Source organism: Ziziphus jujuba, chromosome 10 (assembly GCF_031755915.1).
Source record: "Ziziphus jujuba cultivar Dongzao chromosome 10, ASM3175591v1".
NCBI classification, from domain to species: Eukaryota; Viridiplantae; Streptophyta; class Magnoliopsida; order Rosales; family Rhamnaceae; genus Ziziphus; species Ziziphus jujuba.
The window spans coordinates 19,629,882-19,701,217 of NC_083388.1; the positions used below are offsets into that span (position 1 = coordinate 19,629,882).

Sequence of the window (71,336 nt, forward strand, 5' to 3'; positions counted from 1 at the left end):
GTCTATCACCTAAAAATGTTAACATGAAACATCGTGAACCTAATTAGAGATATGAAAACGTTTCCGGTTGAAAATCATAAGCTAAATATCATCTTAATTTTGCACAAATTTTCTTTCTCTTCGCTCTCTTTCTCTCAATATTTAAAGAAGATGAAGAAGAGCTAGCAAAGTCCGCCAAGAAAATTAACACAATGCTTGGGGATTCATTGCCATTCTTGGAAGGGTGAATTTATATTTATTACCTCGAAGCTTCTCTACTAATATGGCCTTAATTTTAAATTAACTTCCTAGTTCACTTCAGAAGTAATTAAATAGGGTTGTGAAGGATTTTTTTCGATATTGATTTTGAAATTTATGATTTTTCAGGGAGTTCTGTGCAATGAGATTAATGTCCTCTTTATGGTTAACAATTCATCCCTTTGTTGACATTGTTGTGTAATCAACTGGGTCTTGTTTTTTTAGAGAAATTCTATGTTGGAACCTCTAGCATTTAACTGGAATCAAACCCTCTACTTTAAAGGTGTGGACCATGTAAGAAGCATGTTACAATTTCATTTGTTTTGTTATGTTCATTTTATAGTAGCAGTGCATGTTCCATTAGCCATAAGAGTAAAATAAGTTTCCAAAAATAGAAGGTCCCCTTTTTAGGGTCTGGGTTTTCAAGTCTAGCTGGTGATCATTTTAACATTTCACCCACAAAAAAAAAAAAAAAAGAGAGAAAAAAATGGTTGTTTTGTGCTTCACTTGCACTCAAATTAATCATCATTAACATTGAAGCTTTCAAACATACAATTCAATCCCTGACTAGAAGTTTTGCTATAGCATGCCAGTGTTATATATTATGCATTATTTATATATGAAGTATAACATTATGCTTTTGGTGTTCTTCATACAAAACTCATCCAATAATTAAAGAGACAGAAACTACTAGGTGATTCCCATTTAGGATCCTTGATGTAAGGTCTTATTATTATTATTATTATTATTATTGCTAAGAAAATTACCGTTAAACAAACATGAAATTTGGAGAAGGAAAATAAATAAATAAACAAATATATTAGCATACCCTTATTTTAGGGTTTTTTTTGAAAAATAGCCACCCCACTAATCTGTTATTGAAAAATAGCAAATTTTTTTTTTTTAAATTTAGCCAACTGTGGACAAAAATGCCATTGATTAAATTGAAAATTACGAAATAAGTTTTTCTCTTACCATTTTCTTTTCCCTCCTTTCTCAAACAACCCATTAATCTAAAAAAAAAAAAAGCATTCTCGCATCTCATTTGCTCTCACTCTACTCTTCTTGTATTTTCTCATTTTTAAAGCTAAACTCAGGTAAATTTTTTCTTTTTTTATTAGATGAAACACTGATGCTATATGAGTATATTTTCTTAATAGTTTTTCTCTTACCTTTTTTCTTGTATTTTTTAAAAGTTTTTTAATATGGGTATGTAATTAATTAGTTCATAAGCTATTATATTTGAGTTTAAAAATACATATGTGACATATGGTGTGAAAATAGGAGGAAAATTGTGTAGAACTGAAAAAATCGCGAACACCAGTAAAATGGAGGAAAATTGGCAAAAAAGATAAACTTCCACCATTTTCCGCCAGTCAGTTTCTGCCAATTTTCCATCAGTTTTCTGCTAATTTTCCGTCAGTAGGAAAACATTATATTTGGCCCAAAAAAAAAAAAAAAAACAGTAGCAGTTTTTTTGAGACAGTTAATATGTTTATTCAATATTATTCATATTTTTATATATTTATTAATTTAGTTTAACGTTAGTCGTTTAATTTTATAGTAAAATAGAAGATGATGATATTGTAATTGCGGTTTTATACAATGGAACATTGGTACAAAATGATGGTGGTCATTGGGAGTATCAAAATTGTAAAAATATAATGGCTTCCGTCGGTAAAAGATGTACAAAATCAGAGTTAGAGTATGAGTTATTCAATTCTATTGAGATAGACCAAAATGACTATTTGCTAAAGCTAAAATGAATATATGGAGGATGTGCAGCAAAGTTGGATCCTATAAAAATACGCAGTGATAAGGATGTGAAATGCTTTCTTCAAGAAGTTAGGGATGGAGCGATGACAATGATGTGACCTCCATTATATGTTGAAGTGATTTTGAAAATTGGACATGTATCTAGAAATGTTCATCAAATAGGCTTTGCTTCGAATAGTGGGAGTAATCATCATTCTTTTGGTCGTCCTCTAATTAGTATTCGCCTACCACAAGTTTCTGATTTTGAACCTATTAAGGCTACATTTCATGAAATTATAGTTTATGATACTCATTTTAGAAATCAAGTTGATGTTCATGGGACCTAGACATCATTTAACATCCATGAAGGAGTTTATGTTGGAGGTGACTGTGCTGAACGGTTTCCTAACGAAGAAGAGTATCAGTAGCTGCATAATATTGGTTATTAGGAGAATTACAATGCAGCAGAGGATGATGTTAGTATTCAGTCGGATGATATTGATCACAATGATGTAGATTTTGAACATGAGTTACCCAATAATAATAATGATATGCATCCTAAAATGAACAATGAATGAGTTGATGATATTAGAGTTCATCGTGCTACAAGTGACCACTTATCATCAAACAACAGAAGTGGTTCTATGGCCATATTTTCATCAAAGTTCACTAGGTGTAAGAGCATAGTAGTTGGACAGTTATTTCACAACAAAGGTGATTTATATAATAAACTGAGTATTTATTGCATACGTGAAAATAAAGATTTAAGGTGACACGGTCAACTACACAATGGTATGAGCTTGTATATTTGGAAAATACTTATAAATGGCGACTGCGTGTGACCAAAGTCAAAAATGAAGAAATATTTATTGTGAGAATTTTTGAAAATGTACACAGTTGCTCGTTATATATCATGCATCGAGAACATAAGCAAGCTAATAGCCGGGTTATCGGGTAATATATCAAATCTAAATATGAAGGGATTGCACGCGTTACACCCAAAGAAATTCAACATGACTTTCTGCAAAAATATGGATGAATATAAGCTACAACAAATCATAGAAAGGTAAGGAGTATGCACTTAACAGTGTTAGAGGATTTCCAGAGAAGAATTTTGCTAAGTTACCTACCTGCTATTATGAGTTATTATCGAAGAACCCTGAGACTCTTACATGTATCAAAACAGACAATAATAATAATTTTGTATATTTCTTTATGGCAATTGGAGCATGCATTAGGGGATTTATTTTTCACATAAGACCCGTATTGGCTGTTGATCCGATTACTTTGAAAGGGAAATACAAAGGATACATGTATATTGCATCGGGCATGGATGGCAATAAGCAAATATGTCATTTGGCTTTCGGCATTGGAGATGGAGAGAATGAGTAAACATATACATCGTTTTTCCAAAACCTCAAAGATGCCATTAAAGATTTCTCGGATTTGGTATTTATGAGCGATAGATACCTCGCTATTGAAAAGGCAATACGCAAAGTTTTTTTCCATACATACCATGGGATGTGCACATACCACATAAGCAGAAATATTAAAGCAAATGCACATGTGAAAGATGAAACAATAATACAATGTTTCATGCTCGAATCTAATGCATATTTGGTTGAAAATTTGAGTTTTATATGGGACAAATTGAGGTAAAGGATAGTGGGGCTGCCCAGTACATCCGATCATGTGATCCTACAAGGTGGACACTTTTTCTTTCTTCATGTAGAAGGTATATTATCATGACCACCAATATTGCAGAAAGTTTGGATAGTATTTTGCTAGATGGTAGAGAGATACCAATAGTAGCATTAAGTGAGCACATACGGGATTTACTGCAAATGTGGTTTTATGAGCGACGTACCGCAGGTGCAAAATTGACGAAGCCTATGACTGACCACATAGAAGAACAATTTAAACTCCGCAATTTGGAGTCTATTGGACTACTTGTGAAGGCGGTTAATGTGCATGAGTTTCTTGTGGAAGGTGGGAGTTTGAGGGGCACAGTTAACCTCCAATAAAAAACATGCTCATGCAAAATTTTTGATCTTGATCGATATCCTTATGATTATTGTATTGCTGCTTGCAGAAAGGGCAAAATTACTTCTCATGACATGTGTTCTCATTACTACACCACGGATGCATATCGTGCAGCTTATGCTGAGTCCATTTACCCTGTGTTAGGTAAAAAACAGTGGCACACTCTAGATGATGTGTCAAGTCGTATTGTTCTTCCATCAAGGTGGACATGTAGGCGAGTCGGTAGGCGAATGATGCAACACATACCATCTCAAGATGAAGATGTTATTGGACGTGGATATAGCCAATGCGATGGTGTTGGACATTATAGATAGAGATGTACGAATCCATTGTCTTATGCTTCAAATTAGGAAGTTTTAATTTAGTGTTATGGTTTAATATCTTTTGATAATTATTTTGTATCATGGATTTTATATTTTCTATTCGAGGGTAATGCTTTATTTATATTGTGATAATGATGTATTACGTATTTAGCAATTTTGTCATAAGAATTTAATCTCAAATAAAAAGAAGCATTCTGGAATTGATTTTGAATCTTTAATTTACATCTTATTTTATAAAATGTCCAAATAATTTTGAAAAGAAAAACAAATATATATCATTTTTTTCTTTTCTTTTAATTGATTATTAATTTTAAAAGTCAATACATTTTTTGTTAAATCCATCTTCATCTTATATAATATTTTGTCTCCACTCTTAATTTTTTTACTCCAATATTAAGTTATTCATCGATTAGAAATTGATTTTCCAAGTGGAGGAAATTAGTTTCCAATATGAGTAAATATTGATTTTCCGATAGGAGGAAATGTTTTTTGAGAGGAGGAAAATAATTTCCAACAGAAGGAAACTTTTTCCGATGGGAGGAAAAATCTTCCGCTTGTTGGAAAATTTTCCAGAACCTACAAATGAACTGCAAATGAACTACATAATGGGTTTGTGCATAATTATAATAAAATATCAAAAGAAACTTTTAGAACCAATGCATATTGTGGATTTAAAAGCTACAATCTCTTTGATATATTATCGTACATTATTTATTAGACGACAAAACAACCATATGCATGTGACATTGCTTCCTAACGATAACTTATGATTCTAACACATATTAAACATTATGGTTTCACATTCAAACCTCCCATTAAATTCAACAAAAACATATCTTCATAATAGTTTTAATTTTGCATTCTAACCATACAACACAAACATTGGCATCACACCGAATAATAAAATATCATAAGCATGACTCATAATGACAAAGTTCAAAATTGAGCAATTTATAAAGAGATGACTTATCATCTCTAACATTATTCATTATGAAAATTAACAACGATGCTGAAAAACCATACAATGCAGCACAAATAAAGGTTCAATGATAAGTTCATTACATTAAAGCAAAATTAGTTTGCATAATATTTTCTATTTTGTTCAGAGAAGCAACTTACATTAATGGGGGACAAACCGCCACCAATGCTTCTCTATCTATGTATATATATATATATATATATCTCTCTGTATCTCTGTGAGTGTGTGTGTAATTTTCTCAGTATGCACTTGTAACTCTACAATCACAAATTTTGTGCTTCAATTTTCTACTCGGTCCATCACTTGCTCCTCCAATGCTGAAAAAAATAGAAAATCAATATTAGTAACAAAACTTAATTATTTATATAAGGATCGTATTGTTTAATTATATAGATCATATTGTATAATGCCATATGAAAGTGCTCAAATTCTTAAAGACATCACCAAAGAAAAAAAAAAAAACACCATGAAAAACCTCTCTTGGAAATTTTCAAGAAAAAAAAAAGAAAAAAAAATATTAAACAGTCAAATTTTAATTTGTAGCACAGATAACAGTGAGATCATACCCAGTTTCCTCTAATATTTGTCCCAAACTACTATACAATCCTGAAAAATTCTCAATAAAAGAGGGTTATAAATGAAACCAACATTATGAATGAAAATGCAGCTCGTTTTCCTTTTTTTCTTTTTTTCTTTTTTTCTAGCAGAAGTCATCATTTAACTTTAAAAAGGAAACTAAATTCCTCTTTAATAAGGAAACTACATTCCTCTTTAATCTGCACTAAGTAGAATTATTCCTAAAATCCATATAAAATATATAAAATAATAACTAAATTTGGTTCCTAATGCCAATAGCAGAATATTGAATTTCGTATGTACCCATTTTTCTCAGGAAAGATAATGGAATATTATTCATGTCTTTAATATATATAGTGATCTATCTTAATTTGACTATGAAGTTATATAGATATGTTGGAACATATATAGGCCCCAATCGAATTAATTGTTCAGTGAATTAGTGGTTGGGAATTGGGATACATAATTAACTTCCAGAGATTTCAGTGATCACTTGAATATAGACTATTACAACAAACATACTGAGCACATTGTTTCCCACGATTAATTAAGGCAAAAACTTAAAGGCTCTTCACTAATTTTACGGCTTGATATATGGCTCATATGCAGTATTTTATGGCTTATGAGATGTTATTCATTTTTCTGCCAAAGGAAGGACAAAAGAAAGAAAACAAATTAAAAAGCAAACAAAATGATAATAATAAAGATAAATACAAAGGAAATAGAAACCACTATTATTGAAGGAGAATCAAAATGAACTCTATAGCATGTTACAGAGACAAAATGTTAAGAGGAAGAGTGAGGGCAGGATGTGGGAGATAACAAGATATATAAGGGATTTCCAAAGTAAATATATATTCAATATGAAGTTTGATACATTGCAAATAAATTTTATATCTTATTCAAAGATCAAGAGTTGGAATGTGATTAACTTAAATGGGAACACACTAGTGCTTAGTTTGGAACCTTTATTATATGCCGGGAATAATGTTTAAAAGGAGGGAAGCATTCACATGGAATTTAATACTGGAATACAAGGGAGAGACGCAATTTGTTTAAAGCATATAAATGGACACAAATATAAAAACAGAGTAAATCACTTGACTAAAGCATTCATAGGACCTTGTTTTCAATTACATTCAAACAACGGACACCATAAAACATTTAGGCACCATAAAAAATTGCATGGTTGATCTATTCATGTGTTAAACCGTGAAAGAGCTGCTGGAATTTGCTGATATGGCTACTAAATTTGGTTCCTAATGCCAAGAGCCACCTCATTCTCCAAAATAACTTCTTGGGGTGAAGAAAGGGACAGAGAGAAGAGCTCACTAACATTGCAACATCAACAGTATGTTCATGTTCATCACCAACAACATCAGATTGATTATTGTATTTTGGAAGGGAATACAAGTCTATAATAATTAATACACATACAAATACACCAAAGTTTCCACAGTAGAGCAACAGTATACATAAAAATAAAAAAGATTCTCAAACACAAAAAAAAGAAAAAAAGAAAAAAGTACCCTTCATGAAAACCCAAAATTCAACAAGCATGGGAATAGTCAACAAGAAATATCTAGGCAAAAAATTTAAAAAAAAAAAATTACAAGGTGGGTTAAGGAAATGAAAGAGAAGAAAGTACCTGAAAAGTGAGAAAATGAGATCATAGGTGAAACTGACGGATCAAAAAGCGTCCAAATAAAGAGAACCCAGTGGCCTGCGAACAAGATCCACCCCTTCTTTTTCTCTCTCTTTCCCTGTGCTTTTTGTCCTTCAGTTTCAATTTTCTCTGTGAAAATCAAAATGTAACAAAGCCAAAGAAATGGATTAGAGAGACAGAGAGAGAACGCGAGAGAGAGAGAGAGAGAGAGAGAGAGAGAGAGAGAGAGAGAGAGGGGGTGGAAATGGAGAGAAAAGGAGGAAGAGAAGAGAAGGAACCAGGGAGATCTGCTCAAAATCCGTCGAAGAAATTTGTGGAAATAGAGAAGGAGAGGCTAACTTTTGACAAACTCTTCGAGTTCGGAGGAATGAAGCGAGGCGATATCAGTGGTGTTGAGAGCTCAGAGATGGTGTTTGAAAGGGATAGAGTGCTAGGATTCGAAAATGGAGGAAATATGTGGAAACAGAGAAGGAAAGGCTAACCTTTGATGAACTCTTGCAGAGGCGGTGTTAGAAAGGGATAGAGTGCTAGGATTCGAAAATGGAGGAAATATATGGAAATAGAGAAGGAGAGGCTAATCTTTGATGAACTTTTGCAGAGGCAATGTTTGAAAATGGAGGAAACCTATGGAAATAGAGAAGGCGATATTAGTGGTGTTGAGAGCACACAGAAGGTGATCGAAAGGGAAAATAGAAAGAAAACCAAAAACAACAAAAATATATATATAAAAAAAACACATGCGTTTTGACAGAGAAAAGAAAGAAAAAAGTCTTTATTAAAGGTATTTTGGTCCAAATTGGTTAAAAATGGGTTAGTTTTAAAAAAAATTTTTTTTTTTACTATTTTTTAAGTTTTCATTTGTACAGTGATTATTTTTTAAAAAAATCCCTTATTTTATTCACCATTTATGAGTCTTGTTTTTGTGTTTCTCTATAAAAAAACATTTATGAGTGCGTTCAGAGAATTAATGATCATGTATCATATATTTTCAACTTCCAATATAATGTAGATATTGTGAATGTATAGAAATGAGTTATATATATGTGAATTTTTTTATTTTTATTTTTTTGCTATAATTAGTTACTCGCACATGGATTTTATGGTTTCACATGGTATATTTGTCATTTGACATAAAAAAAAACTGTGAATTAAAAAAATAAATATAAATAATATAAATCAACTAAGTATATTGCAGAAAACAGCATTATAGAAAATAATAAATAGAAGATTTTTTTCTTATACAATGTAAAATGTTCAGATCGATTATCATAGTCAATTATTTTTTATATAATATCACGTGTTGCAAAAATATAAAAAGAAACATCCCATTATTTCAAACTATTTATTTATTTTTGTTAAGAGACCCATTAATTATTGTAGTTGACAAGAATGCAAATTTCAAATCTCACATTTTAAATTGAATAATTGTTGTTAAAATATGAAAACTTTATAGGGTTTTTCCCATGAATAGCCACCTTACAACTCCATTTTAGAAAAATAGCAAAATTTTTTTTTTTTTAAAAAACTAGCCACCTTGGGACAAAAATACCCTTGATAAAATTGAAAATTACACAAAAGCTTTCCTTTCTTCTACACAGCCGTTCGTTCGTGGGGGTGGGGTTTATACAAAACTGTTCGTGGGGATTCTCTAAACTCTTTGCATCTCATCGCCTCTCACTCTCATTTTTTTGTATTTTCTCATATCTCAAACTAAAATCAGGTAAAAATTTTATCTTTTTTCTTATTAGATGAAAGTAAGGAAATATGTGTTTTTTTTTGTTTTTTCTCTTTCTATTTTGTCTTGTAAGTTTTATTAGTTTAGGGTTTTTTAAGCTTTTTATTTGATATGGGTATGCAAGAAATTGATTTATGAGATGTTCTATGTGATTTTAAAGATACTTTAGGTGGCATATGGTTTGAAAATGGGAGAAATTTTGTGTAAAACTGAAAAATCGCGAAAAACAGTAAAAACGGAGGAAATTTGGCGAAAAAGATGAATTTCCGCCAATTTCCTCCAGTTTGTCAGTTTTCGCAAATTTCCGCCAATTTTCCGCCAATTTTCTGCCAGTTTTCCGCCAGTTTTCCACCAGTTTTCCGCCAATTTTCCGCCAGTTTTCCGCCAGTAGGAAAAAGCTATATTTGGCCCGAAAAAAAAACAGAATCAACTTTTTTAATACAGTTAATATGTTTGTTTAATATTATTCAAAATTTTATATATTTATTGATTTAGTTTAACGTTATTCATTTAATTTTGTAGTCAAATGGAAGATGATGACATTGTAATTGCGGTTTTATACAATGGAACATTGGTACAAAATGATAGTGGTGATTGGGAATATCGAAATGGTAAAAATGTAATGGTTTCCGTCGGCAAGAGATGCACAAAATCAGAGTTAGAGGATGAGATTTTCAATTGTATTGAGATAGATCGAAATGAATATTTGCTAAAGCTAAAATGGATATATGGACGATGTGCAGAAAAGTTGGATCCTACAGAAATACGATGTGATAGGGATGTGAAATGCTTTCTTCAAGAAGTGAGGAATGGAGGGATGACAATGATGCGGCCTCCATTGTATGTTGAGGTGATTTCAAAAGTTGAACATGTATGTAGAAATGTTCATCAAACAGCATTTGCTTCGGATAGTGGGAGTAATCTTCATTCTTTTTCTTGTCCTCCAATTGGCGGTCGTCTACCACAAGCTTCCGGTACTGAACCAATTCAGGCTACATCTCAGGAAATTATGGTTCAAGAAACTCAGTTTAGAGATCAAGTTGATGTTCGTGGGGGGGCCTGGACATCATTTAACATTCACGAAGGAGTTGATGTTGGAGGTGACTATGTTGAACGGTTTCCTAACGACGAGGAGTATGAGCAGTTGCATCATATTGATCATGATGAGAATTACAATGCAGCAGGGGATGATGTTGGTCATAATGATGTAGATTTTGATCATGAGTTACCGGATAATGATAATGATATGCATCCTGAAATGAACAATGAAGGAGTTGATGATGTTAGGGTTCATCGTGCTACAAGTGACCACATATCATCGAGCAACAGAAGTGGTTCTATGGCCATATTTTCGTCAAAGTTCACTGGCTGTGAGAGCATAGTAGTTGGACAATTATTTCGCAACAAACGTGACCTACAGAATAAACTGAGTATCTATTGCATGCGAGAAAATAAGGAGTTCAAGGTGACACGATCAACTACACAACGGTATGAGGTTGTATGCTTGGAAAATACTTGTAAATGGCGACTACGTGCAACCACATTTAAAAATGGAGAAATATTTGTTGTGAGAATTTTTGATAATGTACACAGTTGCTCGTTAGATATCGTGCATCAAGAACACAAGCAAGCCAGTAGCCGGGTTATCGGGCAATGTATCAAATCTAAATATGAAGGTATTGCACGTGTTTACAAACCCAAAGAAATTCAACATGATTTTTTGCAGAAATATGGGGTGAATATAAGTTACAACAAAGCATGGAGAGGTAAAGAGTATGCACTTAACAGTGTTAGGGGATCTCCAGAGGAGAATTTTGCTAAGTTACCTGCCTACTGTTTTGAGTTAGTGTCGAAGAACCCTGGGACTGTTACACGTATCAAAACAGACGATAATAACAATTTTGTATATTTCTTTATGGCGATTGGAGCAAGCATTAGGGGATTTAAATCCCACATAAGACCCGTATTGGCTGTTGATGCAACTACATTGAAAGGGAAATACAAAGGGTACATGTATATTGCATCGGGCATGGATGGCAATAAGCAAATATATCCTTTGGCTTTCGGCATTGGAGATGGAGAGAACGAGCAAGCATATACATGGTTTTTCCAAAACCTGAAGGATGCCATCGGAGATTTTCCAGATTTGGTGTTTGTGAGTGATAGACACCCCGCTATTGAAAGGGCATTACGCAAAGTTTTTCCCAATGCATACCATGCGTTGTGCACGTACCATATAAGCAGAAATATTAAAGCAAATGGACATGCGAAAGATGAATCAATAATACAATGTTTCATGCTCGCAGCTAGTGCATATTTGGTTGAAGATTTTGAGTTTTATATGGGGCAAATTGAGGCAAAAAACAGTAGGGCTGCCCAGTACATTCGATCATGTGACCCTACAAGGTGGGCACGTTCTCTTTGTCCATGTAGAAGGTACACTATCATGGCCACCAATATTGCAGAAAGCTTGAATGGCATTCTGCTAGATGCTAGAGAGATGCCAATAGTAGCATTAATAGAGCACATATGGGATTTACTGCAAAGGTGGTTTTATGAGCGACGTACTGCAGGTGCAAAATTGACAAAGCCTGTGACTGACCATATGGAAGAGCAACTCACACTACGAAATTTGGAGTCCATCGGACTACGTGTGAAAGCCATTAATATGCATGAATTTCTTGTGGAAGGTGGGAGTTTGAGGGGTACAGTTAATCTCCAATCAAAAACATGCTCATGCAAAGTCTTCGATCTTGATCAATATCCTTGTGATCATTGTATTGCCGCTTGCAGAGACCGAAAAATTGCTCCTTATGGCATGTGTTCTCATTACTACACCGCGGATGCATATCGTGCAGCTTATGCTGAGTCCATTTATCTTTTGTTAGATGAAAAACAGTGGCATGTCCCGAATGACGTGGCAAGTCGCATTGTTCTTCCACCAAGATGGACACGTAGGCGAGCAGGTAGACCGAGGATGCAACGCATACCATCCGAAGGTGAAGATGTTATTGGACGTAGATGTAGCCGATGCGGTGGTGTTGGACATTATAGGCAGAGATGTACGAATCCATTGTCTTATGCTTCGAATTAGAAAGTTTTAATTTAGTGTTATGGTTTAATATGTTTTGATAATTATTTCATATCTTTTTTTTTTTTTTGAATTTAATCCTAAATGAAAAGATGCTTTCTGGAATTGATTTTCAATCTTTAGTTTACATATCATTTTATGAAATGTCCAAATGATTTTGAAAATAAAAACAAACATATATCAATTTTATTTTTATTTAAAATGGTTATTGATTTTAAATGTCACTACATTTTTTGTTAATTCCATCTTCATCTTATATAATATTTGTCTCCACTCCCAATTTTTTTTACCCTACTATTAACTTATATAATCTATTAGAAATTGATTTTCCAAGTGAAGGAAATTAGTTTCCAATAGGAGTAAAAATTATTCAACGATTTCCGCTTGGAGGAAATGTTTTCCAACAGGAGGAAAACTATTTCCGCTTGGAGGAAAATTTTTCCACCTGGCGGAAATTTATCAAGAGGCTTCAATTTTTCTTCATATGGGATTTCCGACTGGAGGAATGTTTTTCCTCCATTTTTCCTCCAGTAGGAAAATTTTTCGGCCTATAGGAAATATTTCCGACAAGCGGAAAATTTTTTAAAATTTGAAATTGAGCTCTTAAGGCGTTTGTGCATAACGGAATTCTAATAAATAAACATGGCACATTTCCTATAAGGTCAATTACTTATCATTACATCAATACCACATTGTTATCTTTGTTAAATGAACACTATAAGCCACCATTATATTTACAATTAAAAGTCAAATATAATAAATAATATGCATCTATAAACATGAAAAAAGGAAAGAAAAAAGCATCACCACGCAGCTCATATGCTAAGTTCTTTGTTGTAAACCTCATATGCATACTTCTTCCTAAAGAACTCCATGTTATCTTGTGTGAATGTCAATGGTAATCTAGCATGTAAGAATTCGATGGTCTTGAGTGTAAATATCCCACAGTCACCACTACAAAAACAAACAATTATTATAACATATATTAGTATTATTAGAACCATATTCAATAGTTAATATTTATTCAACAAACATGTAAGTATTAAGAGGTTTTACCCGTTACTTTGCTGAGGGGTATTTTGTGCCAATTCACATGTAAACTCGTCAACGGAGTCTACAAGATCCGGCCGCTGCTCATAAAAGGATGCAGACCGCAGTAAATATGGTAACATTATGCATAATTTCTGGAAATAAATTTGTCCCTTGTATCGGTTACCAGCCTTATCTGAATCATATACAGTCATGCGACGCTCTTTTAAGTCCACGTGCCCTACCACCCAATGTATGTTGTGCTTGTTTAGTGGAATCAACAACTGTCAATACATTACAGAATTTCAGTTAGCATAATAAATAAAGGAAGGCACATGAATAAATGAATAGTTAACATTACACAATTTGGACATGTATATATTACATGATTTACGTATTTCCATGGCTTGGACTCCTTCATTCGAATCCCCAGCACATATTCTTGCATTGCGTATGAGAATTGGAACTTAGATGGATTGTCGATGAACTTTCCATGACATTGCTCAATGTATACCTACAACAAAATAATTTATTAGTTATCTAAAATCACAATAGCCACATATAGGACACCTGGCCGTTACTTACCCAAAATCCTCTATCTAGCACCTCAAAACTAGGATCAAAAATATCAGGAAATTGATTGGCACGTACACGAAATAGGTAAGGCAGGACTTCCATATGCTGCATTGAAAGACGAGTTAATTTTAAATTACATCCATGCAGTTGAACAACTATCTATGGAATTTATCAAATTATAAAATAAAAATCTTGATACTTACATCGTGATTCAGCCACTTCTCACTGTTTATAAGCAACTGGAAAAAGTCTTTACCCGCAGTCAAAATGTCCATATCAACCTTTGATGCCCAACCAGACTTCATAAATTTGTCAAAATTTTTTACAAGTCGCGTAGGTACTGGTTTGTATGGGTCGAACTTCAAAGTAGAAGATGCACCAGGTAAAGTGCGCTGTAGTTTTTTCCGCAAGCCTCCGACACTATAAGGAGTTGTAATAGCTGCTGCCGCCTTCCTATCCCTCCTCCCAATATCTATGTTTTGCTTAGCAGCTGCTACCTTTCTTGCACGTCTCCCGGCAGGAAACTTTGATGGAGACACTTTCTCAATAATCGTAACACTTGGTCCTGCAAGGTCGTCAACATATGGCTGTGACTGTCTATCAACGGGGGTCGCATCGGGACCATACTCTCCTTTATTTTCATCCCCTTGACCGTCCATCCCATCTCCCAACCCGTCAGCACTAACTCCCACTCCTTGGTGCTTCATTAACGTATCAAGCTTGGTGTCCAAACTTGCAAACTCTCTAAGCATGGCAATTCGTAAATCCTTAACGTCTTGCCGTACACTAGCCACTTCGCCTTCAAGGATTGTTAATCTCTCTCTCAAAGGTACCTAAAAGAAATAATAATTATTAATACTTGCAATAATGAAAAAAAGATAAACATTCATACAATTTATTCAAACCTCATCATGGGATGGAGTCGTTGGAGGTTGGGATGGAGTCGTTGGAGGTTGGGATGGAGTCATTGGTTCAACATGAACATGAGCAGCAACTCCTGCAGTCGATGAAGAAGGCTGGTCTGTCGGCTTATGTCCCATTCGCCGCCTCCCTCCTTTTCCCATAATTTCCACAGACGCCTCTTTCCGTTTCTTACTTATTCCACTTCTTGTAAGTGGAATACCTTCATCTTTTTCATCATGACTTGCCTGTGGTGGCTTGTCTCGAACAGCAGGTGCAACATTGTATGGAGTACTGTCATGATGTACATCCAATGCCAAGTTGCCGATATATGCATGCTCAACTTCAGTCACATTCATTAAGCCATGAACGTGATACTGCAAAAGACAAAAGGGATTATAATCAAGTGATTAGCAAGTAATACTAATATTCATACAAATACTGCAAAAGTGTATAAATAATATTATTATGTTGGAATGTATATTTATATATATATATATATATATTTGTACATATAAGTGGAAGAACTCATAGACTTACATCACGATGATCGAAGAGTTCAGTGGCCTTCTCAAATCTTGGCACTTGTGAAAAATGCCAATTAAGAATTCGAGGGAATGCCATGTCCGGCAACTTCTTTCCGAATGCTTGACCCAACGAAGGAATTGTCTCAAAACCCCAAATCTGTCAAACAATTAATTAGTAATCAATAAGTAACGAAATATACACCATACATACAAGTGTAACAAACTTTAAATAATAGTGTAACAAACTTACCATGAAAGCCAAAGGAAACCCACAAAGACTATAACTCTTTGACTTGTTTAAAGCGATGGACTCTCTATGCTCAAAAGCACTCTTCAACGATCTAATGGTGGTAGTATACGATAAAGTACCCCATGGATAGTTATTGAAGTACTCTAAATCGTCCACCATCTCCAAGTGATTATGAGGTGCGGTGGCCATGCTTTCTTTGCCTAGAAGAACCGTCTCTAGGAAATATAATAAAGCCAACTTCAATCTATCATCGTCGGCTTCATCATTGTCTTGACACTGTGCAGTCAGGAAAGCTTCGGTTATCTCCGAATTAGTGACCTTTCGCTTTCCGCCAAAATACGTGTCACTAATACGAGTAGAGATGTTAACCTGCCTATTGGGTTCGTAACCAAACCGTAGACCTGTAATTATGGTGAAGTCCCTCTGTGTAAATCTAGCACCACGCCCTCCAAAATTGAATACCATAGAGTCCTTGTCGTCGCAAACACATTGCCTATACAGCATGCTGTTGACGATGTGGCCACTAAATTGTATCTCGTTGGCCTTCAAAAAGTGGCCAAAACAGCTATCCTCAAACTTCTATATTTGGGCTGGAGTCAGTTTGAACTTAATATCCGACACGGCTTTCCAGAAGTTCGATCTACAATTAACCTTTGCCCTCGATATCTCCGAGTCCCAAAACCTTCGTTGGTAATCTGAATCCATTTATTTGCAAATCAAATACAACAAAACATAACAGATGGAGGAAACGTTTTTTCCGACACGAGAAAAGCCTGAAGGATAATTTTTCCGCCTGGAGGAAAAAATTTTCCACCTGGAGGAAAAGGTTTTCCGCCTGGAGGAAAAAATTTTCCACCTGGAGGAAAAGGTTTTCCGCCTGGAGGAAAACATTTCCTCCAGGAGGAAAAGGTTTTCCGCCTGGAGGAAAAAATTTCATCCAGGAGGAAAATGTTTTCCTCCTGGAGGAAATTCGCCTGGCGGAAAAAATTTCCTCCAGGAGGAAAACATTTTCCGCCTGGAGGAAATTTTTTCCTCTAGAAGTAAAAAAATTCCCACCAGGAGGGAAAAAAGAGAAAATATTTTCCTCGGGGTGGAAAATTTTCCAGAACCAAAATAACATACACCTAACGGGATTTTCAAACCAGCGCATAATACATTATACATTAGTAGTGTACATTATACATTGCTTCGTAAAGATAACCTATAGATATATTATGGTTTCACATTCAAACCTCCCATTATATTCAAACAAAAACACAACTTCACAATATTAGTAACCATGCAGCAATCAAATTTAGCATATTATATGTGTAAGATGTGCATATGAACAAGAGCATATGAGAAATTTGGAAATTTTCCACCAACAGAAAAAAACCACAAGAAGCATAAACCCTTTTAAACAAATATAATCCATACAATTAGTTATGTCTAACCAGTCATAAGCCAGATCTCAACATGAACACCAAGAAAAACAACTAACACTCCAGTTAAAATCTCTGTTCTGGTTGCCTAAATATGACCTATCAGTATCACAATAATGTAGCCTAGATACAAGTGAATCAATAGCCTTGCAAGAAAGAAAAATAAGAATAACAAACAATTGACAGAAATCTACTAGTAAATAAAAAAATAATAACAATAAATAAAATTAAAAATAACAAAACTAAGGAATCAGCAACGAGAAATTATTTGCCTTTTCATGTTTCTGAACATACAAAATGAACAAGGAGTATACACATGCAAAAGGAATCAGTTCAATAGGCATCCTTACAGCAGGACGAAGAGAACAATACAAAGATTAAATGTCCACAATGGTGAATATTAGGAAGAATAATGCTAATTCACAAAGAACAAATTTCAAACAATGGAAAACTGTAACTTTTGCCCCAATAACTGAAGATAATTGTTACTGCAAGCCTACAACTATTTTGGTTGTACTCATGCTATAGGTGATGCATAAAAAATAAAAATTTCTATCCAATTAGTGATTAGACCAAGGACAGAGTATTATGTTGAAATGCAAGACTATAGAACTTGAGGTATAAAGAGAAGCGCACATCATAACTATTCCCTAGTCATGTTGCAACAAATGCTTTAAGCATGCAATTGAGGTTACCGGTGGGTCATTTTGAGCACAAGGAAAAACTTAAATCCAACCATCCATATAGAGTATCTACAGAGATCACATACGGGTGCAAAAAGTAATTAAAAAATAACACAATTTACATCATCATAGCTGTAATTGAATTTGCCTTGTACTCACCTATATTTCACCATCAACATTTGGAGAATTACTGGCAATATGAGCATCTCCTTGAGACGTGGACTTAGTTTTGGATCTCTCTGTAGCTTTGGCCTTCTCCAATTGTAAAATTTACATCATATATGTACATACTGATCTAATCCAAATAGAGAATATATATATATATATATATCAGAATTTTACCTGGCAAAAAGCTGTAATTAATTCTGGTCTCAAGATACAAAATCGAGACCCAGGTCCAGTGTAGTTTGCATCACGAGGAGTGACTCTCATCAAGTCAAGGAGATAATGCTTGAATCATAAGATATCAAAGAGAAAGAGAAAGATAGAGTTAGATGTTTAAGTTGTTAACACTTTAATACTACACCTAAGATTTTCCCCTGCAGAGACTTCAATATTAGTTAAAACATTTAATTGCAGAAAAAAACAGCAACAAAGACCGCTGAGAAACTGAGTCTAGAAATTTTTCACCATGATGCAAACTTCAAGCATCACATGAAAGGATATATGCAAGCACTAAACTGGGGTGAAAAGCCAAATACACAGAAAGAATAAGGTTTAAGGTGATCCGAAGTATGCAAGGATTGAGATAGAGGAAGACCCAACTTCAAGAGTAAGAAGTTTTTATGATAGAAAGACAATAGATTCACCTGTCATCACTGCCAACAATACCCTTGCATTCCACTGGTGCAGCTAACTTGAAAACATTTCCAGATCCATCATGGACTGTGTGCACCTTCCTGTGTTTCAAAAAAGAATAGGGAAAGGGAAAGCAGAAAAAGTGTTTTGGTCGACGAAAAGAGATAAAAAATAAAATAAAAATAAAAAGAAAAATTAGTAATAGAGGGTATTTTAGTCCGGATATTTTAAAAGTGGGTTACTTTTTAAAAAAAAAAAAATTGCTATTCTTCATGAAATGATTTATAAGGTGGTTATTTTTGAAAAAAATCCAACTTTATATATATATATATATATTTTTTTTTATTTGTAAAAGGAATTGAGGATGACGCAATGATCATCATTTTTGTGGTTTTAGATCGACAGAAATCCATAGGGGGTAGAACACATCTTTTCCCTACACCTTCCCACACTTTCACATTACACCCAAAATCAATCAAACCCTAAACGTTACTTAACGTCTCGACGATCACCTAAACATTTATAAAGAATCCCAACGCCGTCAAAATGATCGTTAATTCCGAGCCACATATAAATTCTCGGTTCACCATTTGAGAGCTATTTCTCACATTCGTGGTGGTTTGTTTGGGCAGCTTCTCAGATCTGCCCCCTCTAAGCTTCTCCTTCAATCCTCTCCTCCATCTTTACCATGTAATTTCTCTCTCTCTCTCTCTCTCTCTCTCTCTCTCTCTCTCTCTCTCTCTCTGATATATGTATCTGCATGCATAGATCAATGGTTGATTGTTGATTCGATTTAGATTGAATCGAATTGGTTTAAATCTTTTGTGTTTTTGATTAATGTGTCGGTCTTAGTTTTGTTGCCGATCTTGTTTATTTATACTTATAATTTTTTTTTTTGGATCTTTTTATTCTGAGAGCTAGATCTGGATTTGGGTTTTAGATCTGAATCTGCTTTTTCTGGAATTTTTATTTTTATTTTTTAAAAAAATTTATGCATTTCTTATATTAATTTGGATGCATGTATTTCTGCATTAGTGGTCGTTTTGTCGTTGTTTTTATAAATAGATCTAATTCTTATTGTGGCTTATACTTGTAATCGAACGAATACAATGTTTATTGCTCATATATATCGTTTATAAGATAAGTTTTGGGTTTTTAGATCTTATACCGCGCGTAAAAATGTTCAGTATGGTCGGTAAAAGTACGTTTAGTGATCAGCATCATAAAAATTTTAAATTTTATTTTAACATGATTGAATAATTTTCTAATTCTGGCTTTGAATTTCTGGATAATAATATTACAAAACTCAAATTTAAAAATGTTAAATTTTTTGGTGACTCGTGTTTGATTCAGCCAAGACAAAAAGATGGGGTTGTCTTTCACCAAGCTTTTTAGTCGGCTTTTTGCCAAGAAAGAGATGCGAATTCTTATGGTTGGTCTCGATGCTGCCGGTAAAACCACCATCTTGTACAAGCTCAAGCTTGGAGAGATTGTAACAACCATTCCCACAATTGGTATGCCGTCTCAATAAAATCTTCATGCTTGCTGTTTTAACTTTTTGAATTCGTTTAAGTGTAATGTTTCAGTTATGTTGTTGTTATCATTTACATGGATTTTATCAAGACTTTGTTGCTTAATTTTATTTTCTTTTTTCTACCCAGGATTCAATGTGGAGACTGTTGAATATAAGAACATTAGCTTTACTGTTTGGGATGTTGGTGGCCAGGACAAGGTCTGTCACACTATTACTAAAATTTATATTCTAGTTTATTTAATTTTGAGAACAACCAACTACTACTACTACTACTACATCATTGTTTATAATTTATTTTTGTTTTCTATTTGGGTTATATTATAAATTTTAGGGTATATGTTTCAAGAGATACATGTGGAGGACATGGTCAAATATGTTTTGCTGTTGATATTGTGTGGGTGCATGTCATTATTTTTGCTATGGATAAAAATTTGTAGACAGATACACGTGGAGGACATGGTCAACATATCTTTTACTGTTGATATTGTGTGGGTGCATGTCAACATATTTACTATGGATAAAAAATATGTAAACAAGGATTAAGTCTCTAAATTATCTAAGACATTAGTATTGTCTTTATGCATTATTGCATTTCTATGTGTGCAGGTTTCTTACAGTTATTGATAATGTTTGTGCTTATTGACGGTCTTGTGCTGATCAGTCATTGTCCGTCAGCACATAACATAATCATAAGCTACATCTGCTAATGCCACCATGTCTTTCAGGTTTTCCTTTTTTTAGTATGAGGTTATACTATCCATGCTGTGGCAGATATTATGTACACTAGGAAACGAATTCAACTTAATAGATGAAGATAAGGAAACAAATAGAATCATGCGCATTAATATATATGTTTATTGACGGTCTTGTGCTGATTGGTCATTCCTTCATCAGCACATAACATAATCATAAGCTAAATGTACTTATTCCACCATGTCTCTTGGTTCATTGCCTTCTTCTGAATGTGGAAATTGGTCATGTTGTTGCATAAATCATTTACAGTTCCACATGTTTTATATGTTTGGTTTTCTTTCTTTATTTACCTATCCTTGCATTATTTTGGAACTTGTTTTCGGCAAGCTTAGGAATGGCCTTGTATTGGTGTTGTATGTGCTTATTGACGGTCTTGTGCTGATTAGTTTTTTCTCCATCAGCACATAACATAATCATAAGCTACATATGCTAATGCCACTATGTCTTTTGGTGTTTCCTTGTACTGTACGAGGAAATACTATCCATGCCGTGGCAGATATTCTATACGCTTACACATGCATATTTGCATATGCTCTTGTTTTCTTCTTCACTTATCAATCTTTACTTGGGTTTTTCATCCTTCTTTTTGATGTCTTTTATCTTTTTCATCCTTCTATGTGATGTTTGAAAAGCAATATGTAAATTAACCTGGCATTTCTCTTTTGTTTTTTTTTTTTTTGTTTTTTGGGGTTACTTTTGACTTTCAGATTCGACCTCTGTGGAGACACTATTTCCAGAATACCCAAGGGCTCATCTTTGTGGTTGACAGCAATGATCGTGACCGTGTAGTTGAGGCCAGGGATGAGCTGCACCGCATGTTGAATGAGGTACTAAAAGGACTGTAGTATCTTAAACTATTTTTATCTGCTTTAGTTTAATTCCCATTATAAATACTCAAATTAAAAACTTATTTATTCTGCTTCTGCATGCTTAAAACAACTAAACAAGAGATCTCGGGAGAGGTTATTATTGTATTGCATGCCACTTTTAGTGGTTTAACTTTGGAAAAGAATTGTGTTTTGGGATGAGATGAAGAGAAAAATTATGTTGTTTATCAATTTGTAGGATGAGTTGCGGGATGCAGTGCTTCTTGTATTTGCCAACAAACAGGACCTTCCAAATGCCATGAATGCAGCTGAGATCACTGACAAGCTTGGTCTCCACTCCCTTCGACAACGTCACTGGTATACGAATGTCCCTTGAACCTTCAAAATCCTCCTTTCATTACAAATTGATCGCTTGTATTTTGAAACTGTTCATCATGCCATTCATTGCAGGTATATCCAGAGCACATGTGCCACCTCTGGGGAAGGGCTCTATGAGGGACTGGATTGGCTCTCCAACAATATTGCTAACAAGGTAAAACGTTGCTGCACTGGGTTTTTATTTTTATTTTTCTTATATTTATATGGGTCCCAGCCTATCATGTTGTTCGAGTTTAACTATTTGTCTGTTTTGTTGCAGGCATAAAAGATCAATGAATATCGTTGAACCTTTTGGACTGCATTCTGTTAATTTGGGATGGCTGCTCTGATATTTGGTGTTGATGGATTTATTGCTATGTTAATGCCCTGAGAATGTATCTGTTCAGTTGTTTTTTGTTACCAAAATGATAGAAATTGGCATTTTGTTATGTAGATTCTATAATAATTCATGGTTCACAGTTTATAGTACATGATTTATCCCTCCCTGTATTCCCTTTATAATGTCTTTAATCATGATATCATCAATTACGATTTATAGATCCTTTCAATACATGTATGATTTAATTTTGTAAATTGTTTCTTTTTGTGGTAAATTTTTGAATTTATACAACAGCTGGTTGCTTTTGATCTTCCACATAAATATAGAAGTTAAAAATAATTGGCTCCGACAAAAGAAAATAAAGTGAGGAGAAAGAATTCTTAAACTTTAGTTTTTCCATGGTTGCAATGTCGTATACATACTGCTCATGTTTTTAAGGTTATTGAATACATGATTATGAAAATGTGATTAGAGAACAACAGAATTATCCAGATACTGTTGGTTTTTTCTGTTGCTGGATTCGGTTCCAAAACTCCCAGATTAGAAGAGTTCAAAATGTATTAATTAATCTGATTCCAGATCAGGATTGTGTTTGCGCACCAAATATAGACAAATCACCAAATCTTACCTATGAAAAGTAATCAATAAAGTAAATTAATTATTTCAGGAACAAAGCTTATATTGTTTTTTATATTTTTAAGTGCTTTAAAATCAAACAGGCGCAAACTAAAGATTTCTATAAGTAAAAAAAAAGAGCATTTTATTGATTGTTTAGAAAAGAACAGAAAGAGAATATCTTTCTGTAAGGAATACATATCGAATTACCAACCGAACTTCTCAGTGAAAAAAAAAAAAAAAAAAAAGGTATGAAATTCGTTGGAGCACATTGTATATATAAGAACTGACCATAACAATATTCTTCAGAGTTATTATTTTAGAAGAAAGCTACCAAGTCTGGAACCTCTCCTTTGAATGGAATTTGTATCTATCTATCCTCTCAATACTCTGTTGGAGCTCAACACAAAGTTCTCTTCTCCAGCAACAGTGGAGTTCAGCCTTCCTGCTGCCCAGCCATTGTTAAGTGCACGTCGAGCCGGGTCCCCAGTTACGCGGCTTCCCTCAATTTGTTCTTCAAATTCAGGAAGACCATTTGCCTTTCTCTCTTTTCTTCTCTTCCTCTCCTCGTCTCGTTCTTTCCTTAGCCAACTCTCAACTGTTCTCTGTAAATTCAATCTCAATTACAAATCCATGAAGGACACATTCATTAATCAATTGGTTCAATTTTGTTAACTTATTCTTTTTCCCTTTTGGATTTAAAAATGTGATGCTCCGAAACAAGAACACCATACTAACCATTAGTGACAGTTTGCTCATCTCCTTAACTCTATCCATAGGCATTGCCAATTGCAACTTCCCATTAGCCACATAAACCTGAAAACAACACAAAATATAATCTCTACTCATTTGAAAATTAAGTAATAAACCATTTTTCGAACCAAGAATCAAGACATACAACATGTGATGGCCATTCCTCCAGACCATCAAATATATGCGTGGCATAAATAATTGTGGCACCTCGCTCCTCACATTCCTTTCTTAGAAACCTTAAAAGATCAGCCCTTGCTAGCACATCAAGGTCAACTGTTATCTCATCAAGAAGAAGAACCTACATTATAAAAAGAGGAAGATTAAGAAAATGAAATTACAAGAAAAGTTAAAACATGTTTGAAGAATTAAATCCAAGTTTAGGTTAGTACTTGAGAAAAAGGAACATAATGCAGTGACCAAGAAAAGTTAAAACATGTTTGAAGAATTAAATCCAAGTTTAGGTTAGTACTTGAGAAAAAGGAACATAATGCAGTGACTGTATCATGCAAAAGGTGGAGATTCCTTGAATGGCTTGAGGAGACCCATACATATTAGGTTAGTACTTGAGAAAAAGGAACATAATGCAGTGACTGTATCATGCAAAAGGTGGAGATACCTTGAATGGCTTGAGGAGACCCATACATATTTGCACCCGCCTTCTCTGGCCATCAGATACTTTGTGCAGCCTCCATGATAGATTTATATCCAATACCTAAGACAGCAAGAAAAGTTACATATTGATGAAGATGACCTCAGCCCAATCACACATGGATTATGAGCTGGATCCCATAAAAATTAGCTCTTGCAGACTCACGAGTACATAGTTTATGAACTGCTCGCGTATCAATTATGCACTTATCTTCTTTAAGCATCAAATACTCAGCGCAAATTCTCAAATGAATTGATATATGCGATAGTTATACTACAGAGAACAAGTTTCCCCTAGGCAGTCTTGACATAGCCTCATTAAACATTTCCATATGCCACACTAGTTACATGTCATCACAGAACTAATTCCCTCATGTTTTCAAATCGGTAGTTGCGAAGTAATAATTAGATGATGCTCACTTGTATGAAGAATAATCCATTTCAATAAAAGACATTGCATCTTACCTTGATTAGCTCAGCTCTTCTTTGAGGATCAACTCCGTCCACTCCAAATATCATCTTTTCTGCAGAAATATCCATTTGGATTGGAACTTCAAACCCTGCAAAGGCAACATCCCGCCTCCACTGCACAAGAGAAATTCTGTATTAAACAAAGCAAATTTAAATCCAAATATCATAGTTAATTCATCAAGTAACTAGGACAGCAAAGCAGGGCACAAAGATTCAGGTTTTGTAAAGATGTTTAAGAGCTGCTTTGCCACCAAAATAAAAGTGATTACCACAAGCTAAACTCTGTATAATATATCGAATAAATTCAAAGGTAAAAGATGAAATGGCAAACCTCTCCTCCAAGATAACAAAGATCACCAGAAGAAGTCAAAGCGGTGTCATGAAAGGCTGATCTCCCAAGCACACGAACCATATGAGGTTCCACCATGTGCTTCCCCCCCAGTATCTTCAAAATTGTAGTTTTCCCTGTTATTATACACCACAAATTTCAGTTCAGTGAACATAACAAAAGGGCTAAACCACATCCACCCTGAACTCTGCTTTGAATCATCCATTTAACCTCACAGAGAAAATTCAAGCTCAGGAAAAATTCATTCAACATTTTCTCTACGCAACCTATCAGACATTATTTCTTTTCCTACCTCGTTTGAAAAACTAAAACCACAGATAACAAAACTACAAAGATCAAATGAATTATCTTCTCTCATTTCTTAGCTATCCATATTTTTCCGCAATCAAACATAGAATAATATAAAAATTCGGAGCTAAATAACAGAAAGGCGTAAAATTCTGTTTTCTTTCCCTTCGCTTTCTGGCAAACAAACAGGGAACTACCAAAACTCGAAGCTATACAAATCAAAATTGTAAATGGGTATTTGCCTACGCCCCATTTCATTATCGAACAAATAAATAACAATGGGCGTCTAACTAAGTTTTCTCCCAGCATTCAACTTTCTAGGCAACCAAACAATATGAGAAAGAAGGAAAAAAAATGAATGAACTAACCAGCGCCATTAGATCCGACAAGAAGGCAGCGTTCTCCAGCATTGAGAGTAAGAGAAAAGTCTTCGATAAGAGGCTTAGAGCCCGGCGGAGGATGGCCGTCGATTCCCGGATACGTGAACCTCAGACCGTTGATCTCAATCGTTGGCCCCGAATTCTCCAACCTACCCATTATATTATTCTTATAATTACTATTCTCTCATACACCAAAACACATAGAACTAGAATCACAAACAGAGAGAGATATAGAGCCCGCCAGAGGAGATCTCAGAGTCGGAGGGATCGTAGTTTAAGTGTTCCGAATCGGTGAGTTGGTGACTCAGTGAGCGCGGACAACCGAGTCAAACAGATGTGGCGCGCTCTCATTCACGTATCGGAATTCTTTCGCATTTGGTGCATACCATTCCACGGCTTCAAAATGTATGCCCAATAACCAAAAGCCACGTACCCGTCATTTCTCAACGGATCAAAGGGTAAATTTGTCTTTCTATTTTTTGATTTTCATCACTCTCTCTCTCTCTCTCTCTCTACTGTTTCGCAGTCTTACATATTCGTCTCAGAAATAGTTTTGGGATTCCGCAGAAGCTCTTTTCGAAATGGCGGCAATTTACAGTCTCTATATCATTAACAAATCAGGTGGTTTGATCTTCTACAAGGTAACGATTCTCTCACCTTTTGTTTTCTACTTGTTACGGGAAATCTCATCACTTTCTCGAGAAAATGGGAATTTCAAAGATATTGTTTTGGTAAATCTTTGGAATCTTAGGATAGTGATGTAAAAGTCCCCAATTGGGTGTGGATCAGATCTTAATTTTTATTTCCTACTTCTTCTGATTTGTAAATGGGTTTTGCTTTCTCGAGAAAAATTTCAGGATTATGGGTCGGCGGGACGGATGGATACCAATGATAGCTTGAGAATGGCTAGCTTATGGCATTCGATGCATGCCATTTCTCAGCAGTTATCGCCGATTTCGGGTTGTTCTGGAATCGAGCTCCTCCAAGCTGACACTTTTGATCTCCATTGCTTCCAATCGCTGACGGGTATATTTTTAATCTTTATTTTTTTTTTCCCCAAAAAAAAAAAAAAAAAAAAATAAATGGCAATTTGTTGAGCTTCAATAATGTTAATTAAATTTGATAACTTTGGTTTATAAAAACGTGTATGTATGATTATGAATTCACATATAAATGGTAATGGAAACCGTGGAAAATATTGGTTTTTATGCTTGGAATTTGGATGTTATGTAGCACTGCAAGTTTTAGGTTGTACACAGGCTTTTTGGAATCAATACTCTATCTGTGCTTGAAACATTTTACTGCATTGTTTTTAGGTTTGTGTATGAATTTTAGCTGAGCCCTTCAAAAGTTTGACCATAAATCCCACTCTATTTTTAATCAAGCTTTTACATGTATGAACAAGATATGATAAATATGTTATAAAAATACCCAAAGATTCAGTCACCAAATAGTATAACACATCTTGATAAGAGCCATCTCTAGGTCCGGTATTTGAAAACCAAACATCATCAAGGTTTTGTCTGTCTATAGGATCGTAATTGTTTTATGGTTGATTTTGTTGTTTAATTTAGTCTGCTGTATTGATCTGGCATTATTACCATTGAGTTGAGACGGTCATATTCTGACTATTGGACAGTTGTTTAGTTTAGGCCAAGACTTCAAGTTATCATTCTCATTTTTCAGTAAAATGCTGAAATTGTGAAAAGTATATTCTCTTAGATGAATGATTTACTTTTGCAGGGACAAAGTTTTTTGTGGTCTGTGAACCTGGGACCCTGCACATGGAAGGTCTGTTAAAACACATCTATGAATTATACACGGATTATGTCTTGAAGAATCCCTTTTATGAGATGGAGATGCCTATTCGGTGTGAGCTTTTTGATATCAATCTGTCACAAGCAATACAAAAGGACCGTGTTGCTTTGCTGGGTAGATGAACTAGCATAGAACTTGTGTTTTGCCAGGTTGATTTGATCATTTTCTTCATGTTGACATCTTATATAGAGGATTTGTTTGGGTTTTGCCTATCTTAATTGGTCTTTCAAATATAGCTAATCAAGTATGGAAGTCATCAGTATCTGGTGCAGTTAGTGAAGGGTCTTTAACGGTGTCAAAATGATTTCATGGGTGCTATGCCATGTCTTGAACTGTTCAATATAAGTTTGAGCTTGTCTTGCTTGACATAATTGGTCTGTATCAGCATGCTGATGTTTTCTGCTCATGTGTATTTTCTCCTGCAGTAGTACTATAAGCTAAGTAGCTGATCCCAGGGGGTGCTTGGAAAGTTTTGTTGTAGAAATTGATTATACCCCCATATGGCAGAAATATATATGAATAGTTAAAAGGAAATAAAAATGGAAAAGTGAATGACAGCATTTGATTATCAAAATTTGGTGTGGTACCGATCATATACAATTGCAGATTTAATTGTTTTGGGCATAGAATATGATATATTTACTTGATTAGCAAACTAACATTATTATTAATTTGCTTTCGCATATGGTCAAGCTTGGCCTAATTGAGTTAGTACCGGTTTTTTGTACATGTGGACATTCTTTCTATTTTCCACGCTGGTCTGACTTCCTCCACTTGATCACCTAGATCTACCTTACACGCCAACGGCCACATGACTTTTACATTCAAATAGAAATAACACATCACCTCCTTTTCCTTATTTTTGTATTGACCGTTTTGCCTTAAGGGGTATTACAAATGGGGCCATCCTTTTCATATATGACTTTGAATATTAAAGAAACCCAAAACGAAAGCCAAACCATTTTTTTTTTTTTTTTGATGGATTTGTTTGTAGTAGTGAGAAAGGATGGTTTGAGAAAATTGGCCGTGCAATATTCAAATTGATTGATTATATGAATGAAAAATAATAAATTAAATCATAACCTTTTGTTTTATAAACAAATTTGATATAAATGAACAAAAATAATTTTTATTGGTGTGATCTTAATTTCAATATTTATCAATTTTGATTTAAAATAACTTATAATTTAGACATATATTGTATCTATAATGGATTAGTTCAATATTAGAAAATCAATTTTATCCAACTCTAAGAAATGTTGAGACACAGGGTACACGTTGATATTATGCGATAATTTAAGGAGAAAAAGAAAAGGCTTAGGGGCAAATGGAAATAGGAATAAAAGTTGAGGGAAGTATTTCATAATCTTTTCCAAGATTTTATTTTAATCACATTAAAAAAAAAAAAAAAACCTAGACTCTTTACCCTTTTACATACTTTTCAATATTAAAAATTTCATTATAATCTTATTATGTATGTATTTATGTATATACATACATACATACATACGGAAATTCTATGGTGAGGATGATCCGCATGAGGACCGCAGTATTAGTGACGGTTTTTCATAGTATTAACGATGATTTTTTAAAAAATTGTCATCAATATTATGAAAAACCGTCACCAATACTGTGGTCCGCATGAGGACCGTCCGCACCATAAACGGACTGTTACATACATATATATATATATATAGTCTAAACTTTTTGGCAATTGCTCTATCAATGTGTTAATTAGCATCAATTAGTTTTTAAAATAAAAGCTTGGTACGTTAATCAGATCATAAATATAGAGCAGTATGAATAGAAATATAGAAAAATGTGCAACATTAAATCTGAACTAGTTATTTACTATTTCTTCTTCTAAACATCCATATGCACCTTTTGCATGACCGAATGTCCAAGTAAGAATCTTTTAGCCAATTCAACAAAAGATGAATTTTTATTTCTCTTAAAATGTAAATGAACATACATATATATAACATATAATTGACCGTCTTTTATTACCAAACAAAAATATAATTGAGCGTCTGTATAAATAAAATAATATACATGTATATATATCAAGGTGAAGGAGAACCAAGCTCAATGCCAGTAGCAACAGCCATCGTAATGAGAATCCTCATCTGTCTGTTCCTTTCAACAAGCAAGTCCACCGGATTAGGTGGTGTACTAAAACTGGTTTCGCAGCTTGCTTGTGCTCTGGGGGTCACACTTTCAGACTTCCTCATATCCTCGTAATCTTTGCTATCAAATTCAACAGAGGCATCCTGGTAAGACTTCAGCACCACCTGGTAGGCATTTTGGCAGGCTACGAGAGCATTCTTCGTTGGCTCGTCGGTCGTGTTCGAAAGAAGTTGGCCGATGAAACCAAGTGTGTTTGACGAATTGCTCAGACACTGGTCGATGGCTATCCTCGTTAGACCTGCTATGTCTGTTGCTGGGTCTTTCAAGTTGTCATTGAATGTTTTGATGCAGAAACCGAAGTCTTCATTGGATCTGCAAATCTTGTCGATCAGTGCTTGGGTTTGTTCCGGTTGACTCATGATGGGTTGGATATTGTCCATGATTAACATGGCCAGTAGAGAAATAACTACCATGGAATACCAGTGTGTAAAAGCCATTTTTGTTCTTTTTACTATATATTATATAGGACTGGTAAGCTCGTTAGGGTTTGATGGAGCTGTGGTAAGAAACTACAGAAATGGAGGGAATATTTATAGGTGGTTGTTTCATAATTGTCTGGTGATTTTTTTTTTCCCATTTTTTTAATTAAAATATTTCATGAATAGATAATATTGGTACTTCAAAATATATGAAAATTTTTATTTGTCACACTATTATTAGTTAATCATATGACATGTGCCAATTTAATTGACTAACCAATAAAAAGGTGAAAATATATAATTAAATGTAATTAATTTCAGTTAGACATTTTTCCATATGATTGGTAATTAATAACAAAACTCAAAATATATTTCTATTTGTAGAGTACAACAATGAGTTTATTTCATATTTCAAAGAATATATTGGACTGATAGTAGTGACGTGGGTATTGTTTCCAAAGAGGAAAAAAAAAAAAGAAAAAAAAAAAGACTTGGATACTGGGTTTATTGATTGGGAAGGTTTTGTAGAATTTTATACATTTAAGCTAGATGGCTATATTACTAATATAGATTGTTTATACTGAAATAAATATAGAAATAAACTGAGAATATAGTAATAATCGAGGATAATTTCAAATGATTTTTGGAAGGCATATAAGTTTTTGAAGACATTTTTGACATTATATTTGAGAGAAGATTATTATTATTATTATTATTATGATTATTTTTGAATAGGAAATTACAATATATTATAAATTAAAGGAAAGAGAGATTTCACCTGGACATGGTTGAAGCAACTATACTGATAGTTGAAAAGTTATACCATATATACAACAACTACATTATTTAAAAATTATATTAATCATGATCTCAGAATACTTTTTTTTCTCTGGAATTCAGTAGGCACATACTTATGAGGAAAACAAGGATGAAACAGGATATAGGAGCTCACTTTCCCTGTTGCAACAGATTTGGCTCTCTTAAAAATTTGCACCAAGTTTCTCATACTCTGGAGCAAGGTTTTTACAGTGCTCAAACCTGCCATGAGAAGTAAAATTGAAAATTAAATTTAGTATGTTAATAAAAAAGAAAAATTACTAATATATGTAGATACATTAACTGTTCAATCTGTTCTGATCCAAAACTAGACCATCTAGTGGCAATTTATGTGATACTATCGGATTAATTATATAGTTAAATCATATCACAAAGAGTGTCAGTATGTGATTGTAAAACTTAGAATCAGATTATTGAGACATGGCTCCGAATTCATCAAAATAAATAATTTTTGCTTCTAATTGCCTCCACAAGCTAGTTCCTCATCCAGATTTCTCGATTGCCTAATTACAATAATCATGAATCTCCAATCAAAAAGGTCAACATCATGGTGACTGATTGGTTAATTATCACTTTAAAGGTCTATATTTTTGTTAATTACCGGACGAAACAATAAAGTAGAAATAACAAATCCAAGTTCCAAGACTCAATTAGGTAAAGGTATTCTGAAAATGATAACCATTTTATAATTGAAGAAAAAACAAAATTCAGTTTCATATATATATATATATATATATTTACCTTTTTATAGGAAAGGATATTGTAAATATAAAATAGTAAGGTACAAGAAGCGTACGTAGTGTTTAGACATTTCCCAGATAGATTTCGTCATTGCAAGAATAAAAAATTTCCAGATAGTTTAAGATCTTTTGTTTTTGTTTTCGTTTTTCCATTTCCATTTGGCCAGTGATAGATTAGTTCACTTTAAAAAATAATTTTTTTTTCCACTCGGATTTTATTTTTTTTTCAATATTTTTAATAAATGATGCAGTACCACATCAACTGTGCATAAGAAGAGAGAATAAAAAAAATGGAAGAGAAAATCTGGATCGGACCGATATAATCATATAATTAAAGAGAGTATTTATAAATGTTGCTAATGGTGGTAATTTAGATCATAACATAGTGATACGATCTGAAAATGATATAAAATGAGTAGATTTAGATTTATTATAAATGAATTCGGATCAATTATGGATCAATTTATTTAACACAGTTATTAAATATGTCAATTTTGGATTGACCCATTTAATCTAAAATTGATTCATTTAATTAAACATCTCAATTTCAAATTTACCTATTTAATTCAAAATTGATCCAAATTGACATATTTAACTAAACGTCTCAATTAATATGTCAATCCAACCTGATACGATTATAAATCTATTTAAATTATAACTTCAATATATTAAATTTACTATTGATAAAACTTTAACTAACATTTTTTTCTTACCAAATTACAAACTTATTTAAAGTTGTATTATTAAATTTTTTTTATTAACTAAAAAATAAAAAATTATGAAAATAATATTTATTTACTTAAATATAATATGTTTAATACAGGTATGGTTTATGGATATTGAAAAAATAAAAATTAATATGCCCAATAGTATTGGAGATGTAAAAAATTAAAAACATGATCATTAATACAAAAAAATTTATATATTAGTTTTAGGTATATTAATTTTTATTTGTTTCATGTCCATAAATCCATATATGTATTAAACATATTATCTTTAAGCAAATAAATATTATTTTAATTATTTTTATTCTTTATTTTTTTCATTAATAAAAGAAAATTAATAATACAATTTTAAATAAGTTTGTAATTTAGTAATAAAAATGTATTAATTAAAATTTTATTAGTGACAAATTTAATATATTAAATTTATGATTTGAACAAGTTATAATTATATCGGGTTGGTTTGATACGTGAATTGACCCATTTAATTAAATGGGTCAATTTTGAATTAAGTAGGTTAACTTGAAATCGATATGTTTAATAATTGCGTTAAACAGATTGACCTGAATATGATCTGAATCCATTTGTAATAATCCCAAACCATCATTAATTCCTTATCATTTTCGAATTATGTTACGATGTCATAGCGTAAATTATCATCCCTGTGCATGCATGTATGTATAACTTAAATTAAAAATATAGAAAAATCCAAATTAACATCTCCTCTTTTGTATATTGCTATTTCTTTTTTGGTAGAAAAACCGATTGTAGTATCTAATAGCGAATGACAAACACTTCTCTTTATTTCCTCTGTTTTTCCAGCTCCGTCTATCCATATATATATATATATGTTTGTTCAGTCATTTGGAAAATCCAAGATAAATTTTGTCCTTGAGGCCTTAATTACTTTGTAATTAGTATGTAAAAAGGCATTTGCTTATATGTAATTTGAAGCCTCCCGGATAAAATTTATATGATTGATTATATAATCTAAAACCTTTTATATAAAATTTATCTGAGATTTTCTTTCTGGATAACAGACAAACTATAAATAAGCATATTTGTGAGTTTCAGGTCACCTTTAGTTGCTGATCAATAGGCAACACATGGATTACAATTAAATTTCAATGAGTCAAGACTTTTCATTGAGTCGGATTTCACAAAAACACGTTAATGCTAATAATAACCCCAAGAATGTGCAAGCTATAAAATGGATAATATATAAATTAAAGTGAGTTTCATGTGAATTACACCAAAGAGGCTACCTACTTATGCTGAAATAGCAAGCTATGTCTTAAATTTATATTTTGGTTCGGCAAGTGGTTGTTGGGATAATAGACTATCTTGGTGAGATTATATGTAGATATGTAGCGACTATGTTGGTGGAGGTGGAAGCTACTATACTTGATATGTGTGGGTCACCGTTTTGTTTTGTTTTATTAACTTTGTTATAATACATCAATATATAAAAATTGTCCCAACAATTCATTTGTTACTTCACACACAATAAAGCAGTAGACTATATATATATATATATATATATACCTTGTGAGAAAAGTAATTTGTAATGCATTAGCTACAATTTTAAGGTTGCGGATCATATGGGGAATGTTAGCTAGCCACAATTATTAAATTATAGTTTAGCTTTCCATTCCTTTAAGAAGGCTCCCAAGGTGCTTTTTGATTGTTCGGGGAGGCTCTTTCCTGATGATCACGTGAAACACATATTGTTATGTAGGTTTTATTTGAGCGTTTAGCCCCCATTATATTAAAAAATATTAAAACTAAAAAAATAAAAATGCATTACACGCTTGAGTGACAAATTCCATATTTTAGCATATATAGCCCTATACTTAATTTTGTCAAACCATAAACCTATATGCTTTAGATCTACAACTGACCCCTTCCCCAATTCTTTCAGATTGTGAGACATATTAAATTCCATATAAACCTAAAAAATAAAATACAAATAAAGAAAAAAAATATTCTAAAAATTAGAGGGAGGATCAAACTTAAACTTATTTTATTTGTGTATTTGTTTTGTAAATTTTGTTTATATAAATATGAAACAAATATATATATTATAAATTATATATAAACTATATAAACAAATATTTCATCTTTTTGTATTTATAAATACTAGAATTGTGTACCATAATTTGTTCTCCTATCTTCCGATTCTAGCTCTCCCCACTTTCAACTGCTTCTATTTTCCAAGTAATCTTCTCTTGCAACTTATTTACTCACTTCCACAGAGCCAAAAACCCCCATTTCTTCTTAGCCATGAAAGCCAAATTGATCTTCTTTTCGCTTTCAGCCTTTGCCATTGCTTTCTCTTTTATTACCATTGCTTTACGCAACGTCTATCCTGCTCCCTCAACCACCACCATCAATTTCAAACAGCTAATTGCTGATATTCTTGATAGGTTGGTTGAGGAAATTGGCACTGGGCATTACTCCTTATCATGGATATTCATGTCGAGGCATTATCATGATCATGAGGGCACGAAGCAGAATTGCGACCCGACAAAATGGAATTCGCGGCTCATCCCAATGTACAAGGTGGCTCTTGTATTAACAGTGGACTTGGAAGGTTGCGGTCAGTTTAATAGCGTGCAGAAAGCTATTGACGCCGTTCCTGCTCGGAGTGCTTCGAATAAGACTACCCTCGTCATCATTGATAGTGGCACTTACAGGTAATTATCTCTAACAAGCTCTATGTTGATGCTCAAAATTGGAGCAACCCCCACTCCTTTCTTAGTTTACCATTCTTTTATAATGTTTACCTTATACTTGTGTTTATTACACGTGGCAATGGGAAATACTTTTACTATTTATGATTTATCTTTAATCTATATTAATCCTGTTATTATCTTTATTTTAATTTTCTTGTTTATTATTAATGCCAAAAGTATGTGAGAAGCTTCTCTTTCATATTATAAGTTAAGAAGCCTGGACTTTTATAATGTTTGTTTTGGGCTTATGGTGGTGGGTTCGGATTACTTTTATAGCGGTGGGTTTCCAATCACCCCTATAGCATTACCTTACAATTACTTCAGTAAATCGGTAAAAGTTATTTACTAAAGCAAAAACAGTCAACCCCTGAGAATTGGCTTGGAGTAACCTCTATAGTTTTGTTCTTCCTTCTGTCTAGTCAATTTCGCTGATGGTGGGAATTGCTGTTTAATATTACCATCTATATATATATATATATATATATATACATATATCACATAAAGCAGGCTGCTTTATGAATTTGGGCTTTTAATCGGTGACATGTGCTTGATTTGGCTAGTTTTTGGTAGGGGCAGAATTTAGGTCATGACACTTGAAAACTTAAAAATGACAGGAAGTTAGTGGATTAGGATTTATTTTAAATGAGTTTGAATCAAATTCGTATCAACCTGTTTAATACGATTAATAAATATGTCAGTTTCGGATTAACCCGTTTGATCCAAAATTGATTTGTTTAACTAAACGTGACAATTTCAGGTTGATCCGTTTAATCCGAAAAGTTGATCCATTTAACTAAATGTGTCAATTAATGTGTCAATTCAACTCGACAAGATTATAACCTATTTAAAGTATAACTTTAATATATTAAATTGACTATTAATAAAACTTAACTAATACTTTCGTATTACAAATATCAAACATATTTAAAGTTGTATTATTAATTTTTTTATTAATTAAAGAAATAAAAAATAAAAAATATTAAAATAATATTTATTTGCTTAAATATAATATGCTTAATACATGTATGGATTTATGGACATTGAAAAAATAAAAATTAATATAGCTAAGAATATTGGAGATGTAGAAAATTAAAAACAAAATTATTTATAAATTTTTTTATATTATTTTCATAGAAATAGTATTAGGTTTATTATGTACATATATATATATATATTTAAATATTATATGAGACTGTTATATTATTATATCATATGTTATATTATTATAAATTTGTAACTATAATTATATAATTTTACACATATATTTTAATTTTATATCAATTAATAACTGAATTATTTTTATTTTATATGAAATATTTAATTTAAATAGGATAATTTATTTAATTAGATAAATTTTGTGTAGACGGGTTAATTTCATATAAACGGATCAATTTCATGTAAACGGATCATATTGACCTAAATTGACCTATTTAATAAACAGATTACACGGATCGTGACATATTATCTGTTTATTAAACGGGTCATATTCGAGTTAAAAATTTATGACATGATTGATAAATAGAGCAAGTTCAGGTTAAGTTATTTTGACACGATTAATAAATGAATTGATACGAACACAATATGATAACACCAATTGCCACTCCTAGTTTTTGGCCATTAAGACAAATGCTTTTGCAAGTGTGCGTAGCCAATATGACATTTGTAGATTTTTAAAGGGTTTAAGCTATGGAATTGAGCATTCAATAACGCTTTCTAAGTATGAAATTTAGGTGCCTGCTTTGGATTGCGCATATGTACTGTTCAATATTTGCAACTATAAATCTATGTATCAGGTGTTTTATTTCACCAATATATATTTATATATCTTGTAAAGCATTTCAAGAGTTTCTGCCCAAAATGTTTCTTATTTTTTGTCATATATATCCGTCTTGGACCCAATCAAGTCAAGATATGCAAGCCTTAAGACTGTATAATGAAGTTTCTAACCAAAGTTATATTCTAAGCCAAAAACAAAAGTAAAAAACAAAAACAAAAAACACAATTTGATAAAGAACGTCAGATTTGTTAGAGAAGATATTTCTAGTGAAGCGAAGTCAAGTTTTAGTGAAAGTTCCCAAACAATTTAATGTTTTTTTTTTTTTCTATATGTATTTTTATTCTTTAGCCATGATGGATGCATAAACAATAATCATATAATTTAATTTTTCCAGTACTTCAGCACATAATAAGATTGGGAATCTCAGATATCTATTATTTATATACAAACCAAAGGTTATTGTTGGTGAGTTACACGTAAGTTAATATGCCTATATATATATATATATAATATTAACCTGTTATAAATCGCACGCTAACACACATATAACTCATCGTATTAGGTTTTTATCAAAAAACATCACAGTTTTAGGGTGCATATGTTATATCAAGATCTATCGTATAAAAGACAATACTCTAAATTTTTAAAAAATAAGCCTTCTTTCTCTATTTCATCTTTCATCTAGGTATCAAAATTTTTATTTCTCAGTCTTTTTTTTTTTTTTTTTTTCCCTTGTACTGACTTTGTGTAACACCCCGTCCCAAATCGCACCGGAATCCGTGCACGTTGACCGAGATGACTAGGGCACCGTGACGAAGTGCACGATGCCACGAGTTCGTAGACTGGTAGCACGTCGAAAACGGAGCTACGGTTTGAAAGTTATGGACGAAACAAGTTGCGGTCCAAACTGTCCAAGGGGTGCCGGAGTTGACTTTTTGTTTATGGGGAATTGAGCTTTGACTCATGCATGGTTGTGAAGTGCTCGTCGATACGAGTTCACAGACTAGCGGCACGCTCAAAACGGACATCCGGTTAAAAAGTTATGGACGTTTGAAGTTTACCGGATACCGTATTATTTTAATATTTTTTTGGGTCGATGAACAGTGAAACGCCACGTGTCAGTTTCTGATTGGTCCACGTGGCATGAACAGTGTCACGCAGGGTTTTAATTTTGAAAAACTCTCGGGGAAGAGAGAGAAAGAGAGAGAAGAGAGAGAAGAGAGAGAGAGAGAGAGCCACCGCCGGCCACCGGATTTTGCCACTGTTCCGGCCGAGTTACTGTACACGCGCCGGACAGAAAGCTTGCCCACCTCATTTCCGGCAAAACCTCCAAATTTCACGGTGAACGGCCGCCGGACGCGCCCGGATCGGACGTCCGAAGTTTGGCGGCGATTTTTCCCCCCCACCGCCGGCCACCGCGAATCGGCACTATTCCGGCCGATAAACAGTACACGCGCCATACACCCAGCATCCTCTCCTCAAGTCCGGCCTACCCACCAAAAATCACGGCCATCGGACCACCGACGCGCCGGGATCGGAGCGTTTTCCGGCGAGGGGTCGAAAATCTTCAAACGGTGATTTCTCCGCCGTCCGACCTCCGTTTTGCTCACGTCGGTCCCGTTGGATTGCTCTCCTCACGATCTACAAATCTGCAAAATTTCACAGCAAACGGCCACCGCCGGAAAATACTGTTCCGGCGACGGTTGCCGGTGACGTGGCGGCCCGCCGGAAATTACTGTTCCGGCGAGTACCCCGAAAATTCCGGCCAGCTCCAGTCCGCAGTGTTCGACCTCCTGAACCCAAATCCGACTTCCGTTTCCACCAATTCGCGACGGTTTGGGAGAATTGCGGAGCCGAAACCCGAAAAGCTTCCCGATAAAATTCCGACCCCGTCGGGTACGATCATCGGAAATTAAGACCGGATCTGTGATTAGCATCACTCGAGCTTCGATTCGGTATATAATTCGTAAATTTTAGTTATCGTTTGTGTTTTGACCCCCCGGGTACCGGGTATTATTTACCCGAATAAAATATTAATTTATTTGACTGTCTGTGAATTTTGTTCTAGGAGCACCGGTGAGTCGTAGAATTGATCCCGTAGTGGATCATGGGTTAATTGCGTGCTCCAGGTGAGTGACCCACCTTCAAATTAATTTTGGGGAATTTAATTGATGAATATATTATGTGTGAATTAAATATTTGGAATTTAATATCTATGTGCCAAATATTTATTGGATTTATTGTAGAATTATTTATGAATTTATTGGATTTAAGAAAATGCGAATTCTACAAATTTATGCCGTGTGGAATTATTTTATGGTTTTGAGGATTTTGAAATTGGTGTGGTTTTAATGGTAAATTGGGCACGATTTGATTTTCAAATATTTCAAGGAAAATATTTGGTTATGTTGGTGATTTCAATTTTTATGAAATATGCCCATAAAATATTATGGGATTTGATTATGATATTTCGAGAAATTATTTATGCTTGGAAAAAATGTGGATATTTGAATTGATGGATTTGGGAGTTGGTGGATTTGAAAATCATGGAATTTATGGTATGGATTATAAGGAAATTGTGGAGAATTTCCCGGTTCAAGCGGATGGATTATGCCCGCTATGCTTATGAAAAATGTGAAATTTGTTTTATGATTTAAATTTATGGATTTTATAATTTTTAGATGCACCGTGCACGTACTGGTGTTCTGATTATGTGATATGGTATATGTGATATGGTTAGTGTGCACACGGTTGTGATTAGCGCGCAGGTGGGTGTGAGTAGCGCGCGGTTGATATTATGAGGGTGTCCTGTGGATGCCATCGGAGAGGGCGGCCACCCCCCTTTGGCCGGGACACCAGGTTAGCAGCGGCGCTGTGGGACGCCACGCGACCGTATGCCGGTTTCTCTCTATAACCTCCTGTCTAGCGGTACCTTGGGACGCTGGGTACTGTTGGCGCCACTGGTATATAGTGGGTGCATCAAATGATTTTCAGAACTGTGTTTTAAAAATAAAATGTTAATGAAAAATATAATTGTTACCGCTTCTGGTATTTAATTGATGTCTTGGTTTTCGGGAAATATGAATAAAGGGTTTTGTGAAAATGTTTTAAAAGGGGAACCTTTCCAACTGAGAGAATTGTAAGGGTTTTGAGAGAAATTATTATTTATACTTATTACTGTGGTATTATATGGTATAGTAGTAGGGTCGCTCACTGAGATGATTAGCATCTCACACTCTTAAATTCCGTTCCTCTAGGTTCCAGGTTGTCGGTGTTCATTCGGAGCGGACTTGATCTTCCTCGCTGTTTTACTTCGTGAAGTACCCTGTTCTTCTTTATTGCAGTTGTACTATTTCTTTCACTCTTGTTGTATTTATCTTGCACTGGATTACTGTATTTTTGTTTTGAAGTGCTGAAATTTGTGGAACCAATTTGTAGTTTGTGGGAGGAATAAGGGGATATTTTTGAAGTGTGTTTTCAGTGCAGGTAAATTTGTGGTAAGTAAATCCCTTATGGGAGGTGCTGCCGGATTTTCCGTTGGAAGGTTCGGTGGTATTTCCCTGGGATCAGGGCTGTCTAGGGTTCCGGAGGAGGAATTCTGGACGGGTCCTGACACTTTGCATTCATTTTCCTTCTCTTTTTTATTCCCAAAAAAAGATAAAAAATAAAAATAAGGCTTAGCATTATGAATGAGTGTTCTCGCTTTTATATAAGTTGTTGAACAAAAGCGGACCTAAATGCCAAGATTTTCATTTTTTTAATTTTCTTTCAATGGAATTTAGTTCAATTGTTGTCATGGTTGATGATTTGGAGGAATGAACAGGAACTTTTTATTATTTCTTTTAAAAATTAAATGTATAGTTTTGGGTTCAAATTAATTTCTGAATGTTCATTTGTTTGCTGCTCTTTTATTTTGCTTATATTTTTAATAATATTAATTAGCTTATATTTGAAATTATCAATATAAACCTCATCAATTTTATTAAATGGCAAAAAAATTGTGGAAAGTGGGAAATTGAAAATCACAAACTAACGGTATTAAACTCTTTTACCGTTTCTGTGTTGAAATTAATATTACATGTAAAATTTTAAAATATCACACCTTCTCATTGGATGTGTGTACCACATAATTTTCCAAATCAGAATAATTTTTTAATAGTCACTGATTTGATATTATCTTATGCCCTTTAGAACTTTAAGATAGATATCAAATATCATATCAGAACTATGAAGTTACCAATTGTAAGACATATATGTCTAATTGTAGAGTTACCAGTCGTAAGAGTTATCTAATTGTATACACATAAATACGACTAACACTTTAGATTCCGCTAATTAGAGTTATCACTTACGCTAAGGGTTCATGAAATTCTTTATTGGCCAATTGTCTATATTATAAAGCTACCCATTGTAAAATTTATCTAATTACACATAGAAACGACCAACACACTAGTTCTACTAGCTAGAGTTACTACATATGCTAACAGAATATGAAACTCTATATTGGCCAATTGTATGACATATCTAATTGTTTGTAGGTTACCCATTTTTAAACTAATCTAACTGTATACACATAGATACAACTACCACACCACATTCCAGCTACTAAAGTTATCACATTGGCTAACAGTATATCATACTTTGTATTGGTTGGCAGGGAGAAGGTGAAAGTGGACACAAATAAAACAAATTTGATATTGGAAGGCAAGGGTTATCTCAACACATTTCTATCATGGAATGACACTGCCAGCTCAAGTGGAGGGACCATTTATAGCTCTTCAGTTCACATCCTTGCTTCTAACTTCATTGCCTACAATCTTAGCTTTCAGGTGGTTTTTAGATTAATTTTTTTTTCTATATTATTGGCATTAATTTCTATTTGCTTTAATTTAATTTTTATTTTTTATTTATTTATTTATTAAGAATACGACTCCTTCTCCATCCTCTGGAATAAAGGAAGCTCAAGCTGTAGCACTTCGAATTTCAGGAGATAAAGTTGCATTTTATGGATGTGGGTTCTATGGTGCCCAAGATACACTTTTTGATGATAATGGAAGGCATTATTTCGAAGAATGTTTTATTCAAGGATCCATTGATTTCATCTTTGGAAATGCAAGATCACTCTATCAGGTATAACATATTGCTCATAAACTTCCTCTTAGTCCATATGTATAGCTCTTAATATGTACATGTTTTGATGTGTCAGTCGTGTACCATCAATTCAATAGCAATGGAGACGAAAGAAGAAATATTAACAGGATCAATTACAGCACAAGGGAGACAGTCAATGACTGAAAACACTGGGTTTTCTTTCGTCAACTGCAAAATTGGAGGAACTGGGAGAGTAAGTCTAGGAAGGGCCTGGAAAGCTTATGCAACTGTGGTGTTTTCAACAACTAGTATGTCCAAAGTTATTGCTCCATCTGGATGGGATGATTGGAATGACACCTCTAGAGACCAGTAATTGCTTCATTACTAATTAATTACCTTCCTTTTAGGTTTTGATTTATTTGTTTATTCTCATTTACTTTGAATGCAGGACTGTGTTTTTTGGAGAGTATGAATGCTTTGGACATGGAGCAAATTACATGAATAGGGTGTCATTTGCAAAGCAACTTGATCAATCTGTAGCAGCACGTTTCATGGACATTTCATACATTAATGGAAGTGAGTGGATTCTATATCATCAAGTTCAAGATTTTATGCCGAGTCCTCAAGAAAACCATCCATGGTGGGTTGAATGAAACCTCAAAGTTTGATGAAGAAGAAAGGCTAAACGATGGCATCATTAATGAAACAAAATATGACCATAAGGAGAAATGTCATTGTTCTGTGTTTGTGTTAAAATTATTTGTTTGCTACTTTAGTTTAAACTCATCATTTGAATTAGTTCTAGGTGTTGCTGTTTTGATGGATTTCTATTTATTTTTGTTTTTTTTTTCCATGATATGTCTACTCTAAACACAATGTTTAATGTGTAAATGCGTGGTATAGTTATTGATGTAGGAAGTCTAAGAAAAGGAAATAGAACCATCAAGATGAGGCTCAAGGAGGAATTCTAATTTGGTCTAATTCTCATTAATACAACCAGCCCACAAAGCTTAAAAAGTTCAAAGCGTCGATGACATTGAGCTTATAGAGCTGTTAAAATAACCAAAATGACATCGATTAAGCAATGAAATATTGGTATGTGGTAGATGAGAAAGTTCGATGCTATGAAACACATAGTTTCATTAACCACTCTCCCACGTCAATGACTGCCATACAATTTTTTTTTTTTTTTTCTGGGAAGTAAATGTCCTAGGAATTTGTTTCATTGAGCGATGTGAATTAGATTTTAGTGAAGATTATCATTCATCACTTTAGTGAAGATTATCATTCAGTGATTAATATAAAATTTGAGAATTGGTGGAAACGATGTTAGTAATCGAAGGAATTACGATTTGATGAAAATCGGTATAGTTGTGCGACATGTAAAGGCAAAAAGAAAAAGTAGTTTAGGGTTACAAAAAAAAAAAATAATAATAATAATAAACTGATGGTAAAAGATGAGTGTTATTTTTTAAAATGAGGTGGCATTCATTGACTGGGGGGACAGGCTTGGGGACAGCAAAATGGGGACAGAGGATCCGACTCCCCATATACCAGACGTGCTTTACAAATCAAAAATCAAAATGCTTTAGACAATGCCTTCCAACTAAAACTAGTTGCCAATGAAATTCAAAACGCTCTAGACAATGCCATCCAACTAAAATTAATTACCAATCAAATTCAAACAAACACAATGATACCTAAAAATCAATCCAAAGCCCTAAGATGCAAAACAACTTTGGCTAGAGTTTAAAACAACATTGAAACTCCGTTTTCTTCAAGCTTTAGTCCCTAATTTTTCATCGTTCATCCCCACTTTTTGAAAGCTCAACCACGAGCGACTTAGAGAAGATTCCAGCAGCATCTAGAGAGTGGTACTCGTATATGTCAGCAAAATTGAAGGTGTTAGAGATCTTTAAATCTAATGGCAAATCGATTGGATAGGCATTGCCCCCGAGCTTCTTCAAAACCCTAAATGGATGGAGACTTTTGGCCTTCAACTTGTGGTATATATTTGCTGAAAACCTTTCTTTTCTCAAATACAACATGTCTAGATCACCAATATCAAAGGTTTTGTATCTTCGATGTTGGTTTGCCTCATGCTTGACTTTGCAAATTCCTTTGAGACATGATGATTTTCAATGATTTGGTTGGCCAAATCATCCAGTGGTTTGTTGTCCCTGATATAATTTGTGGCCAAATTCGTTGCTTGGTTAGGAACCTTAATATAGACAATGGCAAAAATGCATAAACTAGGTAACTTATTGGTCATGTTGTTGTAAGCAACTTTAGTTTATGCATGAGTTGAATCCCATTAATTTGGCTTGATTCCAGCTATAAGATTCAAAGCATATTTCCAAGGTTTGATTGACAACATAAATTTGTCCATCGGTTTGAGGGTGATAGGCACTGTTAAATTGCAAAATAGTGTTGAATTTATTCCATAAAATCCTCTAAAAATGTCCGATAAATTTCACATCTCTATATAAGGTTATAGTCTTAGGATTGCCATTAAGCCCATAGTCTCTCTATAGAAGGGATTGGCCACATAGGTGGCATCAATTAATGGTCTTTTTGCAATGTAAGAAATTAGCCATTTTAGAGAACCGGTCCACCACAACTAGGATTGAATAAAACCTCTTTCGGCCATTGGTAAGCCTACTAGAAAGTCCATGGATAGATATTCCGAAATGGTCTGGGTCTGTGGCACTGGTAGTGATGTGTACAGGACATGTTCTGTGAATTACCCTTACCACTTTGATATTCTGCACACCTCTGAACAAATTGAGTCACATCTCTTTTGAGGTGAGGCTAATAAAATGAGTCTTTATATGAGACTAATGGTCTTGTCCCTTCCTATTTGAGCAGCTAGTCTACCATAGTGTAGTTCATGGATTAGTTAAGTCCTCAGTGAGTTATCGAGGATGCACAATTGCAATCCTCTTAAAGAGAAAATCATTGTGCAAATGGAATTCCCTAGTTGGCTCCTGTATGTTGCACTTGTGCCAGAGTTGGCCAAACTCAGCGTCCTTAGAGTATTGATCTTTGATTGAGTCAAAGCTACTGACCTGTGTTTGTGGTAGTAGTTAGGAGTGCTATTTTCTGGCTAAGAGCAATGGCCACTTAGTCACTTTGTCCAACCAAAACCTAATGCATGTGAAAAAAAACAATATATAAATAGATATACAGACAGATTCAAATTTAAGGATCAAATAGAGTAAACGAATGCTGGAAAATGACGTCTCATTTTTTTTTCTTTTTTCTTTTTTTTTTCTTTTTCTTTTTTTCACATGAACGTTTCTAATTTCGATTTTACCATGCAATCAAACATGATAATTTATTTTACATGTGAAGGAACCAGAGCCAAATATTCTTGATTGGTTATGATCAAAGCTCTCTTTACATGATCTGATCTGAGCATTAACCATATAAGTACAAGGTACTATTTGAAATTCAATGGACAGATGGCGAGGACCCAAATGGAAATTAGATACGCTACAATTTACATTCTTTTGTTTTGTTGTTTTTTAAATGGAAATTGGATGTTGGGTGACGGGCTTGGGGTTAAGTATTAGGCCCTGGTATTTGGGTCTCAGTATTCTGGACTTGGGCTTAATATTTGAGTTTTGGGTTTTGCCAAACAGCTATAAATAAGTTTAGGGTTTTTCCCATAAATAGCCACCTTACAACTCCATTTTAGCAAAATAACAAAATTTTTTTTTTTTAAAAAAACTAGCCACTTTGGGACAAAAATATCCTTGATAAAATTGAAAATTACGCAAAAAGTTTTTTTTACACCCTTTCCTTTCTTCCTCTACACAGCCGTTCGTGGGGGTGGGGTTTCTACAAAACTATTCGTGGGGTTTCTCTAAACTCTTTGCATCTCATCGCCTCTCACTCTCATTTTTTTGTATTTTCTCATATCTCAAACTAAAATCAGGTAAAAATTTTATCTTTTTTCTTATTAGATGAAAGTAAGGAAATATGTGTTTTTTTTGTTTTTTCTCTTTCTCTTTTTTCTTGTAAGTTTTATTAGTTTAGGGTTTTTTAAGCTTTTTATTTGATATGGGTATGCAAGAAATTGATTTATGAGATGTTATATGTGATTTTAAAGATACTTAGGTGGCATATGGTTTGAAAATGGGAGAAATTTTGTGTAAAACTGAAAAATCGTGAAAAACAGTAAAAACAGAGGAAATTTGGCGAAAAAGATGAATTTCCACCAATTTCCTCCAGTTTGTCAGTTTTCGCAAATTTCCGCCAAATTTCCGCCAGTTTTTCCGCCAGTTTTCCGCCAATTTTCCGCCAGTAGGAAAAAGCTATATTTGGCCCCAAAAAAAAAACAGAATCAACTTTTTTAATACAGTTAATATGTTTGTTTAATATTATTCAAAATTTGATATATTTATTGATTTAGTTTAACGTTATTCATTTAATTTTGTAGTAAAATGGAAGATGATGACATTGTAATTGCGGTTTTATACAATGGAACATTGGTACAAAATGATAGTGGTGATTGGGAATATCGAAATGGTAAAAATGTAATGGTTTCCGTCAGCAAGAGATGCACAAAATCAGAGTTAGAGGATGAGATTTTCAATTCTATTGAGATAGATCGAAATGAATATTTGCTAAAGCTAAAATGGATATATGGACGATGTGCAGAAAAGTTGGATCCTACAGAAATACGATGTGATAGGGATGTGAAATGCTTTCTTCAAGAAGTGAGGAATGGAGGGATGACAATGATGCGGCCTCCATTGTATGTTGAGGTGATTTCAAAAGTTGAACATGTATGTAGAAATGTTCATCAAACAGCATTTGCTTCGGATAGTGGGAGTAATCTTCATTCTTTTTCTTGTCCTCCAATTGGCGGTCGTCTACCACAAGCTTCCGGTACTGAACCAATTCAGGCTACATCTCAGGAAATTATGGTTCAAGAAACTCAGTTTAGAGATCAAGTTGATGTTCGTGGGGCCTGGACATCATTTAACATTCACGAAGGAGTTGATGTTGGAGGTGACTATGCTGAACGGTTTCCTAACGACGAGGAGTATGAGCAGTTGCATCATATTGATCATGATGAGAATTACAATGCAGCAGGGGATGATGTTGGTTATAATGATGTAGATTTTGATCATGAGTTGCCGGACAATGATAATGATATGCATCCTGAAATAAACAATGAAGGAGTTGATGATGTTAGGGTTCATCGTGCTACAAGTGACCACATATCATCGAGCAACAGAAGTGGTTCTATGGCCATATTTTCGTCAAAGTTCACTGGCTGTGAGAGCATAGTAGTTGGACAATTATTTCGCAACAAACGTGACCTACAGAATAAACTGAGTATCTATTGCATGCGAGAAAATAAGGAGTTCAAGGTGACACGGTTAACTACACAACGGTATGAGGTTGTATGCTTGGAAAATACTTGTAAATGGCGACTACGTGCAACCACATTAAAAATGGAGAAATATTTGTTGTGAGAATTTTTGATAATGTACACAGTTGCTCGTTAGATATCGTGCATCGAGAACACAAGCAAGCCAGTAGCCGGGTTATCGGGCAATGTATCAAATATAAATATGAAGGTATTGCACGTGTTTACAAATCCAAAAAAATTCAACATGATTTTTTGCAGAAATATGGGGTGAATATAAGCTACAACAAAGCATGGAGAGGTAAAGAGTATGCACTTAACAGTGTTAGGGGATCTCCAGAGGAGAATTTTGCTAAGTTACCTGCCTACTGTTATGAGTTAGTGTCGAAGAACCCTAGGACTGTTACACGTATCAAAACAGACGATAATAACAATTTTGTATATTTCTTTATGGCGATTGGAGCAAGCATTAGGGGATTTAAATCCCACATAAGACCTGTATTGGCTGTTGATGCAACTACATTGAAAGGGAAATACAAAGGGTACATGTATATTGCATCGGGCATGGATGGCAATAAGCAAATATATCCTTTGGCTTTCGGCATTGGAGATGGAGAGAACGAGCAAGCATATACATGGTTTTTCCAAAACCTGAAGGATGCCATCGGAGATTTTCCAGATTTGGTGTTTGTGAGTGATAGACACCCCGCTATTGAAAGGGCATTACGCAAAGTTTTTCCCAATGCATACCATGCGTTGTGCATGTACCATATAAGCAGAAATATTAAAGCAAATGGACATGCGAAAGATGAATCAATAATACAATGTTTCATGCTCCCAGCTAGTGCATATTTGGTTGAAGATTTTGAGTTTTATATGGGGCAAATTGAGGCAAAAAACAATAGGGCTGCCCAGTACATTCGATCATGTGACCCTACAAGGTGGGCACGTTCTCTTTGTCCATGTAGAAGGTACACTATCATGACCACCAATATTGCAGAAAGCTTGAATGGCATTCTGCTAGATGCTAGAGAGATGCCAATAGTAGCATTAATAGAGCACATACGGGATTTACTGCAAAGGTGGTTTTATGAGCGACGTACTGCAGGTGCAAAATTGACAAAGCCTGTGACTGACCATATGGAAGAGCAACTCAAACTACGAAATTTGGAGTTCATCGGACTACGTGTGAAAGCCATTAATATGCATGAATTTCTTATGGAAGGTGGGAGTTTGAGGGGTACAGTTAATCTCCAATCAAAAACATGCTCATGCAAAGTCTTCGATCTTGATCAATATCCTTATGATCATTGTATTGCCGCTTGCAGAGACCGAAAAATTGCTCCTTATGGCATGTGTTCTCATTACTACACCGCGGATGCATATTGTGCAGCTTATGCTGAGTCCATTTATCCTTTGTTAGATGAAAAACAGTGGCATGTCCCGAATGACGTGGCAAGTCGCATTGTTCTTCCACCAAGATGGACACGTAGGCGAGCCGGTAAACCAAGGATGCAACGCATACCATCCGAAGGTGAAGATGTTATTGGACATATGTCAGGACCTGTCCAGAATTCCTTCCCCGGAACCCTAGACAGCCCTGATCCCAGGGAAACCCTACCGAACCCTCCAACGGAAAATCCGGCAGAGCCTCCCCTAAGGGATTTACTTACCACAAATTTACCTGCACTGAAAACACACTTCAAAAATATCCCCTTATTCCTCCCACAATACTACAAATTGGTTCCACAAATTTGAGCACTTCAAAATAAATACAGTAATCCAGTGCATAATAAATACAACAAGAATGAAAGAAATAATACAACTGCAATAAAGAAGAACAGGGTACTTCACGAAGTAAAACAGCGATGAAGATCAAGTCCGCTCCGAATGAACACCGACAACCTGGTACTTAGAGGAACGGAATTTAAGAGTGTGAGATGCTAATCATCTCAGTGAGCGACCCTACTACTATACCATATAATATCACAGTAATAAGTATAAATGATAATTATTTGGAAATAATATTTTCTCTCAAAACCCTTAAGATTCTCTCAGTTGGAAAGGTTCCCCTTTTAAAACAATTTCACCAAAACCCTTTATCCATATTCCCCGAAAACCAAGACATCAATTAAATACCAGAAGCGGTAACAATTATATTTTTAATTCCAATTCAGTTTCCAAACATTTTATTTTTAAAACACAGTTCTGAAAATCATTTGATGCACCCACTATATACCAGTGGCGCCAACAGTACCCAGCGTCCCAAGGTACCGCCAGACAGGAGGTTATAGAAAGAAACCGGCATACGGTCGCGTGGCGTCCCACAGCGCCGCTGCTAACCTGGTGTCCCGGCCAAAGGGGGGTGGCCGCCCTCTCCGATGGCATCCACAGGACACCCTCATAATATCAACCGCGCGCTACTCACACCCACCTGCGCGCTAATCACATCACCTGCGCGCTAATCACACCCACCTGCGCGCTAATCACAACCGTGTGCACACTAACCATATCACATATACCATATCACATAATCAAAACACCAGTACGTGCACGGTGCATCTAAAAATCATAAAATCCACAATTTAAATTATAAAACAAATTTCACATTTTTCATAAACATAGCGGGCATAATCCATCCGCTTGAACCGGGAATTTTCCCACAATTTCCTTATAATCCATACCATAAATTCCATGATTTTCAAATCCACCAACTTCCAAATCCATCAATTCAAATATCCACATTTTCCCAATAGCATAAATAATTTCTCGAAATATCATAATCAAATCTCATAATATTCCATGGGCATATTTTATAAAAATTGAAATCACCAATATAACCAAATATTTTCCTTGAAATATTTGAAAATCAAATCGTGCCCAATTTACCATTAAAACCACACCAATTTCAAAATCCTCAAAACCATAAAATAATTCCACATGGCATAAATTTGTAGAATTCGCATTTTCTTAAATCCAATAAATTCATAAATAATTCTACAATAAATCCAATAAATATTTGGCACATAGAAATTAAATTCCAAATATTTAATTCACACATAATATATTCATCAATTAAATTCCCCAAAATTAATTTGAAGGTGGGTCACTCACCTGGAGCACGCAATTAACCCATGATCCACTACGGGATCAATTCTACGACTCACCGGTGCTCCTAGAACAAAATTCACAGACAGTCAAATAAATTAATATTTTATTCGGGTAAATAATACCCGGTACCCGGGGGGTCAAAACACAAACGATAACTAAAATTTACGAATCATATACCGAATCGAAGCTCGAGTGATGCTAATCACAGATCCGGTCTTAATTTTTGATGATCGTACCCGACGGGGTTTGAATTTTATCGGGAAGCTTTTCGGGTTTCGGCTCTGCAATTCTCCCAAACCGTCGCGAATTGGTGGAAACGGAAGTCGGATTTGGGTTCAGGAGGTCGAACACTGCAGACTGGAGCTGGCCGGAATTTTCGGGGGTACTCGCCGGAACAGTAATTTCCGGCAGGCCGCCACGTCACCGGCAACCGTCGCCGGAACAGTATTTTCCGACGGTGGCCGTTTGCTGTGAAATTTTGCAGATTTGTAGATCGTGAGGAGAGCAATCCAACGGGACCGACGGTGAGCAAAACGGAGGTCGGACGGCGGAGAAATCACCGTTTGAAGATTTTCGACCCCTCGCCGGAAAACGCTCCGATCCCGACGCGTCGGTGGTCCGATGGCCGTGATTTCTGGTGGGTAGGCCGGACTTGAGGAGAGGATGCTGGGTGTATGGCGCGTGTACTGTATATCGGCCGGAATAGTGCCGATTCGCGGTGGCCGGCGGTGGAGGGGAAAAATCGCCGCCAAACTTCGGACGTCCGATCCGGGCGCGTCCGGCGGCCGTTCGCCGTGAAATTTGGAGGTTTTGCCGGAAATGAGGTGGGCAATCTGGCTGGCCGGCGCATGTACAGTAACTAGGCCAGAAAAACGTGAAAATGACCGGCGGCCGGCGGGTCCTCTCTCTCTCTTTCTCTCTCCTCTCTCTCTTTCTCTCTCTTCTCTCTCTTTCTCTCTCTTCCCCGAGAGTTTTTCAAAATTAAAACCCTGTATGACACTGTTCATGCCACGTGGACCACTCAGAATCTGACACGTGGCATTTCACTGTTCACCGACCCAAAAACATTAAAATAATACGGTATCCGGTAAACTTCAAACGTCCATAACTTTTTAACCGGATGTCCGTTTTGAGCGTGCCGCTAGTCTGTGAACTCGTATCGACGGGCACTTCACAACCATGCAAGAGTCAACTCACAATTACATCACAAGAAAAAGTCAACTCCCGGCACCTTTTAGACAGTTTACACTTCAACTTGTTTTGCCCATAACTTTCAAACCGTAGCTCCGTTTTCGACGTGCTACTAGTCTACGAACTCAGGGCGTCATGCACTTCGCCATGGTACCCTAGTCAACTCGAAATTCCCACCGAGTCAAAAAGTCAACTTTTGACCCCTTGGTCAACGGTCAACCTCGGTCAACGTGCAAAAATTTCCGACATGGTTCGGGACAGGGTGTTACAACATAGATGTAGCCGATGCGGTGGTGTTGGACATTATAGGCAGAGATGTACGAATCCATTGCCTTATGTTTCGAATTAGAAAGTTTTAATTTAGTGTTATGGTTTAATATGTTTTGATAATTATTTCATATATTGGATATAATATTTTCTACTCCACGGTGGAAGATTTATTAGCAATCTTTTTTTTTTTTGAATTTAATCCTAAATGAAAAGAGGCTTTCTGGAATTGATTTTCAATCTTTACTTTACATATCATTTTATGAAATGTCCAAATGATTTTGAAAATAAAAACAAACATATATCAATTTTTTTTTATTTAAAATGGTTATTGATTTTAAATGTCACTACATTTTTTGTTAATTCCATCTTCATCTTATATAATATTTGTCTCCACTTCCAATTTTTTTTACCCTACTATTAACTTATATAATCTATTAGAAATTGATTTTCCAAGTGGAGGAAATTAGTTTCTAATAGGAGTAAAAATTATTCAACGATTTCCGCTTGGAGGAAATGTTTTCCAACAGGAGGAAAACTATTTCCGCTTGGAGGAAAATATTTCCACCTGGCGGAAATTTATCAAGAGGCTTCAATTTTTCTTCATATGGGATTTCCGACTGGAGGAACGTTTTTCCTCCATTTTTCCTCCAGTAGGAAAATTTTTCCGCCTATAGGAAATATTTCCGACAAGCGGAAAATTTTTTAAAATTTGCAATTGAGCTCTTAAGGCGTTTGTGCATAACGGAATTCTAATAAATAAACATGGCACATTTCCTATAAGGTCAATTACTTATCCTTACATCAATACCACATTGTTATCTTTGTTAAATGAACATTATAAGCCACCATTATAATTTTTCGTTTCAGATACACTCAGTACTATACGACTAAATGTTTTAGATGTATTCGGATGCAAAGTACTAAAATTAGCATGTTCAACAGTCTGTAGGCAAACATCCTTAACTTATTCAGAAATATGACTTCGAACAAGCAAGTTAAGTTATACGGAAATATAACTTCAGACAATTTAAAATTGTTAATGAAAATTGAACAAATATTTGGTTGTGTAAAGAAATATTCTTATTACTGTATAATAAACAACTCTTAAACTAATGCTTGATACTTGATAGAAGGTAATCTATTGCAATCCACAATTGGCCTAGTATGCCTTTTAACCTTCTAGTTGTAAGGTTTCCTTTGAGGAAGCATTATTTCCAAGAAAGTCATTGTCATGTGAGCATTGCTGTTTGCAAGCTCATAGTATCATATCTTAATGGCTCTGTAAAGCCCTCTGTATGGGATCTTTCAAATAATTAAATGGAGTTAGATCTCAAATCCAGTTAGAACCTAATGGATCAAACACCTGTAAAGCATATGAAAATGATGGCAACAATCCATGAATCCCTGTGATAATATTCCAAGATTGTGAATAAGATGTTCAAAGCATATGCATCAGCTCTCCGGGCTCATTTGGGATATAGAACTGATCAGGAGTTTCTGGTTTAATCCAGCCCAATCCTTAATGCCAAAGCTCTATTATCAAGATCCAAGTACACATTGTTAGATTTTCTGCATACAAATAGGGATGATCTGCCCTTAACAAGCAAGGTCAAAGTACACAAAGATTAGGGCCGTTCATTTCATTCACAAAATCTAAAATTCTCATGAGCAGTTTCATGAAATTCATTTTTTTATTGATGTTGATGAGATTATGAAAGTTACAATGCTTCAAGAGCAACACAAATTTCCACCATGGTAATTATAAATCAGGTATAGACAAAAGATACATTCCGCACTTCAATGTTACACAAATAACCATCTAACTCACAACTTCACAAAAACATTGCTTTCTAATATACAGTGGGTGCTTCCTCGAAGTTCTCTTTGTTAGTGATAATTAGGCCAGAGGCGCCGCAATCTCAATCTGTTCAAGAGGCCACATGCAAACGCACTGCCCAACTTCTCCCATAACGTTATGGTAGGCTTGATCTCTGACTTATGACCGTACTTTGGCCAGTCGAGCTCTTATTTCTTCCAATTCTTCCTCATCATCAACACCCTCGGGTATTGCTTCCTCCTATATAAATATAAAATTAAACATGTTACGCTTCTTCAATGCCAGAAAGTAAAAGCTTTTCATATTACACGACAGTCAGGTCAACATACCTCCTGTCCATTTTCTGATGTCTGAGCAGGTTGTTTTATTATCTCCTTCCTGATAGCTTCAGGAAGCTCTGCGGCAGTCTCACCAGCAATGGCAGTCAAAACCTTATCAACCTCTTCTTCTATCTCCTCTTCCATATCCTCAGAGTCTAGTGCTGAGTCAACAGCATCATTTACAATCTCCTCAATCACCCCTGCCTACAAAATCAGTTTCTTCAGCGGACAACTCAATTGGATTAATAGAATATGAGAACACAAAAATGAGAGGCTGAATAAACCTAAGAATAGGAAATTGAAAGTAAAAACTTCGGTTGGATATTAATCTTAGCTAATTATTTTTTAATCAAAGAAAACACTGCTAAAAAAAATGCTCAACAAAAGGCAGTTATAACCTGAAAAACTACACTTTATCCACCGAAAAAGGTATATTTTTACACTCTATAAAGTAAAAGTTAGCAACAGGCATACCTTGGTCATTTCTTTGTTGAACTCTTGCATTGTAGTAGCCACCTCTGGAGCTTTCATGAGATTATTGACAAGCTTCATAACATCTGCACTCTTAGATAAATGCCCCACAGTACAGGCAATAGCTGCAGATTCACCAATTTTTTTTTTAAAAGAAAGGAAATTTAAAAGAGGTAAAACAAGCAGACAATAAGCATTACCAGCAGTTCATAAAATAGATTACTAACCACTGTTATAAAGATAATTTATCCCTAATGCAAGAAACATCATTACACTGGTTCCTTTTGCACCCTACATTGCAATAGCCTAGACTTGAAAGTAAAAGAACAAATTTTCATAATGGGTCAACATAAAAATATCATAGTCAGTACTGTCTGATTCAATTCCCCAGTTCATTTGTTATGAAAATTCAACATGTGATAAAATTAACCATCTTATCTTCTCAACCATCTATCTCATGTCTATGTCGGAAATATGGTAATTCTATGGAATGGATTAGATTATAAAGGAAAGTTAATCTTATATTTTCAAAATGAAGACTGTCATCTTTGTACAGGAACATGTGACTAGTCTCGAGATTGTCTTAAAAGATTATTCTTTGCATGAGGAATCTAAGTTGTTGTTCAACTCACCGACTCACTTCATCCATCATGCACTCTCTATCCAAGTAATACGACAAAAATATTTTCTTTTAAAATCAAACTAAGGCTATAGAAATTCTTAACCTTGGATATGATCCTATCATTAGTCTCTTGGTTATCAAAACAAATTTCTATCAAATTAAAATAGAATTCTGAACATAATCCATTCAGGTAGAGATGCAACTACACTCCTTAAATTCATAGACAAGCAATAACAGAAATCAGAGATGAGTGGATAATAATTTATAAATAGAAGTTCCATCGGTGATAAAATAATTAAGAACTTCGTACCAACACTTTCCCCAAGGTGCATTGATATTGAATTGAGTTGTGCCTTATTTTCATAAAGGCGGGTCACTGTTTTTCTTGATCTGACAATTTCTTTTGCAAGTGCCTGAAAATAGATACGCAACGAAGACAATTCATAACAAAGAAGGGAGGGAGGAAAACTACGGTGCAACCAGCAAAAATTTTTTAAGTACAACAGCCAGTAGGCCAAACCACAGCACAGCTAAATTAAAACCAATGAAACTAGGATAATCGTCCTCTAATGTAGGTAGAAGCATAGATATAAAACCTCATTTTCCATGTTTAAACCAAGTTGCAAAAACCCATGATTTGCTATAAAATGTACATATTTGTAGCGAGTGTTGATAGCTCTTCCATGCATGAATTAGGTACAAATTTAATTTCTATAGAGTAATCAAAAACCAAAAATAGCCAAAAATTCTACTGTCCACCATCAGCTCAATTGAATTTAAGCAAAAGATATATTTTTATGGAACTATAGGTGGAAAGCAAGCATGGAAATTCGATAAAGTGATCAGAACAATTATTGGAATTCAATAGATATTATTCAGTAAAAAAAAAAATTTTGGTGTAAAACCAGGTTCATAAGCAAGTACCTTAGCAGAGACCATGTCATTCCTCTTGGCAGCTTCTCTAATGGCTTTCTGCACACTTTTCTCTTCTCTTTGTATATCTGAAAGAACCCATTACAAAAGAACCCGAATTTAACAATACCCAGAAGCCCATAGAGCTAAATTTATGCCTTTGTGAATCTAATAATCAAATTATCCTAAAAAGAAAATAAATAAAAAATAAAAAATAAAAATTTGACGCAAAAAAAACACCCAAAAAAAAAAGGGAATTGGGTGTTAGTCGAAAAAAAAAATATAACCTCGAATCTGACGTTCAATATTGCGGCACTCTTGGTGGAGTCTACGCTGGCAATCTCTCAATTGTTGCTGTGGGTTTGGCTTTGGCTTCAAAATGTTCATCACCTTCTCCATATCTTTTTCAAATTTATTCCCTGTTAGGGAGAGACAAGGGCCAAAAAAGGATTGCTCTCAGATCGTGAGCGATCCAAGCCTTTGCTCTCTTCCCCTACAAAGGATAAAAGGTTTAACCCAAAAAAAAAAAAAAAAGGTTCACTCCTAAGAAATTTGATAAATTTGTCAAAAAGTAGTCAACTTTTTCTTATAGCTTTCCATTGGAGGCTTTCGTTTTGAAGCAAGAACAAGGACACAGAGTTTTTCCTTGGGTTTTTCCCATAAATAGCCACCTTAAGGATACTTTAGTCCAAACAGGTAAAATATTGGTTAGTTTTTAAAAAAATAAAAAAAAATTGCTATTTTTCTAAAATGGAATTGTAAGGTGGCTATTTATCGAAAAAACCCATAAGTTTATTTCATAAAAGAAATAAATAAATAAATATTGACAACAATTTTAATTAACTTTGTTTCCCATCTTGGTAACTTTTAAAATTTCTCATACAATTATTTTTCAAGATGATTTTTTTAAAAAAATGTTTATGCAATAATGATTTTTCCTTTTTTTTTTTTTATAAAAAAAATCTCATATATAAGATGTAACAATAAATGTTTCTTTCATATGTATAGACTGTATAATTGAGATAATAATGCTAACCGTCTAGCTACTGGTGATACTACTGTAATTGCGTCTGCAACTTCGCTCAATAATACTTCAAACTAATAAGAGTCGTTTGGTGGCTAGGATTAAATTGAGATTGGGATTTCATATTGAGCATTTGATAGATTAAAATATTTTGGGTTCATCAAAATACTCTCCTTAATTAAGATGGAATAAGCAATTTCATATAGAGGAATGAGATAATAGGTTAAGTAATCTCATGCAAAGGAGTGGGATAATTTTATCCCTCTCAAATTTGATTTTTGTAATTTTTTTTTATTTCTTTTTTTTAATATTTGTTCGTCCATTTTTTTTTTTTTTGCAGATTTTTATTTTTAATTTTTTAAATCCTTCTTTCTTTTTCTTTTTTTTTTTAACAGTATTAAACATCTTTTTTTCTTCTTTTCCTTTTTTGTTTTCTTTCGTTATTTGTTTTTTTAAACTTTTTATCCTCATTATATATATATATATAATTTTCCTTTATTTCCTTTACTGTTGTTTCTTTTTTTTTTTTGGTCATCATGTTTTTTTTCTTTTATTTTTTAAAGTCTTTGTTTATACATTTATTGCATCCGCTCTAGTTTCAAATTTTTTTTCCTCTTCTTATCTTTCCCTTTTTTTTTTAATTTTTTAATTTACTTTTTATTTTTGTTTTTCCATTTTTCCTACCCTCTTTATGGACATCTAGATTAATAAATACAACTTCACTGGTTGATTCTAATGATTTTATATATTAATTAAATAATTTTTTTTAAAAAAATAATTAGATAATGGATTTATATTTTTTTTTATATTCAACTTTTCTAATTTAAATCATTTTATTTCATTCAAAAAATCAATTTAATTATAATTATATATATATATATATAATTAATCTTGTTCAATTGACACCAACCAAAAGAATAGATTATTCTTATGCCATCGAGTACGAATTCCAATCCTAATTCACTCCAACTCTAGTAACAAGGATCCGAATATATATATATATATATATATCAAGGACTGCTGTTGGTACACATGCAAGAAAAAAAAAAAATACATACAAGTAAGTGGGCCTAAGATATTAATTATCGTGATGATGAGTAGGAGGGTGATTGAGAACCACGTTTGAGTTTCCTGAACTTGACAAAATGGTAGGAATAGGAAATATTAAAAGGTATGAAAACATTTCATTTCATTTTCGTACAGATAAGAAATTAATTAACAAAATACAAACTTAAAATGAACAAGAAAAAAAATTATTATTAATTGGTGTATGATTCAGAATTTTTATTTTTATTTTTTGAGACCAGTATATGATTCAGAACTTGAGCTGTATATATTTGTCTGCAATATTGGTTTTTATTTTCTCTATCTAGGTAAATAATATCTGAAGCAGTGAATAACTTTAAAAAAAATAAAAATAGAAAGCCCTATTCATGAAGATATGAAAATGCATAAAATAGAAATGATCATAAACAGCTCTACAGTAGAAAAAGACTATAAAAAAAACCATCATATATAGTATATTCGTCTCGGAGGCACCATATCACCCAAAAAAAAAAAAAAAAAAAATCAAGTGGAGGACAGCTCTTGCTTTGATAGCCAGATTAGTATGTTACAGAAGGCTAATTATGGAGAGCCCAGTTGAGTAGCTTACATATCAAGGTTGTACTTTTGCCCACCTTAGTAGCAGGTTGTGCGCTCACTTTGGCTTCCATTTGATTTAATTTGGACTGGCTGGTGGTGGTTGAGGAAAGATAGAGCAAATCTCAGAGTTTTTAGAGGCAATTCAAAATGAAGATTATTTGTTTGGACTGATTAAGTGGATTTAAATCTCTGATTTTGTCATGTGGATATTATGAAGGTTATATTTAATCCAAGTACAATGATTCGGCCTATTTCGGTATATTGATCAAGAAAAAAAGGCTACCTATAAATGTATACATATACAAAGACGCATAACCACCCACACATATACTAAAATAGTAAGCCATAATTAATGAGAAAAGAGCTTAAAACCAGTAATGTATTTTTTTTTTTTTTTTTTGTTGGCTGAAATAATTATTATATCAAGAGGTTTAATTATTATATCAAGTAGTATAGAGAAGTTTTTTATGTATCTTTCCTTTGGTCTTCTTTCTCTGTACTCCGTCTCTGTGTTGAAGTTTGGGTCTTAGCATTGGCCATTGCTGTGGTTTCCATCACCATTGCTCTCTATAACCTCAACCTCTCTCCTTCCACAACCACCACCGACACCACCACCACCACCACCACCACCACCATTGCTCTCCAGAAATGTGACCGGACAAATGGAACTCACGATTGATAGATTTGTACAAGTGGCTGTGTTTTTGACGGTTGATCTGGAAGGGTGTGGGCAGTTTAGCAGTGTACAGAAAGCTATAGAAGTTGCTCCCCTGTGAAGTTCTTCTAAGACCCTCATAATCATCGTTGATGTGGGTACTTACAGGTAACAAGCTCTGTTTATTTTTTTTATTTTTTTATTTTTATTTTTTGTTTTTTATTTTTAAATAGAATAGAAACCAACTAAGGACGACGTAAAAAGAAGTAAAAATCTCAAGTATTTTATTAATAGTCAAGAAATATTATTTTCTCCCGTAATTTTCTTTTCCGCTTGACACGGCTCAAGCCCCCTCTAGTTTCTTAAATAAAGGAAAAATAAGCCTTCTTTATTTATTTCATCTTTCATCTTGTTTTTAAAATTTTTTATTTCTCAGTCATTTTAGTTGTACCAACTTTTTTTTTTTTCCTGCTTTATTTTTTTTCTAACAAAAAGATGGATAAATTAAAAAAGTAGGCTTCTTAATATTATGAATTATTGTTCCGGATTGTTGCCAAGATTTATTTATTTATTTATGTTCTTTTTCATTGGAATTTTTGTTTCATTGTTGGCATGGTTGATTATTTGCATGAGTGAATAGTAATTTTTTATTTTCTTCTCTCTTTTTTTTTTTTTTTTTTATTAAGGAAGGTATAGTAAGGGTCAAAATGATATTTCTGGATGATTGTTTTTTTTTTTTCCTTATATTTTAATAATATTCATTAGCTTATTTTTGGGATAACCAATTAACCTTCCTAATCAATTTTTTAAAATGACAAAAAAAAATTGTGGAAAGTGGGAAATTGAAAATCAAAAAGCTAAAGCGGTTTTGAATTATTTTACTGTTGCTGTGTTGACATTAATATGACATGTAAAAAATTAAAATATGGCACCTTATCATTCAATGTGTGCAATGTACTATATACCACATCATTTTGCAAATCAGAATAATTCCTCAATAATCAAATGATTAAAACAACGGTTTGGCATTATCTTATACCCTTTGCAATTGTAAGATAAAATATCAAATATCAAAACATAAGTGTAGAGTTAACAAATTGTAAGACATATCTAATGGTAGAGATGCCAATTGTGTAAGATTTATCCAATTGTATACACATAAATACGACCAACACACCACATTCCACAAACTCGAGTCATTACATTTGCTAACAGTTTGTGAAACTCTATATTGGCCAAGTGTAAAACGTATCTAATTGTAGAGTTATCCATTTAAACTTATCCAATTGCATACACAGACACAACTAACTTGTGAGTCTGATGTGGCATTAAATTCTTTGGTTTACTAGAGATGGGTAAGCACACAAAGACTTGTTGACTCAACGATAGTGGATCTGGATATGTTTTTGGTCTTAGATTGCACGTGCTTTTTAAATTGAACCCGTGTGTGCGAAAATAATAGGAGTGGCTTTCGGGGTTTTCAGAGGAAAACAGAGAGGGCCGCTCTGGTTTACGGAACAGGGGCTGTATAAGTGTGTGTGCTTGTAATCTTCTCTTCTCCATCAATGAAATCTAGTTTGCTTATCTAATTGATATATGCTTGCTGATTTCCTTGTTCTTTCTGTCACATTTGGTTGCTGATTTCCTTAACCTTTGACTTAAATATGATATATAACCTGGCTGTCATGCATGTATCTTAGCTTATTGATTTTTGATCTTGTAGAAATATATTTGCTTCTGTATGTATAAACATATATGGATCGGATTGAATCTATTGCTGGTTTGTTCTTGGATAGCTTGATAGATTGGTTTATTAATGTGCGATAGCTACTAGGAAGTCTAAACAAAACTCATATTGGTTGGCAGGGAGAAGGTGAAAGTGGATCAAAACAAAACAAATATGATATTGGAAGGCAAGGGTTATCTCAACAAAACAAATTACACGAAGAGAGTGTCATATGCAAAGCAGATCAATCAATCTGAAGCAGCTCATTTCATATGCAAGGGGTGAAATATGAAATGAGGGTCTCATAAGCAAATAAATAAAAGAAGGTTATTTTTCTTTTATTTAATCAGCAAGAGGTGACATGAGCCGTATTAATGGGGAAAAGAAAAATACAGAGAAAATTATTTCTCTTGACTACTAGTCAAATACTTTACAGTGCCAACGCAGTTCTACTCTCTTTTTACGTTGGTCTCAGGAAAAAGAGGGAGCTTGTTACCTGTAAGTACCCACATCAATGATGATGAGGGTCTAAGAAGAACTCCACAGGGGAGCAGCTTCTACAGCTTTCTGTACACTGCGAAACTGCGCACACCCTTCCAAGTCAACCATCAAAACCACAGCCACCTTGTTCATATCTATCAGTCGTGATTTTCATTTGTCCGGGTCACATTTTTGGAGAGCAATGGTGGTGGTGGTGGTGGTGGTTGTGGAAGGAGAGAAGTTATAGAGAGCAAAGGTAATGGAAAGCACAGCAATGGCCAATGGCCAATGCTAAGACCCCAAAATCTTCCTTTCATGGCTGAAGAAGAAACTTCAACAAGGAGACGGAGTACAGAGGAAGAAGACCAAAGGAAAGATATATAAAACCTTCTATATACACTAAATTATATGATAATGAAACCTTCTCTATGCTACGACATTAATGGTTTTAAGCTCTTCTCTCATTATTTTGGCTTGCTATTTTAGAATATGTGTGGCTATGCGTCTTTGTATATGTATACATATAAAGGGAGCCTTTCTCTTGATCAATATATCGAAATAGGCCGAATCATTGTACTTTGATTAGATAAAACAATATACAACCATGATAATATCCACATTGATGCATAGACAAAATCAGAGATTTAAGTCCAGTTAATCAGCCCAAACTAATAATCTTCATTTTGAGTTGCCTCTCAAATTAACTCTGAGATTTGCTCTATGTGTCCTCAACCACCAACAGCCAGTCCAAATTAAATCAAATGGAAGTCAAAGTGGGCGCACAACCTTCTCCTAAGGTGGGCACGAGTACAACCTTAATATGTAACGAGGCTCTGCATAATTAGTCTTCTGTAACATACTAAACTGGCTGTCAAAACAAAAGCCTTCCTCAACTTGTTTATGATATAATGCCTCGGAGACGAATATACTATATATGAAGCTTTTCATGTCTATTTTATACTATATGAGCTGTTTATGATCATTTCTATTTTTTATACATTTTCATATATATCTTCATGAATAGGGCTTTCTATTTTAATTTTAATTTTTTTATTTGATAAATATATACAGCTCAAATTCTGAATCATACACCAATTAACAATTTTTTTTTCCTTGTTCATTTTAAGTTTGTATTTGTTAATTAATTTCTTATCTGTATGAAAATGAAATGAAATGTTTTCCTACATTCTAATATTTCCTCTTCCTACCAATTTGTCGAGCTCAGGAAACTCAAAAGTGGTTCTCAATTACCATCCTCCTCATCATCACAATATTAATATCTTAGGCCTACTTTGATGTTCGTCATGTGTACCAACAGTAGTCTTTAACATACATATATTTTTCTCTTTGTTTAACAGTTTTAAACATCATCGAGTGACGTTGCAGACTTAATTAAAGAAGTATCACCAGTAGCTAGATAGTAGCATTATTATCTCGATTATACAGGCAATGGAGACTAATGATGGAGGAGATGATTTTTTATTATTATTATTTTGCTTTTTTTATTTTTATTTTTTGTTACATGTAAAAGAAATATTTAGATATTTTTTTATAAATATAAAAAAGTTGTTACATCTTATAAAATTACATGAGATTTTTTTAAAAAAAATTCATTATTGCATAAATATATATATATATTTTTTTAAAAAGTTCTCTTGAAAAATAATTATATGAGAAATTTTAAATATTACCTAGTTGGGAACAAAGTTAATTAAAATTGTGTGATCTATATATATATATATATATTCAAAATCCATTTACAGTTTTTTGGCAAACCCAAAGCTCGTACACTAAGCCCAAATCCATAATACTGGGACCCAAGTACCAGGGTCTGATATGTAAGCCTCAAGGCCTTGACCCAAAGCCCAATTTCCATTTAAAAAAAAAAAAAATCAAAACAAAACAAAAAAATGTACATTGTAGGATATCTAATGTCTATTTGGGTCCTTGCCATTTGTCATATGGTTAGTTCTCAAACCAAATCATGTAAAGAGAGCTTTGAAGATAACCAAATCAAGAATCTTTGGCTCTGGTTCCTTCAAATGTAAAATAAATTATCATGTTTGATTGCATGGAAATTTTGAAATTAGAAATGTTTATTTAAAAAGAAAAATGAGACATCATTTTCCTGCATTAGTTTATATGAAAAATAAAGTAAATTAATCCTAGATGTCCAAATCAAATAATGTAAATTAATTCTTAAATTATATATATATATATATATATAATTTTCTACTGCATGGATACTGGTAGACAGAAAATCTCTTTCTATATATATATATATATATATTATCACATTTTGATATTTAAGGGGGTATATTCATTTTAGAATTTAAAATATTTTAAAAGTCTAATGATAATTCAGATTTTGATGGATTTTATAAAAGTCCATTAAAATCTAGGTATATTCAATTAAGACTTTGTAGAATTCTTTTAAAATATGATGGTATTAAAAAGTCATTGATTTTAAAAAATAATGGATTTTAATGGATTTGAAAGGATTTTAACAGTAAAATTGTGAAGAAAATTGTCAATATGAAATTCAACTTTAAACCCAAAGATTTCGTTAGATTCTTATAAAATATTTATGGAGTCTTTAGAATTCCATAAAAATCCATCAAATCTTTTAAAATATATAATTCATTTTAAATCCATCAAACTCTAAATTGAATACATCTCTCTTAGATTTTAATTTTAAACTATATAATAGGAGTCTGTTAAATATATAATATGTTGTTCAAAAGAATTAATGAGTGTCTAAATTATTTAATTTTCTTTGTTTTTTTTTTTGGAGACCAAGTCAATTATTTAAATTGAAAGGTATAAAAACATTAAGTTTCATTAGACAGAGATAAGAACGTATAACAAAACTAAAATTAAAATGAAAAGAACAAAATATATAAATTGGTATAAGATCCAGAAATTAAACATGCAAACATCTGAATGTGTGGCTGTTTATGGTTCTGCAGGGGAGGTTGTTTTTGGTTTGGTTTGTGAATGTGGGAATGAAGAAAATAGTGGCTCACTATTCATAAGGAAACCGAATGAATTACAAAGGGACTAATAGGTGGGGTTTGAGAGCAGGCTGAAAACCTAGACTGGCTCTGATTGAAAGAAAATCAAATGCGCATACGCCTTGTAGGCCTGACCTTTTCCAGATAAATTTTCTTATACCTTTGGTAAAAAAATTAATAATAAAAAAAATAATATGATATTTCTTTGTTGGCACTAGTGTTTTTTTTTTTTTTTTTTTTTTGGGGGGGGGGGGGGGGTAGTGTATAATGTTGAAAAAGTAGGGAATAATCTTTTAATTTTGGATTGTAGGAAGTTGAAAAGAAACTCCCAAGGTGGTTCTTTTAACATAAAATAGTATCTCTTGCACATGGGGTTAGGAAATTCACATTTTGCTATTAATCCACCTTCTTTGCTAAGAGCATTTGCCACTTTGTCATTTAAAACCGATTATCTCCTAATAAATTTTCTTTTTACTACCTTCATTTATTTATTATAACAATTTTTCTTTCTTTATATATATATATATATATATATATTTCAGCATAAAATTATAAAATTTACGTATAAGAAAAGTTAAAATTTACGCATAAGAAAAGTTAAAATAAATTCCAATTAAATTGACATACATGGATGCTCTTTGATTTCTTCAACCTCCAATTCACATCATTTTTCTCAACATTTTGCCTCCCAGAATAATCAATAACATCATGGTCACTTCTACTTCATTTTTAAGAACCATCTTAGTCGAGAACCTCTTTTTCCCTATACTTGGCAATCAACTCTTCATCCTTCCAATTGTCAACAACCATCTGTCTCCACACAGCTGGAGGTATGTTCTCCGAGCCATGAACATAACGCTCTCTGGCAGTTGTACTAGCATACCAATCAGAAACTGCAAAGCAAAAAAACATTCCAAAGAAAGTAAGCAATGTTTGATTCACAACATATTGGTAAGAATGGGATGCTCACCTCCTTGGGCATGTTTGTTATGCAGGATTGGGCAGGTCAGGACAGGACACAATCCCAATCCGGTGTTTGGAAAGTAAAAATGGAAGGGGGACAGGTTTGTCCCGTTGGTCATTTTATCCCAAAGGAAGGGGATAAATCTGACCCATCTAGAGACTGGGTCACTTTTGTCCGACCAAGCTCTCTTTGAAGCATCTTCGATCTCGCATCACCATCCCCTTCGAAGCATCTCTGGCCGGTAAACATGTCTTCTTCTTCTATTTCGTCGATCTTCCATCATCATCATCTTGTTATTTTTCTTTGTTTTTTCACATTAATTTTTAGCTAAAAAATTATAAAATTTTTTCGGGAAATGTCATTTGTTGATCTGTGAAATAAGCTTCGATCTATTTATGTTAGAGCTTGATTTGATATTCAGGAAGAAGAAGCTTGATTTTGAAGGCTTAAACTACCCTTCAAAGCATCTCTGGCCGGTGAGTTCTTTATCTTCTGCTGCATCCTTCTTCTTCTTCTTCTGTTTCGTCAATTTGCCATCATCACCATCTTGTTCTTCTTCTTTGATTTTTTACATAATTTTTTTAGATGAAAATTTATTAAATTTTTTTGGGAAATGTTAGTTGCTTTGTCGATCTTCCATCATCATCATCTTATTCTTCTTCTTCGAGCTTGTACATCATTTTTTAGCTGGAAAATTATGAAATTTTGTTGCGAAATGTCATTTGTTGATCTTCAAAATAAGTTTTGATCTATTTATGTTGGGGCTAGATTTGATATTCAGGGGAAAAAAGCTTGATTTTGGAGGCTTAAACTACCCTTCGAAGCATCTCTGGCTGATGAGTTCTTTATCTTCTGCTGCATCCTTCTTCTTCTTCTTCTGTTTCGTCGATCTGCCATCATCATCATCTTGTTCTTCTTCTTTGTTTTTTTACATAATTTTTTTAGCTGAAAATTTATTAAATTTTTTTGGGAAATGTCAGTTGCTTTGTCGATCTTCCATCATCATCATCTTATTCTTCTTCTTCGGGTTTGTACATCATTTTTTAGCTGGAAAATTATGAAATTTTGTTACGAAATGTCATTTGTTGATCTGTAAAATAAGTTTCGATCTATTTATGTTAGGGCTTCATTTGATATTGAGGAGGAAGAAGGCTTGATTTTGGAGGCTTAAACTATATCTAAAGCATCGGGTGTGGAAGGTAAGTACTCTATTTTTGCCAATCGTTAATGTGATGCTTATTATCATGCATTGGGTAGATTAATTCTATTTGTGATTACCTTTTATTAGCAAATACTGCTTCTTTGTCAAGGTTTTTTTCGCTATGAATAAATGGTTTGGTAGATTGGCTGCAACGTTAGAAAAACAAGAAAAATCCGATATCATTTATCCACAATACTTAGCTATAGAACTTGATAGGTTAGGATTTCCGATTAGAGACAATCTCAAAATCTCTAAAGCAATGAGATCGGATCCATCAAACATAAAGGTTTTCAAGATTATTAAAACGAATGCAGAGAAAATTGAATAATTTTTAGATAACTAAATTAGTATTGTTATGGATTATATATTTATATCTATGTATGAGAGGATGACAATTATGAACAATTCAATTTCAAACTTATGTACATATGTTGTAAGGTATTGGATATTGGTTTCTAATTATGCATGTAAGGATAATTGGTCATTATGTGTTATGTTTTAAGATATTAACACGCACTTGATTGCTTTATTTTATTTTATTTTATTTTATTATATTATTATCTTATATTATCATTTATTATTATATGCAGGAATATTGAATGACAAGGAGAAGAATTTATGTTGTATTTAAAGATAGACAACCAGAGATATATAATTCTTGGCCTGAATGTCATCAACAAATGCAAAGATTTAGAGAAAATTTATATCAAGCCTATAATACAACTAAAGAAGCTGAAATAGCATATGTCCAGTTTGTAGAACAAATGATAAGGAATCGTAATGAGGCAAATCCAATACAAAATCCCACCACATATACACGTGCTCAATTGAACAACGAGTGGCGTAATAGTTTTATATTAGGTTGTTTATTTAGATTACTATCAATATGTGTATTTACTTATTTGTTATACAGTAGATTATCCTTCTAAAAGCCAATATGGATGTAGTAATTGTTACAAGTAAAACCAAATGTTAACTTTGGCATAATGTTAGCTTTTTTTTATTGGTGATTAATTATTTTTTATGATTTACCATATAAATAAGATTTTTTTTTTTTTTACATAACAATAATTTTTAAAATTTTCATTTAAAATAAAAATAAAACTTTAATTATAAAATAGTCCAATCCAGTCCGATTTTGCACCAAACATTGGACAACTTGTCCACCATTCAGTCCATAACTGTGCCAAACACAATACTGCACTATTCTATCCGATCTGATTCTTTTATTGGGATTTATCATGTCGATCCTGTTCGATCCGAACCTGTTCTGCGTACAAAACTCCACCTTGAAGTTTAAAATATTAAGCAGCATACTTTACTGCATAATAAATAGCAAAGAGAGTTCAGGTATCACAATGAAAGGAAAACAGAAGGCAATAAACTATTGTCTCCATAGCGGGAAATGCACGCTTTCAGAAGCTCAAAATAGAACATTTCTGTTAGCATATGACAAAGCAGAGTCATCTTCCTCATCCTCATTCACTTCCATGAGTAATGTGGGTGGAAATGATATGACTAGAACGTAATTTTGTCAGGGAAAGGATCAGTTGGCAGAGGAATTGTAGAGAGATTTTTTGTTGGAAGAGCATGTGAGATTTGATGCTGGATGAGCTTGTGGACCGGGACTTACATGTATAGGAAATGGTTAGAATTGGACCTTAAAGCATTTGTATGCATTTTACTTTTATGCAATTGCATGCTCTTATAACTCTCTAAATCCTCAAATATTTGTGCAATTATAGAGCAAAAAATCCATTTTGTATATTGTATATTCAGTCATCAAAAACTTTTTCTGTACACAATCCTGAAAACTTACGTGAAACATTTGTTCAATCAAGTAAAAACTTATTTTCAATGCTCTGTAGTTGCTCCAAAATATTATGTTCATTTTAATCTTAGTTTTGTTACTTTCTTATTTGTGTTTAATTAAACTTAATGTTAATGTTTTCATACTTTTAAATTTAATTAATTGATCTCGTCCAAAAAAAAAAAAATTAAATAATTTTCGCACTGCATTAATTATTTTGAACAACATAATCTATATTTAACAGTTTTCTATTTTATAGTTGAAAATTAAAATCTGAATATCCGAATGCTAAAAATTAACATATATATATATATATATATACATATTCAGATTTCAGGATCAAATAAAAGAAGAAAAAGTAATGTTGAAAAATGATATCTCAGTTTTTTTCTCTCATAAACATTTGTAATTTCAATTTTTCATACAATAATTTATTGTACATGTGAAGGAATCAGAGCCAAATATTCTTGACTTGGTTATCTTCAAAGCTCTTTTTACATGATTTGATTTGAACATTAACCATGAGTGCAAAGTACTATTTGAAATTCAATGGACAAGTGTCAAGGACCATATGGAAATAATACGTGCTACAATTTACATTTTTTTTTTTTTTTAAATGGAAATCGGGTGTTGGGTCACGGGGCTTGGGGCTTAAATATCAGGCCACGGCAATTGGGTCTCAGTATTCTGGATTTGGGTTTGGTGTTCGAGCTTTGGGTTTGGTAAAAACCCTAAATGAGTTTGTTTTATGAAAAGGAGACATTTAAAACAATTTTAATTGACTTTTTTTCCTACAATATTTAAAATTTCTCCTATAAATAGTTTTCAAGAGAACATTTTTAAAAAATATTTTTTCAACAACGAATTAAAAAAAAAAATTATTATAATAAAAATATACATCATCTCCTCTCCTCCTTCATCAGTCTCCATTGCCTGTATGATCGAGGTAATCATGCTAACTATCCAGCCACTGCATGACTTCTCTGACACTACTTTTAATTAAGTCTGCAACTTCGCTCAATAATATTTAAATCTAATAATGAAACAAAGAAAAAATATATATTAAAAAAGAGAAAAAAAAAATATTAAAGACTACTGTTGGTACACATGGCAAACACCAAAGGAAGTGGGCATAAGATATTAATATTGTGATGAGGAGGAGGATGGTGAATGAGAACTACTTTTGAGTTTCCTGAACTTTTGCAGATTGGTAGGAGTAGGAAATATATATATATATATATTTTGATACGGTAGGAGTAGGAAATACTAAAAGGTATAGGAAATATGAAAAGGTATAAAAACCTTTCATTTCATTTTCATACAGATAAGAAATTAATTTATAAAATACAAACTTAAAATGAACAAGAAAAAAAATATTATTAATTGATGTATGATTCAGAACTTGAGCCGTATATATTTGTTTGTAATACTGGTTTTTATTTTCTCTATCTAGGTAAATAATGTCTGAAGCAGTGAATAACTAAAATTTAAAATTAATATTAAAATAGAACGTCCTATTCATGAAGATATATATGAAAATGCATAAAAAATAGAAATGATCATAAACAGCTCATAAAGTATAAAATAGACACATAAAACTTCATGTATAGTATATTCGTCTCCGAGGCATTATATCATAAATAAGTTGAGGACGGCTCTAGTTTTCACAGCCAGTATAGAAGGTTATAGAAGGCTAATTATGGAGAGCCCAGTTCAGTAGCTTACGTATATTAAGGTTGTACTTTTGCCCAGCCTAATAGCAGGTTGCGCGCCATTTTGACTTCCATTTGATTTTATTTGAACTGGCTGGTGGTGGTTGAGAAAGACAGAGCAAGTCTCAGAGTTAATTTGAGAGGCAATTCAAAATGAAGATTATTAGTTTGGGCTGATTAACTGGACCTAAATCTCTGATTTTGTTTATGCATTGATGTGGATATTATCATGGTTGTGTATTGTTTTATCTAATCAAAGTACAATGATTCGGCCTATTTCGATATATTGATCAAGAAAAAGGCTGCCTATAAATGTATACATATACAAAGACGCATAACCACACATATACTAAAATAGCAAGCAATAATTTATGAGAGAAGAGCTTAAAATCATTAATGTAGTAGCATAGAGAAGAAACTTCCTTTCATGGCTAAAGAAGAAACTTCAACACAGAAACGGAGTACAGAGAAACAAGACCAAAGGAAAGATATATAAACACCTTCCCTACACTACTTTTTATGATAATTAAACCTTCTCTGTACTACTAATTACTCTTCTCTCATTAATTATGGTGCTTTTTATGATAATTAAACCTTCTCTATACTACTACATTACTCTTCTCTCATTAATTATCGCTTGCTATTTTAGTATATATGTGGTTATGCGTCTTTGTATATGTATACATTTAGAAGTAGAATTTTTCTTGATCAATATAGCGAAATAGGCCGAATCATTATACTTTGATTAGATAAAACAAT

At 33.6% G+C, this 71,336-nt stretch overlaps 7 protein-coding genes and 2 long non-coding RNA genes across 10 annotated transcripts; 4 read left to right on the top strand and 5 right to left on the bottom strand.

Annotated features, from left to right (window-relative positions):
* Positions 1–5,394: 5,394 nt before the first annotated feature.
* Positions 5,395–8,286, bottom strand: LOC125420782 (uncharacterized). Its single transcript, XR_007239019.2, has 3 exons — positions 7,858–8,286; positions 7,562–7,708; positions 5,395–5,654 (listed from the first exon to the last, which is right to left on the bottom strand). It is a non-coding gene; the product is annotated as an uncharacterized LOC125420782 (long non-coding RNA).
* Positions 8,287–13,131: 4,845 nt separating this feature from the next.
* On the bottom strand, positions 13,132–13,999 carry LOC112490499 (uncharacterized). The gene is made up of 3 exons (XM_048468703.2): positions 13,820–13,999; positions 13,462–13,718; positions 13,132–13,359 (listed from the first exon to the last, which is right to left on the bottom strand). Exons 1-3 carry the CDS (start codon positions 13,880–13,882, stop codon positions 13,221–13,223), a joined length of 459 nt encoding a protein of 152 aa, XP_048324660.2. The 5' UTR covers positions 13,883–13,999; the 3' UTR covers positions 13,132–13,220.
* A 5,121-nt stretch (positions 14,000–19,120) lies between these two features.
* On the top strand, positions 19,121–22,549 carry LOC107407505 (ADP-ribosylation factor). Its single transcript, XM_016014795.4, has 7 exons — positions 19,121–19,279; positions 19,943–20,103; positions 20,251–20,321; positions 21,584–21,703; positions 21,942–22,060; positions 22,154–22,235; positions 22,341–22,549. Exons 2-7 carry the CDS (start codon positions 19,956–19,958, stop codon positions 22,344–22,346), a joined length of 546 nt encoding a protein of 181 aa, XP_015870281.1. The 5' UTR covers positions 19,121–19,279; positions 19,943–19,955; the 3' UTR covers positions 22,347–22,549.
* Positions 22,550–23,141: 592 nt separating this feature from the next.
* Positions 23,142–26,261, bottom strand: LOC107407504 (ABC transporter I family member 20). Its single transcript, XM_016014793.4, has 7 exons — positions 25,893–26,261; positions 25,219–25,352; positions 24,882–25,001; positions 24,385–24,480; positions 23,914–24,066; positions 23,754–23,831; positions 23,142–23,620 (listed from the first exon to the last, which is right to left on the bottom strand). Exons 1-7 carry the CDS (start codon positions 26,059–26,061, stop codon positions 23,390–23,392), a joined length of 981 nt encoding a protein of 326 aa, XP_015870279.2. The 5' UTR covers positions 26,062–26,261; the 3' UTR covers positions 23,142–23,389.
* A 125-nt stretch (positions 26,262–26,386) lies between these two features.
* LOC107407503 (uncharacterized) lies at positions 26,387–28,296 on the top strand. Its single transcript, XM_016014792.4, has 3 exons — positions 26,387–26,545; positions 26,762–26,930; positions 27,648–28,296. Exons 1-3 carry the CDS (start codon positions 26,486–26,488, stop codon positions 27,842–27,844), a joined length of 426 nt encoding a protein of 141 aa, XP_015870278.1. The 5' UTR covers positions 26,387–26,485; the 3' UTR covers positions 27,845–28,296.
* Positions 28,297–29,484: 1,188 nt separating this feature from the next.
* On the bottom strand, positions 29,485–30,413 carry LOC125420858 (putative invertase inhibitor). The gene has a single exon (XM_048468116.2). It carries the CDS (start codon positions 30,344–30,346, stop codon positions 29,786–29,788), a length of 561 nt encoding a protein of 186 aa, XP_048324073.1. The 5' UTR covers positions 30,347–30,413; the 3' UTR covers positions 29,485–29,785.
* A 4,375-nt stretch (positions 30,414–34,788) lies between these two features.
* Positions 34,789–43,261, top strand: LOC107411637 (probable pectinesterase 15). 2 transcript variants are annotated; one of them, XM_048468115.2, is made up of 5 exons: positions 34,789–35,323; positions 41,797–41,968; positions 42,063–42,269; positions 42,346–42,538; positions 42,679–42,876. In XM_048468115.2, the coding sequence occupies exons 1-5, from the start codon at positions 34,911–34,913 to the stop codon at positions 42,729–42,731; spliced, it is 1,038 nt and encodes a 345-aa protein (XP_048324072.1). In that variant the 5' UTR covers positions 34,789–34,910; the 3' UTR covers positions 42,732–42,876. The 2 variants fall into 2 exon arrangements, with proteins under 2 accessions (XP_048324072.1, XP_048324071.1); XM_048468114.2 differs by having other exon boundaries at positions 34,791–35,323; positions 42,346–42,599; positions 42,679–43,261.
* A 10,658-nt stretch (positions 43,262–53,919) lies between these two features.
* Positions 53,920–56,841, bottom strand: LOC125420786 (vacuolar protein sorting-associated protein 24 homolog 1). The gene is made up of 6 exons (XM_048467898.2): positions 56,635–56,841; positions 56,360–56,436; positions 55,746–55,848; positions 54,817–54,938; positions 54,352–54,546; positions 53,920–54,262 (listed from the first exon to the last, which is right to left on the bottom strand). The coding sequence occupies exons 1-6, from the start codon at positions 56,744–56,746 to the stop codon at positions 54,182–54,184; spliced, it is 690 nt and encodes a 229-aa protein (XP_048323855.1). The 5' UTR covers positions 56,747–56,841; the 3' UTR covers positions 53,920–54,181.
* Positions 56,842–59,425: 2,584 nt separating this feature from the next.
* LOC125420821 (uncharacterized) lies at positions 59,426–62,839 on the top strand. The gene is made up of 2 exons (XR_007239114.2): positions 59,426–59,838; positions 61,537–62,839. It is a non-coding gene; the product is annotated as an uncharacterized LOC125420821 (long non-coding RNA).
* The last annotated feature ends 8,497 nt before the right edge of the window (positions 62,840–71,336 follow it).

Coding starts and splice junctions, on each gene's coding strand:
- LOC107407505 (XM_016014795.4), top strand. CDS start 19,956: ATGGGGTTGTCTTTCACCAAGCTTTTTAGTCGGCTTTTTGCCAAGAAA. Junction 20,104..20,250: donor AACAACCATTCCCACAATTG/GTATGCCGTCTC, acceptor TTTTCTACCCAG/GATTCAATGTGGAGACTGTT. Junction 22,061..22,153: donor TCCCTTCGACAACGTCACTG/GTATACGAATGT, acceptor CATTCATTGCAG/GTATATCCAGAGCACATGTG.
- LOC107407503 (XM_016014792.4), top strand. CDS start 26,486: ATGGCGGCAATTTACAGTCTCTATATCATTAACAAATCAGGTGGTTTG. Junction 26,546..26,761: donor GTGGTTTGATCTTCTACAAG/GTAACGATTCTC, acceptor GAAAAATTTCAG/GATTATGGGTCGGCGGGACG. Junction 26,931..27,647: donor TTGCTTCCAATCGCTGACGG/GTATATTTTTAA, acceptor TTACTTTTGCAG/GGACAAAGTTTTTTGTGGTC.
- LOC125420786 (XM_048467898.2), bottom strand. CDS start 56,746: ATGGAGAAGGTGATGAACATTTTGAAGCCAAAGCCAAACCCACAGCAA. Junction 54,939..55,745: donor GCACCTTGGGGAAAGTGTTG/GTACGAAGTTCT, acceptor GTGAATCTGCAG/CTATTGCCTGTACTGTGGGG. Junction 54,263..54,351: donor CATCAGAAAATGGACAGGAG/GTATGTTGACCT, acceptor ATATTTATATAG/GAGGAAGCAATACCCGAGGG.
- LOC112490499 (XM_048468703.2), bottom strand. CDS start 13,882: ATGCAAGAATATGTGCTGGGGATTCGAATGAAGGAGTCCAAGCCATGG. Junction 13,719..13,819: donor CATGGAAATACGTAAATCAT/GTAATATATACA, acceptor ATGTATTGACAG/TTGTTGATTCCACTAAACAA. Junction 13,360..13,461: donor ACCCCTCAGCAAAGTAACGG/GTAAAACCTCTT, acceptor TTGTTTTTGTAG/TGGTGACTGTGGGATATTTA.
- LOC107407504 (XM_016014793.4), bottom strand. CDS start 26,061: ATGGGTAGGTTGGAGAATTCGGGGCCAACGATTGAGATCAACGGTCTG. Junction 25,353..25,892: donor TGTCGGATCTAATGGCGCTG/GTTAGTTCATTC, acceptor GTATAATAACAG/GGAAAACTACAATTTTGAAG. Junction 24,481..24,881: donor GAAGAGCTGAGCTAATCAAG/GTAAGATGCAAT, acceptor TTGCTGTCTTAG/GTATTGGATATAAATCTATC.
- LOC107411637 (XM_048468114.2), top strand. CDS start 34,911: ATGAAAGCCAAATTGATCTTCTTTTCGCTTTCAGCCTTTGCCATTGCT. Junction 42,270..42,345: donor ATGCAAGATCACTCTATCAG/GTATAACATATT, acceptor TTGATGTGTCAG/TCGTGTACCATCAATTCAAT. Junction 42,600..42,678: donor AATGACACCTCTAGAGACCA/GTAATTGCTTCA, acceptor CTTTGAATGCAG/GACTGTGTTTTTTGGAGAGT.
- LOC125420858 (XM_048468116.2), bottom strand. CDS start 30,346: ATGGCTTTTACACACTGGTATTCCATGGTAGTTATTTCTCTACTGGCC.